Here is a 63579-nt window from a genome sequence, read left to right on the forward strand (position 1 = left end):
AGGGGCATTCTACCTCTGAGCAACACCCCCAGCCCTATTTTTTATTCTTTATTTGGAAATAGGGTCTCACTGAGTTGCAGAGGGCCTCACTAAGTAGCCGAGGCAGTCCATCAACTGCGATCCTCCAGTTTCAGCCTCCCAAATGCTGGGATTACAAGTGCGCACCACCACGCCCGGCTCTGGAAGCTTTGACTTATCCCCAGTACACCTCTGCACCACAATTCCATCTCTGACCAGTCCTCTCCTCAACTGAACTGTATCTACAAACTTTCTGTCCTACTTATTTCTTATAGGCTTTGCTGCTTTTGTTCATAAAGCATTTGTTTTTCTCCTTCTCAATCCAAATCAGGACCACTGTAGGCCATTACAAAAAAAAAAAAAACCATAAAAACAAAAAACAAGATTCAAGGCTAGGCGTGTAGTTCAGTAGTAGAATGTGTGGTGTATGCACTAGACTCTGGATTCAATTACCTGCACCAAAAGAATAAGAAAAAGAACGACATTTAAAAATAGAAACAAAAAAATAAAAAGTAAAATAAAATAAAAATAGAAACAAAATTAGATCTAAGATGTTGGAAGGGGCCCTACACATGATGAGCCCTGAGTCAAGCTTCCTTTGCTTCCTGATAAATCTGCCTCTGCCCAGACAGAGGAGACATGGTCCAGCTGCAAAGGCCAGCCCAGTGCCCCAAATCCAGCATCCCAGAATATAACAAGCTTAGTTTGTGCTGAGTTGAAGTGGTTCCAAGTCCAATATAAGGCAGGGCAGTGAGCAACCCACAGGGGTGGGAGGAGAGGGAGAGTCACTCAGACCAGAGATCAGGCGATCTCTCTACTCTCGGCAGTCCTGCTGGAGCAGCTGTGGGTTTCAGGCCGAGGAATCAATTCTCCAGAGGGTCAAGAAGCAGAAGGTGTGAGGTTAGGGCTGCATCTGGAGAGGCTGCCATTCAGCACAGGGCTTCAATGCCGGAGGCAGAGGCTCTAAGTAGCTGGGGTTAAATACAAAAATGCAGTTGTGACCTGGGGAAAGTCCCGGATTAGAGCACACTGGGGCTTGTGTGGAAGTGATGAAGCCATTTAGAGTCTGGTTGGCAGAATGACTTAATTACAGCTCCCCACACATCTTCATCCCCGAAGATGGATCTGGGGCTTCTGATGCATGGTCCTCTGGAGTCATGACTGACTTCACCACCAAGGCAGAACTTCTACTTAGTAGCTGGATAACTAATTAGGAAAAACTATGAGGATTGTTTCCCTAATCTGCAGACAGAACTGAAAGGAGAGGATCCCTATGAAACAGAGCAGATAGTGTGTGGCGCACACTTGTAATCTCTGTACTTGGCATGCTGAGACACAAGGATCGCAGGTTCAAAATCAGCCTCGGAAACTTAGTTAGGCTGTCAGCAACTTAGCAAGACTTTGCTTCCAAATAAAAATTAAAACAGAGATGGGGGTTCTGCTCAGAGGTAGAATGCCCCAATAACTTAAAACAGACAAACAAACAACAAACCTAGAGCAGACAGAGACAGCATTTGAAAGGAGGTTGGTGAGGTCCCAAGGCTGGGATAAACAGTATGACCAAAATCATGCTAGCCAAAGCCAAAGAGAGTAAAGGGAAGCAGATCAGGAATTTAGAGAGAGTCCATGGTCAGGAAGCAATGAGGCAAAAGGAGTTACAGGAGACCAGACAGAATTAAAGAATGAAGAAAAAAACTGAGGGAAAATATAATTAGAAATGAGTAGTTAGTTGAATGTGGAGCCCATGACAGAAGAGTAGACAGTGGTGGTGAATTTTCTAGAAGCGGTATGGGAACAATAACACAAGCCATTAGGAAGGTGATCCTGTTTACAAAGGGAGAAAAATATCGCCCAAATGTGCATTGTATCTCCACATCTGTAGCGTTCAGGAAAATCTCCACATCTGTAGCATTCAGTGAAGACGTGACTGTCCTTTAATTATGCACATCAGAGAATGGTTTTCTTAATGAGGTACCATATATGAAAGATGGGTGTCTCCCCCCACCACAAATTTACATACAGTATTGAGAGCCTTGCTCTAAGGACACATTTATGACCGTTCTTTCTTAACGTGGTGGTTTTATTAAACAGCAAGCGCTGGGGAAGCTGGTGTGTGTTGGGGGGGGGGTGCTAAGTCACTGCAGTTCCACTGACTCCGTGGCAGAAAAGAAGCAGATCTGCCCAGCAACTGAACATCACCCAGGACCACGGACTTCTTCCTTGTCGGGAGCCTTTATTTCACTGCATCAGAAAGTTTTCACTAAGCACTTTATTTCAGTAAATGAACACAACAACTGCGAGAAAGTTAACAGTTCACGAAAAGAAATTGAAGAACATAGGAGAACCTACGAGAGACGTCTATGTGGGAAGGAGCTGAAAAAAATATCCAGAAAACCCCCCACACTGATAGGGACGGGTGATCACGGAAACTGCACGCCAAGTCCTCACGTTTGTGCCTCTGAAGGACAGCAGAGCCCTTCCTGGGAGTTACGAGTTTATCCTGGCCAGTGTAATTTTTTTTCCTTAGTATTGGGGATTGAAACCAGGGGCATTCTGCCTCCAAGCTACACCTCAGCTCTTTTTTTTTTTTTTTTAATTTTGAAACAGTCTCGCTAGGTTGCTGAGGGTTTTGCTAAATTGATTGCTGAGGCTGGCCGCAAATCAGCCTCCCAAGTGCTGGGATTACAGGCACACCACTGTGCCCCATTTGGAGTTAATTTTCTGACATGCTTATTTCCTACTATGTCAGCTTCTTAAGGAATTCTAGAAAGGCAAACCTAGGGATTTAGAACTGCCAGGAACATTTAGTGTCCTCGGCTGCCACCAACCCGACATGAAGGACTCTCCCGTAGCCTCAGTGTGAATATACTTCAGCCTCTCCTTCGCTTTTAATTAACTGGTGGAAACGGTGCCACCCTGCTCTGACCCCCATTACATTTCCATGGGAGACAATTCCATTTAGACTGGATAGAGCGGTTAGGGTGTCACCTACAAATGGAAGCCAGTACTTTTATGTCCTCGAAGAAGGAGCCATTTGCAAGTGGTTTTGCTTCTCAGACTCTGGTTTATAAGTTACCAGCCTCCAAGTTTTGACTTAAAAAAAAGAATAAGTAGGTTAACATTTTTTAGAAAAATACAAAGCACATGGACTGCTTAATTTTATATTAAGCTAAAGCATATTTGAAAAGCCATAGGGGTTTTTATTTCTGTAGCATATATAGATGCTGTAGGTTGTGAATTTTACAAAAAATATCATCAGAAAAAAATTTTCCTATTAAACATTTTCTGTCTTGATAAAGAAGATTTGAAATACTACTGAAATCTGTGCAGCCAATATGTAGGGAAAATTATGAAGATCTTCCTTTCAACCCAGCTTGGCGCAGCCATTTTGGATATCCAATTTCAAGGTCTAAACAGAAACAGATGGTTAATAATAAGTTGTTTTCTGTAATATACATAAACATGTATTTCAGTTACTCGTTTGTATCTACTAATTAGAATAACCTTTCTGGATTCCCTGTGCTATATTTATTCACACTCTTTAGATCTCCTTAGCCATGGCTAATTATGTACTTACAAAATGAACAGGCTTAACACAAAATAAAAGAAAGTAAGTTTGCTTTCCAGAACAAGATGCCTCATAGTTTGCTTGCACTAAGGAGTGTCTCCACTCTCCCCTCTCTGTGGGACACATGCTTGTCATAATGAAGTGAAAGGATCACCATGAAAAGAAGTCTTGTTTTCTGTCCCAGGAAGACAGTATATCTGTATTGGGCAAGATTCCTTCTAAGCAGACATGGAGGGAAACAGGCATTGTAGAAATATAACAGAAACAAATGAAGAAAAGAAAAGAAAAACTCAGAAGCCTAGACAAACAATAATCATTTGTCTGCCACTGATGAAAAATATTTTTTATAAATACTCCAAAATAGACATAGTAATTCAAATGTGAAATCAGTCTTAACCATTAGTCATTTATTGATTTGGTGAGTGAAAACTTAGTAAAAGAATCAGGAAACAATGTTCCTTTTCTGTGATTTCCAGAACAATTACATCCTTTAAAATACTTTCAGAACTTATGGGCATGCATACTCTGGTTAAGAAAAGTATTTAAGAAAAAAACACTGTTTTTGTTATTTCTAATAGATATTGAGATTAGCTTCTTTGAACTCTAGCTGGCTCCTGTGGTCAAGTTTAAAAGTCTTGGACAAAACAGGCTTGGCAGAATTCTGTTAGAAATTTTAAAGTATCAGTGAAAACCATTTCAACCGTCCTATTCTTTTGATAAGTACAGAGGATGTCCTCAATCAGTAAGTTAGTAAAGAACATAAAAGGAGTCCATAACTTGAAAAATAAAAAAAGGAGGAACCTACCACTTTGGAGCTTTGATTGGGATCTGTAGTTCCTCTTGCATCTTGACTTGTTGATTTCTATAGTAAATAAATTGTCATATCAGCAAGTATACCAGGTAGCTCACACATGCATGTATATACATACATACAAACACATATGCATATACATGTATAGTCCACTTCCTGCTCCATGAAGAATCCGAGATGGTTCATAAAATTGCTTAGAATGAAGAGGAAGTGGATAGTTCTGGTTAGGTAAAGTTTTATCAGAAACTATTAGTCCTTGTAAAAACTTGTGAATATTTCCTAGACTGTATTAGGTAAAATATCATCAAACACTTTATTAAGCCAGGCGTGGTGGTGCACACTTGTAATCCCAGCATTCGGGAGGCTGAGACCAGAGTATCGTGGTTTGCAGACAGCCTCAGCTACTTAGTGAGGCCCTCTGCAACTCAGTGAGATCTGGTTTCAAAATAAAGAATAAAAAAATAGGGTAGGAGGTATATCTTGGAGGTCAAATGCACCTGGGTTCCATCCCCAAACCCACACAAAACCCCCACTTTAATAGTGTTAAAACCTTCATGTAGATATTATTTATACTGGAATCCAAGTAAAATCTATCTTCCAAGACAGATTGCACTGGTTCCATGGGGAAGGAGGAGATTCACTCTTCGACTCCAGCACTACGCAGAGATCCTTCCATCTCTGGAAGGAGCCACAGACTAAAAACTACTTTGGTCATCCATAAAGAAAGTTTAATGAGAAGTATTGATTTTAAAGAATATATTTGAGAATCTTCATGTGTCCAGGGGCCCTTCCGAGTGAGAAGTTGTTATGATTTGGTTTTAGAATGCCCCCCAAGAGGCTCATGTGTTGAAACTATATTCAGAGGCAAAATAATTGAATCAGGGCTCTAATGTCATTGAAGGATAAATCCACTAAAGGACTAATAGTTTGAATGGATTTACTGGGTGGTAACTTAGGTGGGTGGAACTGGCTGGAGGAGAGATATCACTGGAGGTATGGCTTTGGGGACTACAGATGTCCCTGGTTGCTTTTTGCCACCACTGAGTTGAGCATCTGTTCTCCACCATTCCACGCCAACTGTGATGCCTGCCTTGGAGTTGGCCGGCTATGGACTGTAACTCTGAAACTGTGAGGCAAACAAACTTTTCCTCCTCTGTGATGTTCATCTAAGGTATTTTGGATACAGTGATGGAACAGGTAACTAAAACAGAAGTGTTGGCATTACATCTTTGATGATGTGCATAGACACACCAGCAATTTGGGTGATTCTCTAAGCTCTTACAATGATTATTTCCTTCTTTCCTTTCTTCCTTCTTCCGTTTCTTCCTTTCTTTCTTTCTTTCTTTCTTTCTTTCTTTCTTTCTTTCTTTCTTTCTTTCTTTCTTTCTCTCTCTCTTTCCCATCTCGGTTAACTGAGAGCTCTGGAGCCTTCAAGCTGATCAAGCCCTCACTGAAAACCATGGCTGTATTTTTCACCCTCAGAATGGGGACCAGGACTAGGGTGAGTGAAGCGAGGTATTTCTCAGGAGCATAATTTAAGGTATAAAGAGATGCTTAGTAATCGTGACAAATAATATGTTAATGTGTTAGAAAAATTAAAATTAATTGACAAGAATTTACAATGAACAAAATGCCAACAATTTAAACAAAGACAAGGCTGCCCCAGGATTTTTCATGGCTTATCTCTTTAACCTAATCCCCACCCTACTAACAAATATGTCTCCATGCCAGAGCATTCTATTTCTATCCAAACTCAGAGAGCTATGTGGTATTATTGGATCTTTTTAAGGGACCAACAGATGGTTAAATGGCATAGAAAAAATTAACAAAATGGACACAGACACTCTACCATGATCAACAGAAAGGGCAGAGACGTACCAGTGTGATGTAATGAGGACTCGAAAAACTGGATGGAAGGTTCTCCAAGGATTCTGTAGTTCTCTGCTAGTGAAAAGAGAGTATTTTCCTGCAATTAAGACTCAAGCAAGTGTTAACGTCTCCCAAGCCCACAGAATAAATTTTTCAGCCATCCTTAGAACACATGCTTAGTAAATGTGAATATACTAGGAGACATGGAAACAATATTCTCCTCTAAATGTCATCTTGCAACGGAGGAGTCTGAGAGTCAATGTGCTCCTGAGAAGAATGAGAGTTTCTTTACATTTGGTGAGATGTGTAGCACCAGGAAGGTCTGATAGCCTCCAAAGGTCAGTCACTCTAGTTGTCTGCATTGTGCAGCTCTACAGACTTTGGTCCTGGAAGGTCTTTGGGAATCTCCCAAACTACCTATTAAAATATAAAGAGGCTACAGAGAGTACTCAGCTACTCAGCTACTCTCTTTAAAGTGCTTTCAATTCTTAGGAGGCATAATACAGTTGATAACTAGTAGGTATGGTCCAGTGGCAAAGAATGGCAAAGGCCTTGGGAGAGACTGGATGCCAGAATGGGGGGGGGGGATTGGTCATCAATAATGTTACCAAAAAAATCACACCGAAGATACCTTCTTCAAAGCATAATTTTGCTGAGGAATGGCCATTAATGGGGAACTAATATGTCAAATAAGAATTAACTAACTCATTGTTATTTATATAATTTATACCAAATAATATAAAAACCCTAATCATGACATTTCATGGACTGATCTTTGGTACAATCTGTATTTATAAAACCCTGCATATCATAGTGCATATGCCATCGGTAGTAAATTGAATGTTCAAATATTATCAAGTTTCTCTTCTTGGTGCCCTTCATTTAACTAAACAGTCAAACCCTTACTGAGCTTGCAGTCTTAAAAAAATAACAAATATGTCTCAGTTCTGCTTGAACCTCTGGTTGGCTTCTGCAACGATCTATCCCTGATCATGTAATCAAGGCACCTTTACCCCTCGCCCTTCTCTGGGAATGTGCCTAATTTACATATTAATTTAGGGAAACTAATTAGCAAAGTAACTATAACAGCATGTGAAGCATAGTGGATAATTAACACATATTAAATGCTAAATATATATCAAGTGTTGTGCTGAGTGCAATGACATACAGTTTCTCATCTACACCTCAAGACAAACATGAGATTGATATTATCATCACAGAGTTTCACACCAGAAATTTCAGTGTAAGCTTAAAATTTATCACAATATTTTTTGTTCATAAGAAAAAAAAAGCCAAGACTTGTTTTACTCATCTTGGGGTTATCACTGGCATAATAAAAATACAAATAAATAAAGATTATAACAAACGATCATGTAATAAGTTAGCTATCCATCTCTGAACACCCCAGTAAAGTTTGGCAGAGGTATTTCTGTTAAAATGTCATGTGTGTGTTCATGAGGGTGGGAAAGGAATATGCAATAAAGACACAGGACCTAAGAAAGGGTAACACCTGAGCAAAAAGTTCAGAACATCTGGAGCCGTGAAACCAACCAGAGCATCATGGATGACCAAAAAAGATTTAAAAATACTGGTATCACTGGGAACTACACTATGATGTGAGACTATAATGGACCAATAAGAGTCTAAAAAATACTGGTATCATTATATTCTCATTGGCACGTTCTTCTCGCAACATTTGATACTTGGTGCTAAGATGTGAAGCTCTTGTTCCTTCCTTCAAGTCTCAGACCCTAAATAGTTGTTCTTCCTCTTTCTGTCAGTGTAATCTTATCAAGGATACTACTTTCTTCATTTGTTATTTTTTTTAAAGGAATGATTTTGGTTTATCAATCTGCATACACCTTTCTGTTTGAGCTAAATGCACTGGAAATCATATGGTTTATAGCACCAACCCCTCCACTGCGGGGACTTATGTGGGATATTTTAGCTTTCTTCTTAGATCATTATACATTTCAATGGTTGGTCTTTTAACAAACTTTCTACCTTTGTCTAAATAGATACAGAGAAATACACAAATACTCAGAGTGTAGAAGTAGATGAATTTTCATACATGAACCATCCCTGTGACCAACCCTCACTTAGATCGTAAAGTAAAACTTTCAAATCCCCTCTGAAGATCCTCTCTTCCCTATGGTAGCTGGTATGCTGACTTCTCATACCAGATTTTCTCATCAGTTTTTGAACTTGATATAATCAAGCTTGAAAGCTTGATATTATATCAGCTTGATATAATAGTTTTACAGTTTGCTTTGGATCTGGCTCCTTTGGTTTAATAATATGTTTGGGAGATTTATTCAAGTGTTAGATACGAACTGTCCAGTTGCTATCTTTTCCATTTTAGACTCCGTTGTATGGATAAACTGCAATTTTCTTAATCCTTCTTACTGTTTGCAGACCTTTGGATGGATTCACTTTTAAGCTTTTGCAAATGCTGCTGTTAGAAAATTATCGTAGATATTTTCTGAGGCTTACATTTTTGTTGGTTGTGTTCATATCAGAAGTTGCCGGGTTGCCAGCTATGTAGACTACCTACTTTAGTATTCAATACCAAGTTTCCCTATTGGTTGTATTAATTCTCATTAGTTGTGTATGAAACTTCCCGTTGCCTACATGTCCCCTAATTGTAACTATTGTCTCATGATTACATTTAATATTTTTACAGGAAAATAAATTATGGATTAGAAAAACAGAAATACGTAGAACAAATGCAGGGCTTAATAAACCAGAGAGGTAAGTAACATTGTCCTTACTGCCTTGCAAAGAAATGAAACCTGACCACTGTAAGATACCTTTGTGATTGTCTCTTCTCTCTCCCATCAGATTAGCCACTTTCTTGACTTAAAAAAATGATTTCTATGCCCTTCTTTATAACTTTATCCCCAAATATTTTGCTTCACTAACCATTACAGTTTAGTCTTACAAATTGTGTGTGTATGTGTGTGTATGTTGCTGGGGATTGAACCCAGAGGTGCTCTGCCTCTGAGCTATACTCCCAACCTTATTGTATTTTTTAAAAACTTTGAGGCTGGGCGTGGTGGTGCACACTTGTAATCCCCGTGCTTGGAGGCAGAGACAGGAGGATCGCGTAGGTTCAAAGCCAGCTGCACTGGCTTAAGAGACCCTGTTTCCAAATAAAAATATAAAAATAGTCTGGGAATGTAGCCAGGAGGTAGAAGGGTTTCCAGGAACCCCAGTGCCACACACACACAAAAATTTTTTTTGAATAGGGTTTTACTAAATTGTGGAGGGTCTCACTAATTTGTTGAGGCTGGCTGCAAACCTGCAATCTTCCTGTCTCAGCTCCCAAATACTAGGATTACAGGTGTGCAACACCATACCTGGCTTGTCTTATGCATTTTTATATCAATTTTTTACAGAAAAACTACACATCGATACATATATTTATGTCTAGGCCATAATTTGAGTTTATTTTGCCTATGGTTCTAAGAATGGATCAAAGTTCATCTAGTTGGTTTTGTATTATTTGGGAAAAGAGTATTCTTTCCCCACTGAACTTTACATCTTTGTAGAAAATCAACTGGCCATATGTATTTGGGTCTATTTCTTACCTCTACATTCTGTCTAATTAGTATATGTATCTCTGCTTATCTATCACCCTGTCTTTTTTTTTTTTTTTTTTTTTTGGTGGTACTGGGGTTCCTGGAAGCCCTTCTACCTCCGGGCTACACTCCCAGACCTACTTTTACATTTTTGTTTGGAAACAGGGTCTCCTAAGCCAGTGCAGCTGGCTTTGAACCTGTGCGATCCTCCTGTCTCCGCCTCCCAAGCGCAGGGATTACAAGCGTGCGCCACCACGCCCGGCTTTCAGTGCTATTTCAAAACATAATTTTTATTTCCACATTATTTGTTGGTAGTATGTAGAAATTTAACACTATTTGCTATTGCTGTTCATAGCCTGTTACTTTGTTAATTCATTTGTTAGTTTTTCAAAATTATTCTCTTGTTATTTTAAATATTTTTATACTTTAATTGGCACATTGTAATAATACATCATAGCGATTTTCAAAGTGATAACAAACATGTCCTAAGATTGTTTCTAATTATTACCTTTTTGGGTTTTTTGTTTGATGTATGAGTTTCTTAGAATTTGGTATCTCATTAGCAATCGGGATTTTTCCCAATAGCTTTCTGTTACTGATTTCTAACATCTTTCATTTTAAGAACATGTTTTGACTGGCTTTTCTAAGTTTATTACAACATGTTCTATGCTTTAGAATATGATTTTTGCTTAAAATTTTTCAATATTGAGCAAGTAATAGTTTATTTAGTCAGTTTATTCTATTCTGAAATAGTGTTTTGGTTATTGTTCCACATTTGCTTTTAGTTCTACCCCCTTCCCTGTCCTACATATAGACTGAGAACTTCGTTTATAGGGAACCTCGTTGAATTGCTTCTTGGCATGTCTCACCTCACCTAGCTTAGGGACAGTCCCTCTCTGAAAATGCACACAGCTACATTTTATCAATTCATTAACTATCACAGTGGAAGTTCCTTACATGTGGGGGATGAATATCTGGCAGGACTTGCTCAGTCCTTGTCTGCTGCTCATCACCCAAATATCCCTTATTCTCCACTCCCAGTGTCTCTCCGGGGGGCCTGTCAAGAGAGAAATTAAATGTGGACACAAACTGTGGATACAATTAAGTCATCTGACCAAGTACAGTCTAAATGTATACCATTTTCAATATGTTCCACGTATAAATAAAATAAAAAATAAATTATGAAAAAATAAAAATAAATAAATAATAATAAAATTTTAAAAATTAAGTTATCTGAAAGATTTTAAAATACCAATGCTCAGGTTTCACTGTAATGATTAAATCACAATAACTAGAAGAAACCCGTACCCATAGTCATTTTTAAAGATTTGCTGGGTGATTTTAATGTGTAGCAAAGCTTGGGAATCACGGGGATATGCATTGGATATGAGCAAATATGTAAATGTTTGATTTGCTGGTATTCTTATCTGTCTTCAGCAAAAGATCTAGAATTCCCCCTCCCCACTGGGCATGCTCTATGGCTATGAAGCTTATACATGCTTAGTAATGGTGCCCTTCAACACAAAATGGCGGACATACCTCTGAACTTGCTTCACCTTAATACACTTTTGATAATGAATTAACAATGTGACAACTCCGGCACCGATAATAACTAGGATGAGCACGATGATCATGATGGTGATACCTGCAGCATTAAAAGGCATGAGCTTTGAAAATTATACAAGGTGGAGGGTCAGGGAAACACACAACATCAGAGTTGTGCACTGAGGCTGAAAGGAAGAAGCATCATTCTACTCTTGCTGAGGTTGGAGCTCTCAGGAAGCTGAGGTTGGAGCTCTCTAGTCCTCAACTGCAAATTGAGGACTATCGACCAGCCCCAATCCATCAATTCTGATCCCTAAAAGAGAAAAGCTCTTAACAAATGGACCAGTCACCAGCATAGTGGGTGGATACCAAAGAGCGGGCATATTTACTCTTCTCCAGATGCAGGTTCCCATGGAGCACCAATTCAGATACAGACATGACCTAGATCCCCCGACATATATGTCATCCTGACTACCACCTGATCCTGGCCCCCAAGGTCACTACCCTTGGCTTCAGTACCACCTAGAAGCAGAAGCCAAATCAGGTATCTGTCTCCATTCCCACAGGGGCCTCCATTCAAACCACTCTAATGGCCTCAAGTTTTGACATCAAGTGTGGACCTTAAAATCAGCATGGCCAGGCCCAGCCATGGCCTGAACTCTGGAGCAAGTTACTAGGTATTGTCTGTTTATGCCACCAGACTTATGGTGGCTGGAGGTGATGAGGGAAACCCCTCCTGAAATCACACAAGAGTGAATCTTTCTGCAGCTAGGGTAAAGTTGAAAATCATAGCCATGGTTATTTGATTGCAATCCGAGCTGAGGACAATCTCCTAAGTATGGAACTGGAAGGTAGCTGAGGAAAAGCCCTTATGAAATAAACTGGATCCCACTGGTTCCAGGTTGCTAGTATAAGGAAAACACAGCTTACATAAAAAAAAGGTAATTGGAGCCCAGAACCATCTAGAGATGTACTGACTAGAAAAAGAGACAGTAAGAAATCATCACAGCTCCAAATCAATGGAAGTTACTGACAGAAGTTCAGAAAATTTCAAGCTGGGCGTGGTGGCGCACACTTGTAATTCCAGCATTCGGGAGACTGAGACCTGGAGGATCTCAGTCTTAGTGAGGCCCTCTGCAACTCAGTGAGACCTGGTTTCAAAATAAAAAATAAAAAATAGGGCAGGGGGGTGTAGCTAGGAGGTCAAATTCCCCTGGGTTCCATCCCCAGATCCGCAAAAAAAAAAAAAAAAAAGAAAGAAAACTTCAGAAAAAGAATTCACAATGTTGAATATCAATATGATCAAAATATCTAAGAATCAAATCAGAGAAAAATATGAAAAACATGTCAATAAAGAAATTGAATCTGAAAAGAATGAAACAGAGACCCTGAATGAAATGAAAAACACAATGAAACAAAGCAAAAATTTAATTGAAAATATCATTAACATACTAAACCACGTGGAAACCAGACTCTTAGTTTTAAAAGACATTACATTTAAACCTGAGCATTTGATCAAAAATATAGAAAAGATAGTAAGAGACCATAAACAAAACATTCAAGAAATCTGGGAAAGCATCATAACACCAAACCTAAGAGTAATTGGCATTGAGGAAGGTCTAGAGGTACAACACAAGGACATAACCTCTTCAGAAAAAAAAAAAATCAAAGAATTTTCCAAACATGAAAAATGAAATGGACGCCCACATACAGGAGGTATTCAGGACCCCATTAACAAGATGAAAAAATAACCTTTCCAAGCCACATATTCAAAATGAGTGACATAGAGATCCAGGACAGAATCTTAAATGTATTGAGAGCAAAGGGCCACGTGGCATTCCGTGGTTAAATAAGGATTATCCTGGCTTTTCAAATCAAATTCTGAAAGGTGGGAAGGCTTACAATGATGTACTCTAAGACCTGAAAGAAAATAATTTCCAACCAAGATCGCTATATACAGAAAACCTACTTTTCAAAATTAACAGAGAAATAAAAACCTGCCAAGATAAGCAAAAACTCAAAGAATCTGTGACTACTAAGCTGGCAATAAAACACTTAAAGAAGTAAAAGACAAAGAAGAAATAGAAAATAAACACTAGAACCAGAGAAGGGATGAATTCTACTAAGTGAACAATTAAACAAAGGAGAATTATACTGTTTCAAATAGAAATACCACTCAAAATTACAGAAAATAAAAATTACCTCTCTATAAAATCAATCAATATAAATAGTCTCAACTTCCTAATTAAAAACCTAAAAAGGCTAAAAGGCTAAAAAGCCTTAAAAAAAGGCTAAAAGCCTAAAAGGCTAAAAAAATGAATTAAAATCAAAATCAAATAATATTATGTTTGCAATTAACTCACTTTACCGGCAAAGATATTCACAAGCTAGAAAAAAATTAAAAATAAATATATTCCATGCAAATGAAGACTGAAAACAAACAGATGTAGTTAACTCTGACAAAGCAGATTTCAAGCCAAGCATATCAGAAGAAACAAACAGGGTTACTGATAAGGGGAACAATTCAACAATAAGATACAATAATGATGATAATGATGATTGTAATAATAATAATGATAATAATAATAATAAACGTTTATGCCCTGAACGTTGGCATACCCATTTACATAGAGAAAACACTATTTGACATCAAGACTCAGACCCTTGTACAATAATAATGGCAGACTTCAACACAACTCTCAAAATACTACATTGGTCATACAGACAAAACATCAGTGAGGACTCTTCAGACCTAAATATTATACAAATTACCATCTGCATTAACAATTAACACTCAATCCAAGATTTCATTTTATTTAAGGGAATCACAACCAACAAGCAGGTGTTAGTTATTAAGAGACTCTAAAAAAGGGCTTACTATGGTAATTTTTTTCAGAAGATCTAAGCCACATTTGGCTAGAAGAGAGTATACTAATTCTAAAGGGCAATTGTAGTTCAATTTGGGTCTCCAAATATACAAAATAGTAAAAAAAAAAAATACAAATCAATGCAAAACAAGACAAATGTATAGCAGATGTGGAAAAAAAAAAGAAAAAATGCTCCCTCACTGGGTAGGCTTTTGATATATATATATTATAATTTTGGATGCTCACTGGTAAGATTTAAGGCTTCCTCCCAGTCTGTAATTATCTGCGCTTCCTCACACTGGCATTCAGGTTCATGGTCATCCACCTGGAAGAGCAATCAAGCACATAACACTATCAGTTGATGGGCAGAAGCTATGTTTTGAATCCCACTTGGATTAATGCTGATATTAAAACTGAGTCATAATAAGTTATAATTTTCTGTGTTTTTTTCAAAAGCTTTTGGGTTAATGAGGGCATTGGAATAATTTAACTGTAAGTGGTACTATAATTGATTAAACTTTAAATTTTGAGTTTTAACTTCATTTTTATATAAATGACTGGGTTTCTAGATTTCCAATTTAATGATAATGCATTTTCTTGCAAAACTGACAACATCAATGTGTAATGATACCTGGTTCAGCCCTTGGTATTATTTTTTATTGATGACACATGAAAACCTGGATCTCAAATATGTGTATGATTAAAAAAAATCGGCATCTCACACATATAATTGAGAATAATAAAGGCTTATGCAATAAATGCCTAGAAAGACATTAGTTGAAGAAGCGATCACATCTTACCAAGCTCTCATTGCACTGAGAAGGGCAGTTGTTTGAGTTGTAGACCTGTGAGATGCTTACACATTCTCCATGGCTGCAGACCTACAAGTGAAGTGGCACCTGAATTAGGATGGCTTATAATTTATGCAACATCATATATTCCATGATGACATTTGAGACTATACATTCCATCTTATGTGATTTAATTATAATTTGTGCAATTTGTTTTCTACTCTTAATTTTAACATGTAGAAAATTCTGTGGATGATGGAAAAATCCTTTTAAGTAACTGATGAATATATGTATAAATATTCTTATATATGAATTCATTGATTTATTAAAATTTTTATTGTTTGAATATCAATTTACCAAAATACCACAATTATACGCATTTACTTTTCCCTTTTACCTCATTTTTTTTTTTTTTGGTGGTGGTACTGGGGTTCCTGGAAGCCCTTCTACCTCTGGGCTACACTCCCAGACCTATTTTAAATTTTATTTGGAAACAGGGTCTCTTAAGCCAGCGAGGCGGGCTTTAAACCTGCACGATCCTCCTGTCTCCGCCTCCCAAGCTCGGGGATTACAAGCGTGCGCCACCATGCCCGGCTTCACTTTAACTTTTAATTTAAGCTCATTTCCCAATTGGCTGGAATAATCTCTCGACTATTTCTTTTTTATATAAAATAAGTACAATCTATATAATATTATATATTTTCTTAGTCATGAGCAGCAGGTACATTAATACATGCTGTACAGTAAAAATGTATATCTTGGTGAAAAATGAAAGAAAACTCTTTACCCAATGTAACTGTAATGTCCCCATGAAGTGGCATGTGCTACACATCTGGAGCTCACTGAAGGGCCCGCAGGACTGTGATGGTGTGTGTCTGGCACTCTCTGCTGTGCAGGGACCACAAAGTGTTAATGACATTGAAATGTCTTCCTTCACAACTGTGCCCCTACCATGCTCTTTCTTCAGAACCTGCTGTTCTTGACAAAGGGTGTGTCATGCTTTTGACTTATATCACAGGCTGGTTTTCTACATCTGAAGTGAATTGAGGAGTCTGGCATTAACTTCGACTTGAAGCTACATACTCTCTATCCTGCTGAATGTCCTTAATGTTTGGAGTTTAGAGTTGGCACTTCTACTTAAATTTGAACAAATATGGATTTCTCACCATTTTGATATTTATTGAATCATTTTAGCAGGAAACAGTATAGCTCAAACATATAGACTTGCATTGTAAGTCACCATTAAATCATCAGGTTCTAGTTCTCTTTCTTTCCAATTTATTTCTCTTCCACAGTTTATAGATGTCACTGTAAAAACGGTGTATGGCTGGGTTTTTTTTGGGGGGTAAGTATTCTATGTCTTCTACATTTTTACAGTGGGCCATTGCTTATTGCATGCACTGTAACATTTTCATCTTGGTAGGATAGGCCCTTTTAATTTGATCTCCTTGCCTCTGGTCAACTTTATCTTTTGCCAATTTACCCGAAGCTTGAGCCATATTAAAATAGTCTATTGTCTGAATATGCCTTACACTTTTATCTTTGCTTATTGAGTAGGCATTTCTTCCTATAAAGGCTCTTCTGCACTCCCATATGTATTGCAGATCCACTCACAGCCATCGAGATACAGAATCAACGTCGGTGTCCACCATCAGACAAAGAAAGAAGACGTGCTATGGCTACACAGTGGAATATTGCTTAGACACCAGAAAGAAAGGGATCCTGTCATTTGTGGTCACATGGATAAGCTCAGGAGGTACTGTGGTAAGTAAAATAAACCAGGTACAGAAAGAAAGACAAATTCTGCATGTTCCCATTCACATCTCATAAAAGCAGAGAGTAGAATTGTGGTTACCAGAGCTCAGGAGGAGGGAGAGAGATATGGACAGGGAAGGGATGGCTAATGAGCGCAGAATTAGAGAGAGAGAAGGAGCACTTCTTAGTATTATCTGGTACAGCACAGTGGCGATAGCTCAAAGTAATTTTCTACATATTTTAAAATGGCTAGAAAAGAATTTTAAACCTCAACATAAAGAAATGATGAGGTGATGAATGTTCTAATTATGCATATTTCAATCAACCAGATGTTGCCTATATGGATCAAAATATCATCCCATATACCATAAATATGAACAATTATAAAGAATAAGTTTAAACTAAATGTAAACATCTGGGAAATAAATACATAGAAAGACTCTTCTATTTCCTCTGTGTTAAAAATGTCATGAGGTCAAAGCTGAAGTCAAGATGCGTTTTAGATTCCAAATGCATATTGATCATGGCACCGAGAAAGCGCTTTGGATGAAAAGCGATGATCTGTTTAATCTGATGGACAAAACTTTCATGTGCATTCATCTTTAGTTAGTCTGTGTCCAGCATTGTTACAGGCAACTCAGAACTTCGCCTGTAAACATGGTTGAATAAATAAAATAAATAAATAAAATAAAAAATGTAACTTATGTTATAATCACATCGATTAGAAACTGATGTTTAATTTCATTAAATGTCTGCTGTAGGATCCTAATTAAGCCTGCCTGTAACAACTTTCTATCATTTGGTCTAACTAAAATTAAGCAAGAAGAGTCATGAAGTGTTATTGCTGCTCTGTTCCTCAATAATAAAAAGAGTTGCCAATTTTTTTCTTGATTCATCATACATAAAGCCCTCTGGAACCAATTACAGGATCCGGTGATATTTTCAAGTAGCGAGCAGAGACATTTTAATAAAACAAAAGGTCTCTCCTTACCATCCCATCTCCACATTTTATCCCAGTATTGACCAGGCCAACATCTTCAGAATTGTGATATAGAAACACGGTTTTGCACTTGACGGTGGAATTGTGTTTCAGATCCTTCATGCGATAGGTCTTGTCATCTCCAAGGAGAGATGAGTGCTGTCCTCCTGCACAGTATATCTTTCCACACCTGACATTTCTGGATGAGAGAGAGGGTATTGGAACCAGAAACAAATCTTCAGAGAAGAGGCTATCAGTAAAGTAGCCTGGTCACTTTTCTCTAGACCCAGGCTTGCTGGCAGGTTAAAGAGGCCAAGACAAGCTGAGAAAACCATTAGACACTTAGAGTCCTGATTCTAGGAACAGAGGTGAGTGGACAGAGTGAGTAAAACAAATGTTCCTTACATCTCTCTGATTCTCTCAAATCCATGTTAGTTCAAGCTTACAGAAGAATATTTCTTACTAGAAATTTGAATTATCGTGACATTAAGGGGCACACCAAGATTGGAGATTTCCTTTCTATTTGACAATCAACCTGCGAGGTTGCTGCTGTTAGAAACCCTGTGATGTAGATTAGACGGCAGCTAAAAAAAGTAAGGGACGTGACGTTACCGTCCATTTTCACCTAGTGTTTTTATGAGCAAAATTGAACTTGGCCATGTGTTCGGGGGCGTTGTCTGCAGTCCGCAGCCTGTTTTGGCCCGTGTAAAACGCCTTGCTGAATGTCAGCTGGCCAATACAGAAGTATGACTTAGTTCATTTGTTTGCAGAACAAATCCAACTCTCGAATTCTCTCCCTCTCTTAATTTCAATGTCTGGCTTTCTCTTTGTGACTTTCCATCTTTCCTATCCTGGCCCCCTTTTCACTTGTCTTCCTTCTTCTCCTGTTTACCCATTTTCTTCTAAATTTGGTAGCATTTTTTTTGTTCCCTTCTTTGCCTAAGTATCTTAAATCTCTCTCCTTCTGTCTTTCCTCTTTACATCCCAGGACCATCAGGCAATAAATGCAGCGTTCAGATACCTGTCTGCTGTGCTGGAGACGTGTGCTCTTTCTCTCCCTGTTCTTATGTCTCAGCAAATGGCGGTCAGCAGCTGTCAGCCTTTTTAATTTTCCAAAACACTGTCCTATAGCACTTCTCCCTTCCCCCACAGGACACTTACTTCTCTTCACAAGGAATAAACATGTTGTCCTTTCTTTGGCAGTAACCAAATTTGTTTCCTTTCTTATTCATCTTGTAGCAAATATCGTGGCTCTCTTTTGCTCCTGAGATGCACAATAAAAACAATGAGAGCCTGCATACTGTGAATCAGAAAACACCTCATCTAGCTGGGCATGGTGGCGCAGGCTTGTAATCCCAGCATTTGGGAGACTGAGACAGGAGGATTGTGGGTATGTGCACAAACCCAGCTACTTAGTGAGGCCCTCTGCAACTTAGTGAGACCCTGTTTCAAAATAAAGAATAAGAAATAAGGTTGGGGTATAGCTCAGAGGTAGAATGTCCCTGGGTTCCATCCCCAATACCACAAAAAAAAGAGAAAAAAAACACCTCATTTTCTAATGCAAGTGAACTCTTAGGATCATGTAGAAGCAAAGTGGAATGAAATAATTAAGGACTTTTTAAAAGCTTTTGAGAAGCTAGTGTGTGGGGGCACATACCTGTAAGCCCAGTGATTGGGAGGTTGAGACCAGAGGATCACAGGCCAGCCTCAGCAACTTAGTGAGGCTTTCAGCAACTTATTGAGGCCCTTTTTCAAAATTTAAAAAAACTGAGCTGAGGGGCTACGGGGTGGCAGAGGTAGCTCAGAGATAGAGTGCCCTGGGTTCAATCTCTATACCACAAAGGAAGGAAGGAAGGAAGGAAGGAAGGAAGGAAGGAAGGAAGGAAGGAAGAGGGAAGGAGAAAGGAAGGGAAAAGGAAAATAAGAGAGAAAGGAAAAGAATAAAAAAAGAAAACTTTAAAAAAGATTGAGTCAGGAGAGTATTTTAGGTAAGAGTAGAGATAAAGTCTATCACCCTGAACTCCATCAAGATGTATAATTACTATGCAGATGCAGTGATAAAACATTACACTATTCTTTTATTAAGTAATTAAGCTAAAGCTATAATTCTTGTTCAAGTAAATATAAGCTGCTAAATAATCTCCCCCCAAAAGCAACAATGCATGCATTAACTCCCATACTGAGCTAATTAATTAATATGGGAGGTAAGATCAACCAAGAACAGGTTTAGACCCAAAGGGTGCCAGAAAGCACCTTGGGAGAATGGCCTCTGCGATATCACCTCCAATCTTGCCCCCAAAGTCTTAGAGAAAATGCAGGCTACTGTCATTAGCAGCCTCCACTGTGACCAGTTCTCACCATCACTGAACAATGCCAAGCACTGATCACCCCGAGTAGGGCATTGCCCCATGAAGCAGTAGCCTTCTGAATTCCTGCAAGGAAATCCATTGACATGGAACTGGTCCTTAGGACACTCTGGCGAGTGACCAGTACACACTTCGGGAATATCACACTCATCTTTTGCTGGTCTGCACGTGGACCCTGATTTTTTCATCTGTGGAAGAAAAACAGAGGGACGGACACTTTGACATCCAGAAGCAACTAAGGACAGATCGCGACCTCCTTCTACAGTCCACTGAGAATTACTGTCATTTGTAAATATATTGGCTTCCGTGTAATTTAAGAAACGACAATACTGTGATTTTGAAATTTGGTATTAGAACAGCCTTAGGTAGGGTTTGAATAGACCTAAAATAGAGAGGTTGGCAGGTGTTCTCATTTATCTGGTCTTAGTTCATCCCTTGGCCCAGTATAGCACCACTTCCCACACATAACGGGAAAGTGCTACCTGTAATAAGGAGTCTCCATCCCTGATAAATCAGATCTTGTGTCCCCCATATGGAAAAAAAAACCATGCCTCTCATTACTAGAGGGAAATACGTGGATATATCCTCTCTTTGAACCAATCTAATACGTATTTATGTGGGCTGCATTCTGGATACATTTGAAAATGCGAAAGACGTGCTTCTTTTCCTTGTGAGTTCATAATCCAGGGAGGTAAAGTGAAGTGATTGTCAGGAAGCCCTTGGGCAGATCCAATTGGACTTTGAGTCATCTGCCCTAAGTCTAGCCACTCCACCTGCTAGCCACTATCACTTTCTAGTCCCAGTATAATCTATTTAATGTGATTGAAATAGCAACTTTCCTCATTACTAAAGTTAAATAACTTGGTAATAATTTATAGAGGAGTAAGAATAGTGTTATGCGACCTCACTCCTAAGACACTAGTTCTGCCAACCGGTTTCTTCACTCCCCAAACCACAGAAGCTCCCCTAATGCTCAGAAACCAGGGAGTCCCCTGTGGCACTGTTGGGTATGAGAAAGACTTGCCCTAGTCCACTACTGGGTGGAGGATCGCCCGTGGCCAGACAGCGCTTTGGTCTCACATACACTTACACTGAAGACAGAGAAATCCTCACCTGGCAAAAGATCTTACCTGACACGATTCACAGCATTCCCCTTCTGCACAAGTAAACCCCGGCTTCAGTACACACTTGTGTGCGTCACAGCAAGGATTGGTGCACTCCTGGCAAAAATCAAAATTAGATGCCAGAAGTCAGTTCCCGCGATGGCTTCCGTTCGATGAGTTAATTTGCTTTGTTTCTGTGTGATCTTTCATTTGTGTATTAACAAATCGTGCTTCTTGGCTGTGGTATGTGAATCAAGAGGACTGTTTGGAGCTACTGTGTGGGACTTTCAATGTGTTTCTTTTTTTACTACCCGTACAACACTCCACAGTTCACAAACTCTCATTGACAGTATTAGAGTCCAAAGACTACAGTCTTCTATAATACTGATAACTTCTATATCTTGAAGGATTCTGATGCTTCTTTATGCTAGAGTTTGATGTGAGATAATACAATTTTTTTTTTCTGTTGTGGTACTGAGAATTGAATCTGGTGGAATTCTACGCCTGAGATACACCCCTAGCCCCGTTTACATTATTTATTTTGAAACAGGGTCTCACTAAGTTGCAGAGGACCTCGCTAAGTAGCTGAGACTCTCCTCAAACCTGCCATCCTCCTGTCTCAGCCTCCCAACTACTGGGATTACAAGCCTGTGCCACCATACCCAGCAAGATAATACAATTTCTAAAAAGCCATTCTTACCTTTTGTTCAGAATGCCCAGTATTACATATTGGCCTTTTTTTAAAAACTGCATCGTTATATAAAAACAGCAAGATGGTCATTTGGGACTTATCTGCTTGATCAAACCTAAAACTGCTAAAGAAATTGTCTACCTCTGAATGGGTGAGGTATGTAGAACCATCCCAAAGAATATACATGGACAAGAGAATCTGTTTCCAGAGTGAAAAGCCTCTTTATTTTATTTATTTATTTATTTATTTATTTATTTATTTATTTATTTATTGTGGTACTAGGGTTGGAACCCAGAGGATTTCCACCTCTGGCTAAACTCTCAGACCTATTTTATATTTTATTTGGAAACAGGGTCTCACTAAATTGCCGAGAGCCTCACTAAGTAGCTGAGGCTGGCTTCGAACCCGCGCGATCCTCCTGTCTCAGCCTCCCAAGCGCGGGGATTACAAGAGTGCGCCACCACGCCCGGCCTGCCTCTTCATATTTAATATGAGACATTTGAAGATTAGTTCTTGCAACCTCATTGTCCCCAATCTCTTGATTGCTGTTTCCTTAGTTCATTTTTGAACTGTGCGGTGTCTTGGGCATGGACATTACAAATATGGTCTGCAGACCAGCGGCACCAGCACAGCCTTGCAGTTTGGTAAGAACACGCAATCTCAGCCCCTCCCACAGACCTACTAAACCAGGCTTCTTATTTTAATGACAGCCCCAGGTGATTTATTTGCACTTCTTAATTTGAGTAAGTTGTCTAGGACACATACTCGATAAGCTCCTGAAGGGAAATAGCTTCTATTTTGGAGCCGGAGCAGATTAAGGATTACTTTAAAAATGGCCTGAAAGTTTTCTTTTTTTTTAATGAATGCTCCAAAGACCAAGACTGAAATAAATATGTGAAAGGCTTAAAGGCTTCTGCTCCATTAAAAGAGAGTTCTCCAATATCAGTCACTGGCCAACTGTGATAGAGAAGAGACTATCCCCCTAAGGCCCTGAGTACAACTCATTTGGCCACCTCGAAGAGCTTCAGTAGGATGGAGATGCCCCACTGTGCAGGAGTGATCAGACTTAAGGATACCTATGGGCCCTTTTTACAAAATGAGCCAATCAGCGTCTGTAGCAGGCAACTGTGATTCTGCTGATCTTCGACCCATGACTTACTAAGAGGCACTGAAATGACACTGCTCCAACAGACTCATTGGTTTACAGTGTTAACCAAAAAAGCAGAGTTTTTAAAGTTTTACAAGGAATTTGCTGGTTGATATGGTTGATGATCGCATCCCTGCCGAGAGAGTCCAACAGAGCGTAAATGTTGTAATTTGAAGCCAAGATGCGTTTGCAGTACCTTAAAGGGGCCGCAATCACACTCTTCTCCCTCGTCCACCTTCTTGTTTCCGCAGAATGGGAAGTCATTTAAGTTTTCAGGGAACGGAATGTTGGACAGGCATGTTGGCTTACGGTCCTCCAGGTATTGCTGGTACTGGATTTGGTTGCATTTACTGAATTTTAGTGCAGGGATGCTAGAGACAGGGAAAGATAAAAAGGAAGACTTATCCTATCAGTGCAACATGGCACAGCATCTGTGAACATTGTATGAAGATTTAGAAAGAACAAATATAAATGTTAACTGTGATAGCAGAGTAAGTAGTCTTGGGCTCTTTGTTACTGAAATGTATAGCTATCTCTTCTTCAGAAAATCATTCCTGAAGCCCACAGTTCGAACTGTGTTTGTCTACAGTGCTACTCCCATATCCCCTGTAAGATGTCTTTCTTAAAATAATCATTTAATAACTATAAGTCTATGTTTATTATCACTGAAAGATTATAAGATTCGCAAGGCCTGGACTGTATCATGATCATTAAAAAAAATAAGCACTAGTTAACACAGTGCCTAGTACAGATAGTTCTCTATAAAGATGTGTTGAAACAAAATACTTAATAACATCATGCACTTTTAAAATTTTGTGGGTCTAGGGATTGACCTCAGTGGCTTTTACCTCCAAGATACACCTCCAGCCCTTTTTATGTTTTGTTTTGGAATAGAGTCTTGCTAGGTTGTTGAGAGTCTCACTAAGTTGCTGAGGCTGTCCTAGAAACTGAGACCCTCCAGTTTCGGCCTCCTAAGTACTGAAATTACAGATGTGATGCATCACTCTGGGCTCCATGTACATCTTTAGAAATGTGATATACTTCTGTTAAAACTGAAATACACCTCCCTCCTATCTTCCTTTAGATTAACTCCCTTGGCATTAATATTGACACAATAATTGAACACAGAAGGATTTTTAGAGTAGTGGTTACGTTGGATGGAGACAGTGGGACACTGTGAATGTTGTTCATTATCCAGATAATGATGTGAAGTTAGATAAGAGTTACTGAGTTCTTACACTATGCCAGCCGCTGCATTTTAATACTTTAATACTTTAACTAGTTTATGTAATTTAATGAATAGATGGACATGCTGCTTTTCACCAACACTTTTCTTACTGTCCATCATGTGTTATGGTACCTGCTGTGAAGGGGTCCAGAGAGGTACAAGACTGAGAACTTGCCTACAAGGTAATTCACAGTAAAATGAGGGATGCTGGACATTCATTCGTTCTCTGATATTTATGGAGCAGGTGGTCAGTGAGGGCTTTGCTGAGAATGACATTTTAGTAAAGGTATAAAGGAGAAAATTATAGTTTATAACAAAAGTTACAGACCAAGGCATATAGACTATTTCTCTGCTAAATTCTTTTGGTAGAGATTGTACCTATAGATTATAATGTACTTTTGAAAAGTGCAATAAAGTTTTAGAATTTCTTTTAGTATATCCCCAGAAAGACATAATACCAGTTGATAAAATTCAGAACAAAAGAGAGTTTCTTCAAACCATTTGGTTTTGAAACAAATCTTCAAGGAAATTCTACTAAAAAACAATATATTTCTGTGACAATGGAATTAACCCCCAAACTACTCCCAAAGTATTTTTATGTTGTACTGGAAACTGAATTGAGGGCTTCTACATCCAACTTATACCTCCAACCCTTCTAAATTTTTTGTTTGTTTTGAAACAGGGTTTCCCTAAGTTGCTGAGACTGGCCTCGAACCTTGGATCCTCCTGTCTCAGCCTCCCAAGTACTGAGATCATAGGCATGAGCCACTGCACCTGGCTTTTTCAAAGTACTTAGTTTATTCTCTCCATTATTTGAGACTCACCTTCCACTACCATCCATCACACATTTCCCCAAAGGACAGGTGCATGGGAATTGGTCATGATGCATCCCAAGGTTATGCCCCAGTTGATGTGCTATTTTGCTTGCAATCATATTTACGTCAGGCAAAAGGTCCTGATGCCAAAAAAATCGATTAGAAATGTCTAAAAGAACACAATAGTATACAGCATGTTGAAGTAGTGGCTTAATGACCCAGTTCCTAGCTCCTAGTTAACTCGTAGCTATTTGAGAAGTCCTGGACTTAAGTGCCCCCCTCCCCTCTGCTTCCATTTCTTTGATTATATAAGGAAGTTGAGAAAATGACCTTTTGAGTATCTACCTGTAACATTTTAAAATTCTTTATGGAGGGGCACAGTTAGGTTCACTGATGAATTACACGAACTCATTCTTACAAACGGCTTAACAATTATTAACTGATTTGATTATAGTCTGAAGGCTTGTGTTCCTCCAAAATCCACATTTTTAAGCCATCAGACACAAAGATTGAAGGTGATTAGGTCGTGGGAGCAAAACTCTCACAAATGGGATTGGTGTCCTTATAAAAGAGCCTCAAGGGAGACCTCTTGTCCCTTCTACCATGTGTCAACACTGGTGTGGGGGTGCCAGTGTGGAGGTGCCACCTCTAAGCCAGAAGCAGACTCCTATCAGACTTCTTATGTGCCCGCACCTTGGTCCTCAGCCTCTCAGTCTGCATGAATATGAGAAGTGCATTTCTATTTTTATTACTCATTCCGTTCATGGTATTTTGCTACAGTCACCTGAATGAACAAATGCATACAATTTATAATAAATGTTATTGAGTGTCTGGTCTATAATCAATGTTCAAAGGGAACATAGATAAAAATATGTGAGATTTTTTGTTTTTGGTTTATAGTCTTGCATCGCACAACAGTGCTATATAATCTTGGGGAGGGAGTTTCTGTTATGAGAGAATGTGGAAGGTTAGATATATAAAATTCATGGCAGAATTTGGCTGTTAACTTGGCTCATGGTTCTACTTTACATTTTAATCCCTATATTAATGAAGATACAATTTTCAAAGAGGGATGGGCTATCAAGTTACTACTAACTTGATTCCACAACTAAAGCTAATGAAACCCCTTTAATTTGTCATTTCATTTTATTTATATGAATTTTTAAATATTCCTGGACTCGTGAAAAGATAAATAGAAACTGCCTACATCAGAGAAGATCAACTCTGTTATATAAAACATTATGTTATTGAAATACCAAAGGCAAATATAAATAACTATATAAATAGTTATATAAACATAAATATATAAATGCATATTTATATATTTATATATATAAATATAGTTATAAACATAAATAGATGATCATATAATTATTTAATAAGTACTAGCTTCTAAACTTGATGTCTTAAGACTTGTCTGGGACCAGCAATAATTAGACAAAGGTACAAAGGAAATAAATACAAACCTTCACACTTCAATAATCTCACAGAGAGAATTACTTGGCCAGCAGAGACTAGAATCTTTGAGACTTGGAGAAGGATCAGAGAAGACAACATTTCATAGGTCTTATGCTCTCTGGATGGAACTGCAAGGCTATCTAGATGAGTTACCTTAAATCTTCCTTCTCTCTCTTTCTTTCTTCCTTTCTTCCTTTCTTTCTTTCTTTCTTTCTTCCTTCCTTCCTTCCTTCCTTCCTTCCTTCCTTCTTTCTTTCTTTCTTTCTTTCTTTCTTTCTTTCTTTCTTTCTTTCTTTCTTTCTTTCTTTCTTTCTTTCTTTCTTTCTTTCTTTCTTTCTTTCTTCCTATTTGGAAACAGGGTCTCTTAAGCCAGCGCAGCTGGCTTCGAACCTGCATGATCCTCCTGTCTCCGCCTCCCAAGTGCAGGGATTACAAGCGTGCACCACCATGCCTGGCCATTTATGTGCTTTCTGACCAGCACAAGAACAATTGTCCTTACTTGCTAAATCAGCTATCATGCGGTGTAAGCATTACTTGTCCTTAAGAATAATTATATTTAATATTCCAAAGAGTTGTATTATTTCTTGTATGTTAATCTGTATGGGATGCTCCTTTGAACTCTGAACCTTGCTGTTTTTCTTTCATTATTCATAAATGAATTAGAAAACCTTTCTTTTCTCATTTAATACAGAAAATGTAAATCTCTTGCTGCATATTTTGGTGGGAATACATGACAAACACACACACATGGTCTCTTTCAGTGGGACATGGAAAATTACAGAAACTCAGTTTAAACATTTTGACTAAGCAAAAAATATAAATAAAAGTCATCCCACCTTGACGATGCTGGAGGAATAATAGGGCAGGCACATACCCCCCCAATAAGAAACACCTTGCACCTGTCGATAGATCCACTTCCCACTATGAACAAGACATAAACAACCTTTAATCTGAGTTAGTAATTTAACACAAAGATCAAATTGCAAAGGACCACCACGATATTAATGCCTTTGCACATGAAAGCACCCTCTTATTTCTGAAGTCCTGGGATTGAGGATGGCCACAGTTGACACTGAGCTCATTTTAAATCTGTGCTACAGTAGAGGCACTGGAAAAGTCAATGTGATCTGCTCTCCCTCTCCTCATTTTCTTTCCCCAACCTCCTTCCACTAGTCTACTGGTCATTCTCCTCAGTTATCTAAAAACCCTTTTGTTTCCTATTCTAGCTTCCACAAATGAAATAGAACATTCAACCCTTCACTTTCTGAGACTGGCTGATGTCACTTAGCGTAATTCTCCAGTTCCATCTATTTCCCTGAAAATGACATAACTTTGTTCTTCTTTATGGCTGAGTAAATCTTCACTGTGTGTCTGTGCCACTTTCTTATTATCCCTTCATCTCTTGCTGGACACCTGGTTTCTTCATTTGGCCATTATGAATTTTGCTGCTATAAGCATGGATAAACATTTTGGAAAGATACTGATACGGTGGTTCCATTCCAAGTATTTGGAGGAATCACCGTGCTGATCTCCAAAGTAGAGAAAAATCCAGTACAATCTTAAGGTGAAGTTGTAAAACAGGATGTTTTCCCGAACAACACAAAATAAGATGAGAATATCGTTTTTCTTGATCCCTTTCTATCCTGACCTCAGCTCTGGATAAAATCACTTAAAAGGCATGAAACAGATTAATGACTTAAATTTAAAACTGTTCAATAAGGAAGAGTGCAAAGTGCATGGAACATCATCATTTATCACTGCAGATATATCTATATCTATATCTATATCTATATCTATAGATATATATAGATATATAGATATATATATATGATGTGTGTGTGTATATATATATGTATATATATTTCAAACATTTGAAAGAGTGTTCATGCAAAAGGAGGACTATTTCTAGATTACCTAAAATGTGTGTATTTTATTGGAGAATAGCTTTTATAGTGGAACCACTTCAAAGAGAATTATCATGGGCTGGAAGACAACACTTAGACTATAATAGAATTTAAGTTAAAAAAGATATTCGACTAAACTCCTGGGCATATATACTATGGGATATCCAGATGTGATAAACAAAACTAATATCACTTTGGAGGTCTGAGCAATCTACCAAAGGACTAGACCTGATCTTTGCTTACAAATTTTGAAAGCTTTATGTTTCTGAGTTCATTGTCAAAGCTTATATCTAGATAATATCAGAAAGAAAATTAGGGAATTGTGTGGGTAGACCTATGGATAAACGCTAAAGTTAAACAAACTAGGTGAGATGGGTGCTCTTTAACATATAGCTTTAAAGGCAGCAGGAGAGATGCCAAAGGTACCACTGCTCCAAACTAGTGTTCCCACAATTTATCATTCCTTAGGACATGAAGACTGTGCTAGCCAGAAGGTTGTACTATACTGAATTTCACAGCTGTTTATCATTATCCTCTGGGCTAAGTACTGTGCTAGATATTTTGAAAAGCAAAAAAGATAAAAAAAGATAAAAATAGTTGCATTTTAAGGGAATTAATGTTGTCAAGAGTAATCTGAATTTAGGATTATTGAAGTTATGGCAGGCTTATTAGCTTATTTGTCTGTTGTCTTATGCAATAGAGAAAGAAAAGGTGATATAAAAGGAAGGTGCTATAATAGGATGGTCGCTGGCTTGTTCACTTGGGTGGGTGAAATTGTCCAGAGAGTGGGGTTCTTTCCAAAATGGCAGGTTTCTGTGTATTATTGGGATAGAACAGCCTGAAAGGGTGAGAAGAATGGGCACCGACTGCTAGAAAGTTCTCCAAGTGACCTGATGGCATTATCAACTCTGCCAGGAATATCTCCATTTTTTTTCTTTCTATTCTTAATCAGTATTCAAAAGAAAGATTAATCAAAAGTCCCCTTGGAAATTTTCTGTATGGCTAGAAATAACATTTCCTTTGTATATTACCCAAATGTGATTGATTGATTGATTGATTGTGTGTGTGTGTGTGTGTGTGTGTGTGTGTGTGTGTGTGTGTGTGTTACTGGGATTGAACCCAGAAGCATTCTACCTCTAAGCTACACTCCCAGCCCTTTTTATTTTTTATTTTTTGTAAAGTGTCTTGCTAGGTTGCGAGGGTCTCACTGAGATGCTGAGGCTGCCTTCAAACCTGTGATTCTCCTGCCTCAGCCTCTCAAGTGCTGGAATTACAGGCACGTGGCACTGTGCCTGGCCTGAGTCAAGTGATTGACAAGATTTTATTGTTGCTATTGATTTTCATTTATTTTCTCCTTATATAATCTACTTAACATATGTAGAAAAATCAAGCAGTCACATACCTCAATAATAGAGCATGATCAAAATTCTTCTTTTTTTTGAGGATTGTTTCTTGCCAAGTTGAAAAACGCAATAAGGTAGTTTCTATATTTGAATCTATTTCTATTTTGTTTCCGTTTGTCCATATTTCGACACCAACCAATGTCACATGAATGTTCAAGGTTTTATAAATCTATCCAAAGAAATAATTTTAACAAAATCAAGTTTCTAAGAGGGTCTTTCTTCATTACTATATTCCTTTACATTTCAGGGAAAAAGAAAACACAGTCATTTTAACTTGTCTTGGAAACTTGTTAAGATAGTGCAGTTCTCATTTTACAAATGTATATATTGCAATGGAATTCAGAGCTCATGTTCAGAATCCTGGGTAAAATTCCATGCTTGACAAAGGAACTTGACCCAAAAGGTCAGATTTTCTTTGAACTATGACAAGCCTTAAAGGTTCTACTTTCCGGATGTGTCTAGAAGAAAGAATTGATTAATGCCCTAAGGTCATAAATTGCCTGAACATGTGAATGTAGGAGAGAGAGGCAGAACATATTGAAATAGACAAGTTTTGTTTATCCCTCTATTTTAGGTTAAGGGCTGGCACAACAGCAGATTAGAATGCTGGTATCAGTATTCAAAAGTATAGCTGAATCATGTTTGATCTTTGTTTTATTTTATAACTACTTTTTTTTTTTTTTGGTCTGAGAAACCTTATAGAGCATTGCTCAGATAAAGCAGAAATAGTTGCAACCTATGAGCCTTGTCACCTCTTGTCCAAACTGCTTTGTAAACACCCGGCTGATAGGTATTTTCATGCCAGAACAACAGAAGACAGAGTTTATGCAATCATGATGAGGATTTCGAGAAAAAGAAAGAGACCATCCATTCTATCAGGTTGATAATTTATAAAGAAAAACAGTGCAAAGTGTTAAAGGAGATAGTGAATAATAAACCATGAATGCTGAATTAAAAACAGCAATGGAAGAGTCGCTCATTCAATGCTACTAGAGAATGTAACTCGATATTAAGAAGTTTTGTAGTCATATAATTCATCTTACAATAGCCTTGTGTAATTTTCTACTTAACCTGTGGAATACAGATATACTGAATTCCACCCAAAAGGTCATTTCATAACCATGAGAACAGGCTTCTTTTAAACTCTCAAGAAGTTGACACTTCGCCGTGTCCTTGAAATTGACGCAGGTGCCTAGAATCCCTGTCCTTACCCTTCCTGCCCTTGATTTTTTTTTATGAGATAAATGTTAAGAGCTGGGTCCTTCAGAGCAAGAGTCATGTAGCCTGAGCTTTGTGGATCATCTCTGGATGCCAAGTGCGAATGGAAACAATATTAGTCATGTCCTGGTACACTCTGCTTTAATGAGAATATAACTTATAAGACAAAAGGCACGTTTTATCTTCTAAATGGATTTGATATACATTCTTGTACATTCTACAGAGAGTTGATTTCCTCACAGTAGAGAAAGAACTTTGAAATTTATGAGATAAAAAGAAGTGAAAATGTAAAGTAAAACAGAGAGCAGATCTATTAAAATGAGTCAAGTGTGGATTCTATGGACAATAAAGGGCAAACCCTTTATCCTGACTGAAATCAGAATATTACAGTGATCCATGCACAACCACGTTGACAGCAACACAATTCACAATAGCCAGATCATGGACACCCTAGGTGTCCATCGACAGGTGAGGGGATCACACAGTTATGGGATATACACACAGTGGAATTCTACTCAGCAATAAAGAATGAAATGATGTTGTTTGTAGAAAAACAGAGGGAACTGGAGAAAAGCATACTAAATGATATTAGCCAGTCACAGAAAGTGAAGGGTCATGTGTTCTGTCATAGGCAGAAGCTAGGGAGGAACAGAGACACAGAGGTGCTTTAGGTAATGGAGGAGACCCACAGTGGATCAGTGGAGGAGGTCTAGGGGAAGGCGGTGGTGGGAGAAGGGAGGATTGATGAAGCCCATACTTCCACTGACATTCTGTACATATGTGAGATTGCCGAGGCCAATCTCAATCATGCATACCATGTATGGGGAATGGGGAGGGAGTGGAGAGGGAGCCGGGGGGATTTAATCAAATGCTGTGTGTATGTATGTCCAATCACTCTGAACTACATAAGATGTGAGACTACAATGCACCAATAAAAGCATAATTTTTTTTTCAGGTTGAAACACAGGGGCATTCGTCCTCCAAGTTACAACTCTTGCCCTAATTTTTATTTTTTATTTTGAAACAGGGTCTCACTAAGTTGCGGAGGGCCTCACTAAGTACCTGAGGCTGTCTGTGAACCGTGATCCTTCAGTCTCAGCCTCCTGAATGATGGGATTCCAAGCATGCGCCACCACGCCCGGCTAAAAGGGTATTTTAAAAAAGAAGTGCTCCGCCGGGTGTGGTGGCGCACACTTGTAATCCCCGCGCTTGGGAGGCGGAGACAGGAGGATCACGCAGGTTTGAAGCCAGCCGGGCTGGCATAAGAGACCCTGTTTTAAAAATATAAAATAGGCCTGGGAGTATAGTCCAGAGGTAGAAGGGCTTCCAGGAACCCCAGTACCACCAAAAATAAAAAACTTAAAAAAAAAATAAAAAAGAAGTGCTATGATGAGAAAGAACGAGGGCTTTCAGAAAATCTAATTGCTATTGTTTACAGTATATTGTGTTATATGCCTTGCCTCCCAATGTAAAATGCAAATCTCTACTAAAAGTTTAGCAATAGTTGTGTATTTATGCTTAATTTGGAGATGAAAAACCATTAGGGTCACTGCCAAAGCAGTAACAAAGACAATCATTCCATCCCACACTGCTGCTGTTATAAAAAGCCATGGGGGGCATCTTTAATTTCCAGACACAAATAAGGTTTGGGAGGGGTTCTGTGTCTGAGATGTGCAATGTTGGAAGGACTCTTGCTTCCAACCAGACAAAAAGAGAAAGAAAAATAACAAAATCAAACTTTTTGAAACCATCAGAGAGGTGGAGTAACAGGGACCACAGATAGGCTGGAAGCCAAAGAGAGACAGTCTCCTTCAAAAAGAGCATCTTGGTATTGCAACTAGGGTGTTTCCCCTCTGGCAGAGCATGAGGGGGAAAAAAGATGCTGAACAGCACATGAGCAGGTAAGAATAATTCACTAACTATTCTTATGGAATTGCTGAAGGCCTCCAGTGGGATAGAATATAGACTTTACAGGAAATGTAGATACTGAGGGTTTCATGCCCATGCACAGACTCTCCAGAGGCACCTCTGGATGTTCAAAAAAATAAGGATGGGAAGAGAGAGAGAAGGAAGATGTCCTCATTCAACAGTGGGAGCCTGCAGGAGAGAGCTGCTGCTATTTTGCAAAAACTCATAAAATCTACCAGTCTCTTCCCACCCAGGGAACAAAGCCTTAAGCTCTGGAGAGAACTGCAGGAAACATCCTTTAGCCAGTAGAACTAAAACAAAGGTTCGTGGGGCTGAAGAAAGGGAAAAGAAAAAAAAAATCTGCTCTTGGAGGAGAAACAAGAAAGTGTGGTAGCCCAGACCAGTTGAGCACTCCCTCCAAAGAGGAGGATGAACGTTGAGAACCATCCACCCAGTAGCCCTTGGCTTTCGAAGGCTGAAGACAAGGCTCTTGTTTTTACTACTAAGTTAGCAAGCACCAAGCACCAAGCACCAAGCACCAGTAGATTGCTACTGGAGAGTAGTTGGGAACTGGAAGAGAGATTTCTCTGATGGACTGCATGTACTTTATAGTGAGCTACCTTGTGAAGATGCAGAGTTGAAGGCAGAAAAACGTCATGGATAAAGACTTTTCAATGACCCAGGCCCTGCCCAGAGCACACAATGAACAGGAGGAATTTGAAATGAAGCTGCACTGCAGTAACAGCAGCAACCATAGCAACACCAATGAAGCTGCACTGCAATAACAACAGCAACCATAGCAACACCAACACCCACACCAGCTCGACTTCCAATAAGATTGAGCCTATCCCCCACGCTAATGGCCCCGCAAAAGAAGACGTGCGCCATGTTCAGGCATCAAGACGATCTCCTTACTTTTATCATTCAAAACGTCATGCCATATAAAATAAAACAGTGTGACCCACAAATGAGCATAGAAAAATAGAGTCTCTTGTCCACGAGAAAAAACATTGACAAAACTGGACTCACAGATGACCCGTAAGCTGAAACCTACAGGAAATGGAAATTAATAATTAATAATATATTAAAGGCTCTAGCTGGAAAGATAGGTGTGGTTTGTAGAATTTTAAGATAGCCCCAAGGATTCCTCTCTTTTAATCCAAACACCTCTTCAACATGGGCAGGACCGGGAAGGACTGTGTAAAATTTTACTACTATAATTAGATTATTCTGTATGACAAAGGCAAAGGGATTTTTCAGATATAATTTGGGTCCCCAGTCAGTAGACCTGACTTAATCCCTTTTTTTAAAAAAAAGACCAATAATTTGAGGGGAAGAGGAGGGAGAAAAAGACAAATAATTTAGGACATAAGAGATTTTCTGACTGGTGTAGATATGTTGTGCTGTACAAGAGCTCCCGAGACCACTGAGTGGCAAGAAATGACAAGAGTCTCTAGAAACCAAGGTCCTGTCTGCTGACACCCAAAGAAAATTTGGGAACTTCAGTCCAATATCTGCATAAATTGAAATCTGCCAATAATGCAAAATAAGCCGAAACTTCAGTCCTGATTTCAGCTTCATGAGACCCTGAGCAGAGAACCTAGTTATGCTGTACCCAGCCTGGCCTAAAAAATGCGAGAAAAGAAATGAATGTTGTTTTGTGGTACTAGGTTTGTGGTCATTTTTATTCATAAATTAAAACTAGTAGAGCAAAAACATGCTTGAAAATATTTGAATTTCTGCATAGAGGTAGAAACTATAAGAAAGGGTGAATGGAACTAATAAAAACTATACAGTATCAGAAACAAAGAATGTCTTTTTTAGAATACCTTTATTTGGTGTATTATAATTATACACCATACTGAGGTTTAGAGCGACAGAAACATACTGTAGTACAGCCCTTGGCCTTTTAAAAGTATGTGAAGAGGCTCAATACACAAGTAAGGAGAGAATCCTATTGGTTCCATAGACATGAATCAAATTGAAAACAAAATGTTAAAAATAGTGAAACACACAGAACAGAGGGCCCAATGCACTGCACTGGGAAATTAGAGAGAGAGAGAGAGAGAGAGAGAGAGAGAGAGAGAGAGAGAGAGAGAGAGAGAGAGAGAGAGAGAGAGAGAGAGGGAGAGAGAGAGAGAGAAGGGAATGGGGAAGAAGAAATATATATGAAGTAAACATGATAAAAGTTAAAAAAGATATATTAAACATAGATCCAAGAAAATCAGAGAACACACACACACACACACACACACACACACACACACACATTGATTTGATTATATGGCAAAAGGAATAACTAAAATATTTCCTAGTGAAAAAATCTGAAAGAATTTGAGTAACAAAATGAAGTAGCTTTAGATTGTAACTCAAAGTATACAATAAATATTCAAGAGTTCATACTGATATAAAGAAATTATTATGTAAATAAATTAATGGGGGAAAAGGAATATATCCTCTTTGGGTGAATTCTAACTAAAATATATAGACACTGTACTTCAAGGATGGGGGCCTGATGTCCTAATCCTGAAGTGTGACATGTGTGTAGTGTCTTCCTTCCAAAGAAAGAAATAGAGGAGAGTAAACAATGAGCGACTCTCCCATTCAGAAACCCGTCAAGCATAACAACCAACTTGACACAACTGATATTTATAGATAACCTTACCAACAACGGTAAGGTTGTTGGTAAGGTTCTCTACCAACACTACCCCACTCAAGTTCACGTGAATATTTATCATGCCCAAACTTCAACACATTTTCTTAAAAAATTGAAATTGGACCATAAAGTCCCTAATTCTAATGGAACAAAATTAGAAATCAATGCCAGAGCCATATAAAAATCCTCAAATACTTGTAAACTAAATAGCACATTATCGATAAATACTGAATCCAAGAGAAAGCCATAATGAACATTAGAGGTATTTTTAACTTTATGAAAATTAAAGATAAAATATATAAAAACTTGTGGAAAACAGCTAGTGAAGCATACATATTGCATATGACCCAGCATCCCTGTTTCTTAGTTATCACATAAAACAAGTGAAAATTTGTGTTCACACATACAAATGCACACAAATGTGTAAAGCAGTTGTATTCATAGACACCAAAAATGACAAATTTTTCTCAACTGTCAAATGAACAGCCACTAACCATTTCTTCCAGCATCTTTTTACAGCGCCTAGTTATCCTAGTAATAGAGCTGGGATAGCTGGAGTATCTTAGGAGTCAGGAACAACAGATGTGTGCAGTTCACAATTTGTTTTTAAGGGCTATAATTCATTAAAAGTTAGACAAATTAATAATCTTAATGAATTTTACTGAAATAGTTTCCCCAATCTCTGTGCCAAACCATATGCAGTAAATTGTAGCTTAAAAGACATTTTTTTTTTGTTATATAGTCATTAAAGTGGTGATTTAAAGCAGCAAGACTAAGCTTATGTGTGATCGGTTTTCTGCATTACCTCATAAATTTTGTGACTGTAGATCAATGTCTGAAATGTGTTTGAATATTAAATGTAATTTATTTGGAAAAGCCAAAGCTCAGAGCTGTGGTTTGTTCTTCCATTTTCCCCCCAGGAAATTTTTGCTCATTAGTTTACTTGGTAAAGTCTCATGGTTGGGACTGCCTCAGCATCAAGGCTACTACCACAGTCCAGCAGAGATTTACCCTGTGTAAAACGTTCTTTGCACCAACGTTGTGTGTATGTGTGTCTCTCTCAGAACTTCATTGTGATGCATGATTAAAATGCACCAAAACATTTTTAAAAGTTCTTTGCATATGTATTTTCAGTTTGATTCAAACTCTATCAGGTCTTACCATGTTGACAAAATTGACCATTCCCCAAATCCGGTCCCTTAGTTTCTTGGAAGGATTACTATTCCTGCGATGCTGGGAAGAAAAATATACCAACATCCATTACTATTAAAAGGTGAGTAAGAGCCCCACAAAACACTTCATTCCTTGTGAGATGTTACAAAGAATAGAATTCATTGGAACAGTGAATAAAGAGGTCTCTTTCCTGTCAGCTAAAAACTGGATGTTACAGAGAGATACATTTTTATATAAAGAAACTGGGTGCTAGAGTCTACAGAGACAAGCTTTAACCTGGCAGAGTGACTCATGCCTGTAATTCCAGTACTTGGGAGGCTGAGATAGTCTCAAAGGTTTGAAGACAGCCTCAGCAACTCAGACCCTAAACAACAAGACTTTGCTTCAAGATAAAAATTAAAGAGGCTGGGGGTGTAACTCAGAAGTAGAATGCTCCTAGGCTCAATCCCTACTACAGAACAAAAACATCAAAACAAAAGGCCCACAAACAAACAAAAACATGTTTTGTCTTGGCATGCTTTAGCACTATGTTAGGGCTCTCTAACTTTGTGTTCTTTTCATATTATGTTATATCTTATTTCACTGAGTTATGAAACTGATTAGTATCCTTAGAGCCCATTTTATTTTGAGACAACATCTATCAAAGCTCTACAGAAACCATTATATTGCTAACAACAGCAACATCAGCAGCCTCCTGAGTGTGTGGTGGCCAGAAGTTATGGCATAGACCATCACAAACAAAAAATCCCTGGAGACAGAGATGTGTCTGGGAGGAAGAGGGAATGATGGCTTCCCCCGATCTCCAGGCAAAAGCTAACATCTCTAGGTCATGCAGATTTTCCGATTCAACTTGATCTGATGCTGGTTTTCTTGTTACCACTGAACTCCCTTTGTGCTATTAGGACCTTGCTACCAATTTTCAATTAAATATACTTACTAAAAATAAGGTATTCATTAGAGATTGGTGCATATGGTCAAATTTCTTTCATAATAAAAGCCAAACATTAAAAATATGCATTTTCTGAATCTTGAAAGTGTCCTCTAGTTACCATCCCATTGCTCTCCCACCATGTTAAATATCTAAAAATACACAAGGTACAGCATCAGAACATTAAGTTTTCGTCTGCCATTCATTCAACACACTACTCTCTGTTTTTAACTACCATTGTTCCATTGAAACAATTTTCAAGCCTATAAATGTCCTCTTAATTACCACATGCATTGAACACTTCCCTACTCTTTCTGGTCATTTTGTCCACATTTAATCTTGACCATTTTTCTTTCAAGACATTTAGTAACGCTTTGGTTTCTATAACCCCCTACACTATTAGTGATTTATACTGAGTTCCTCTCGGCCCATCATCCCCTTAAATTAAGAATGGTAAATATGTTTGACACCAGGATTTGCATTGCTTGGTTGGTAGAGACTACCTAAAGTACAATTTAGGGAAAGATTGTGGAGCTATCTCGGGGGTTACAAAGATAAGGCACCTTATTAATCAGTGATTTACAGCCAGAACGGAGGGGGAAAAGATGTGTCAATAAGAGCTCTGCACTCTTATGGTCAAACCTTTAATGAGACGGTGGTACACCCAGGATCCAGGTCTTTGTGTGAGGCTTTCTGAACTTTCAATTTTCTACCTTTTATGGTGCTACCTATATTTTAGGTATAATTTTCCCTCCCAATGAATCTATTATCCTTGCCTGATATTTGACACCAGCTTTAGGTACTAAAATTTGTTTTTCTTTTTTTCATTAACCCAAGCATATTATTCTAGAAACATATATTGTCTCCTATTGCTTAAAAAGTGTGGTTTCTTTCTGATTATCTTAAAGGCAATTGATTCTTTTACTCATTTATAGTAAAGAGTTTTTTTTCTTCTTGTCTTCACTATTCTGCAATTTTATACATTGTTGTCTGATTTACCTATTATCATTTTATTTCTGGAAATTTCTCAAGATTTGAATGTCAAATATCATCTGTCATTCATCCATCTCTCCCTCTCTCTTCTCTCTCTCTCTCTCTCTCTCTCTCTCTCTCTCTCTCTCTCTCTGGGTCTGGGGATGGAACCCAGGGGCACTCAACCTCCAAGCTATACACCCTGCCCTATTTTATTCTTTATTTTGAAACAGGGTCTCACTAAGTTGAACAGGGCCTCACTAAGTAGCTGAGGCTGGCCACGAACTGCGATATTCCTGTCTCAGCCTCCCGAATGCTGGGATTCCAAGCGTGCGCCACCACGCCCAGCTTCATCTACTCTCTTTATGATCTTTTTTGTCCTTCATTTAACATCTCCAACTTTTCATATTTCCAACTCTACTTCTCTGTGCCCCTTACTGGTGGTTTCTCCAATTTCTCCATTCTCCAGTTCACTGATTCTCTCTTTGTGTGTGTTTAATCTGTTTAATTTGTTGAAGCTTATATACTTTTTCCTTTAAACAATATTAAAGTAGGTTTTCAAGTATGCCTTCCGTTTTTCTGTTTAAATATTTTATTGGTGCAGTGTACCTATACATCATAATGAAGCAAAAAACTTGTGTAGACACAAGTGCACACATCACCCAGCCAGCCCCACCCTGTTCCCACCCCACTCCTTTCCCTTCCCTCCCTCTCATGCTTGGCTAAGTGCTTGACTATGATATAAATAAGTCCATTTTCCCACATTTTTTCAGTTCACTCATAATCCTATTCATTTTTATATCTTTGATCACTTTAAGCCTCTACTTTTATTATATAGAATAGCTTGAAATCTCATGGGACAAGTTACATTTCTTGAGACCTTATTCTCATTTTTTTTATTGTATTGGTTGACTCTTCCTCGTGTGACTCATGTACGTTGGGTTACTAAACTGACTTTGTAGGCCATCCTTTTTTTTTTTTTTACTTGAGGGCAAGTTGTTTACTAGATTTGGGGTCAGTTTTTAGGTTGAAAGCTTTGCTTGGCATGTTAACACCTGAAAAAAATATACGTCTGTACATAACACCAGCTTAGACATTTTTTTTCCAATGGATGGCATTCACCCTGTCATTGCCTATAGACAACAGGACATTTCCTTTACCTTTTATAGTTTCAGCAGAGCTTTTATAATTTCCTTCACAGAAATAGGACCATCTCATATAGCTCTGGGAATTATGCAAAGGATTCATTTTCAAGTATCAGACCTTTGATTTTAAGGAGATTAATTCCTCAACTCTACCTATATTCTACAATAAACAGGTCACCAAGCCTTTGAATTTCTTGTTCTGAAATAACTTTTTTTCTTACTTTTTAGCATTTGGAAATTTCCAGTGTTTTCTTCCATGTTCAGTTATAGATTGTTGACAGGTTTTCAATTTCTACATCTTGCTCAGCATCTCCATATGTTCACAGCGGTGAGGGATGTTTTTATTTTGTATTAGTATGCTACATTGTCAAAGGATCCAATAATGTCTTAAATACATCTACTTTGAGATTCCAGAAACAAAAGTTTGGGCCCAGAATGAGACTCTAATTAGAATTCAGGTTAATTTTGTTCAGGTTAGATTCACAACTATAGTTTTTTATTTTTTATTTTTATTTAATTTTGGGTTTTTGGGGTTTTTTGTTTGTTTGTTTTTTGGTACTGGGGATTAAACCCAGGGGTATTCTACCTTTGAGGTATACCTCTAGCCTTTATTTTTATTTTAAAACAAGGTCTTCCTAGGTTGCTGAGAGTGTCAGTAAGTTGCCAAACCTGGCCTCACTCCTGAAATTCTCCTGTCTCCGCCTCTCAAATATTGGAATTACAGGTGTGCACCACCCGCACCACAGTTTTATAAGGCTGAATGGAGAGTGAAAATGTTCATCTAAAAACTTACCACATGATCATCAGCAACAATGAATAATTCTACATACTTTTCTTCATAGACTTTCTGTAAATTTAGGAAAATTCAATGAAATATGTTAACATTTTTCATCTTAACATTAAGTTTAAAACACCTAACATTATCTAGGTGATATAGTTAATTTTATTAATACTGAGACGTGAATGAAATTAATATAACTAACTTTTCTATGACTTTATATAAAAATTGACTATATTTTAAACAGCGTCATCTTACACATCATATCTTGACTCCTGAAGCAGCATTCCATATTTTACTGACCTCCAGCCTCCAACCTCCTGTCTCAGCCTTCCAAGTACTTGGATTACTGGCATGCCTCTAGTACTATCTCAGCCTTTCAAGCACTTATTTTCTTTTTCTGGTCTTTCAGATCAAATAAGAGTTAAAAATTATCCAGCATTTACTATTTAAAATTGATTTTCCCCTTTTTTAATGTACAGAATACATGGTTTATATAAGTAAACTCACATAAGAAGCTCTCATCTATAGCCTACAGCCCAAACTAGACTGACAGGGGGACTATGTTCCTTTAATCCTCTCATGCCCCCCAACCTCCTAATCTGTAGTAATCTCAATTTCAAGGGAACATATGAACATTGGTAAACTTAGGTCTTTTATTTTATTTTTTAAAGAGGACCAACACCAGGAAATTCTTCTAGGCTTTCAGTGTAAATGTATGAGGGTCCAAGCATAGGCTCTGGGGACAAACAAGGGGGACATTTTTCAAATACTTGAGCGTGTCTGTCTTTTGTGGACTGCGTAATTATTTGTTCAGGGAGCTACTCCATAGAGAACACCTGTTGGGCCTCTAGTAGAGTTCATACACTGTTTGAACATGAGCACAAGATAAATAAATATGGAGCTCATAAGCTAACACCCAACGGAGTTTAAGGGGATAAGAACCAGCCATTTAGAAAAGCCTAAAACATCCCACCAGAAGCTGAACTTGCTATTATCCTTAATCATGAGAACATTTGACCTAATCTGGCTTATCAGTTCCCCAAAAGTGGCAGGGAAGGCAGGAAAAGATACTATTTAGGACAGGTTTCAAGCCATGGTAAATTTGATTTTTCAATCATTACAGAGGGCTGTAGACATCCCCTTTCTTTATAAGCAATATAAAAAATTGTGATTTAACATAGAGAATAAATGTTGTCTCCACAGATCTCAAACAAAAGTTTAAGTTTGGGGTTGAGATAAAGTATTTTTCAGAGTAGCATATACATCTCAGGAGCTGGATTCACAATCTCTTTCTTCAGATTATAAAGAGCCAGAAACGGTGACCCTAGTTCTTGAGAGACTGAGACAGTACTGGAGGAAAGAGGAACCCCTATAATCCTAGTACGTGAGAGGCTGAGACAGGAGGATTGCGCAGGTTCAAAGTCAGTCTTGGCAACTTAGTGGGGCCTTCAGCAACTTAGTGAGATACTCTTTCAAAATACTAAATGAAATAGGGATGAATGTTTAGCTCAATCCCCAGGATCCCCCCCAAAATTATTACAAATAAAAGAGTTCCACAAAATATAACAATAAGAGATGTTTTGCCTAGGGAAACGAGGATTTAAAAATAAAAAACTCACTTTCATTTTGTAGCCTTCCTTATATGTAGCATCTTTTGGAACCATTTTCCAGGTAGAATTGAGCTCCACACAGGAATAGTTGGCAATGTGGGGCACCCTTAGGTTATATTTGAACACTAAATGCTCCCCTTCATCCGAGTATTTCATTGGTTGAATGAGATACCTTTGGTCATTTACTCTGAAGAATCCCCTGTGGAACATAATATGTATTCAAGATCTATAATCATTTTATTCCATGGATTTTTTTTTTTACATTGTTTCAAGAATGGGAAACTTTCAAATCAGGGCTTCATGAGCATGCAACCAGGTGTGTTAGGTGGTAGAAAAAGACAACATGTGGCCTTTGATTGAATTAGCGACTTTTTCTAAGAGTCAACTTATCTGAATTTTCAGAAGTTTGAGTCTAACTTCTGCCACAAATAGAGATAGAGTAGTAATGCCTGCCTCTGACTGTCTCAGAGCATTCGCAAACATCTTTTTTTGTTTGTTTGTTTGTGTGTGAATCTCTTTGTCTTGAATGCATTAAATGTAGTGTAAGCATATGAAGAGACAAATACTACTTACTTTTGGTAATTTTGTCCCTACAGTGGTTTGCCTTCTTGAAAGGGCAGGGAGCTACTTAAGCAAAGTCCTTATAAGTGAGGACAGACGTTCCTTGCCTTCCTAACTTTCTCATAGTAAGATGCTACATCACTCAAGCAGTCAAGAGATCTGGATTTGGGCATCAGTTCTACCACTAGGAAACTGAATGTTTAGAAGCACATCTCTAATCTCAGTATCCTGGTCTCTAACATGACAACATAGGCCACGTATGGTTTCTAGAAATCCCCTAGCTCTGAATCCTCTTCATCATCTACTGTGACCTATGTGTTTCAAAGATATTTTTACCAAACATGAACACAAATCATAGCCTAGAGCAAACACTGCTGAAAATACACAGTCGCCTCCCCTCTCCTATTTTTTTTCTATTTGCCAGGATTAGTAAAAGAAAATAAATCAAGTGGATATCTTCAAAAATCTGTAGAAATCAGTATGAAGTTTACCCCAAAAAATTAAGAATGGAACCACCATATGGCCCAGGTATACCAGTTATCTCTCCAAAATCATTAAAGCCAGAACACCATAGTGATGCAGGCATACCCATGTTCATAGCAGCACAATTCACAGTAACTAAATTATAGAAAAACTAGGTGCCTGGCAATGGATGAATGAATAAGAAATGTGGTATAAACACACAATGGAGTTTTACTCAGCCATAAAGAAGAAAAATGATGACATTTTCAGGAAAATGGTGCAACTAAGAATATTAAGATAAGTGAGATGATCAGTCAGTCTCAGGAAGTCAAGGGTTATATGTTTTCTCTTATATGAGGAAGACTGATAGAAAACAGAAAGCAAGAGAGACTAAACATAAGAGAGACCAGCAGAGTAGTGGAAGGGGATTGGGGAAGGAGATGGAGATGGGGAGAGGATAAAGAAGGACTGAGGAAGAAAACAGTTCAAATAAGCCCATGTCCACATATGATGATATCACTACCAATCCAGGCTGGGATCCCAAGGGAAACACACCAAGCAGTGTGTGCTGTCTGTCTGTCTCACTGAACCTCACTATGAAGTATTACAATGTACCACTGAATACATGCATAAAGAAAATATGAGCCGGGCTTGGTGGTGCACACTTGTAATCCCAGCATTTGGGAGGCTGAGACAGGAGGATCGCCGTTTGTGGCCAGCCTCAGCTACTTAGTAAGGCTCTTTGCAACTCAGTAAGAAGAAAAAATAGGGCTGGCAGTGTAGTTTGGAGGTAGAATGACCCTGGGTTCCAAACCTAGTATTGCAAAAAAAAAAAAAAAAAAAAAAAAAAAGATATATCTACACAATGGAGTTTTCCTTAGCCATGTAGAACAAATGATGTCATTTTAGTGAAAAAATGGATGGAGCTAGAGAGCATAATACTAAGTGAGACTGGCCAGTCTCAGAATGTCAAGGGTCATATCTTTCAAGGGTCTTTTGTGGAAGCGAAGGAAAAAATAGGAAAGAAAGGAGACTTTGTGAAAATAAAAAGAGACCATTTAGTGGAAAGGGCTTTGGAGAGGGAGGAGGGAAGGGGAGGAAGGAATCAGTTCAAAAGTCATGCTCCCATGTGACATCATCCCTACCAATCCCACCATCATGTACAGGGAGGGAGGAAGGGAGAGGGCGGGGCGCAGAGGGAAAAACACCAAGGAAACTTGCTTGCTTATATGAATGTATCACCCTGAACCTCACTGCAGTGAGCAGTTACAATGCACCAATAAAAACAAATCTATAAAAACAGGCAGGAGAGATTTAAAAAAACACAGACTTACTTTAGACCACTGCACGTGCTGATACTGGCATCAGAATCGATTTCGTGTATAATGGAGCCTTGGTAAAAACAATGATCCTAAAGCACCAGAAAAGTCGATGACCATTTATATATAAACATATTGATATTGTGTAAGTGCTGGTATCTAACCCTTTTCTTTTCAGACTGTATCCATATTTCATTCTGATAAGTGACACTGTTTTCTATGACCATTCATTACATTCTTGCGCTTAGTATCATTGGATCCTGCTTTACATGCCTTGTGTCTTAGTTACAGGTACTTTGGGTAAAACCATGTCTGTGCCCTTCCCTTACAAATTTAATCATCTATTAGGTCTATTAGGTAACATTGCCAGTTTCATATATGTGACCTTTATTCTTACAAATATACTTTTCTTTCAAATACCCTTTTCCTTAATCCCCCTAAAAGATCTGCCAAACAAACCCTCTTGTTCTAATATTACAATTTCCCCAGAGGCCTGTGGAATCAATCCAAGTCCTTTGTGATTCTCCAAATCAGATCTTGCTCTGCACCCAGTTCCACTCACGCCCCTCTCTCCTGCCTTCCTGCTTCAGTCCATCTATATCACTCCTACTTGGCATGATGCTCGTGGTCATCTTATCAGGTAGTCATTCTTCCCACCGTTTTTGTCTACTCTCCTCCTGCCTACAGAAGATGTTTCCATGGCTCTCCAAAGAGGACATCACACGTTCACAGAATAACAATCACCCCCACCACACACACACTGCATAAAACAGTAGTGCCCAGATTTTTTTTCTTGTTCTATTTTTTAAGATCTCGTGATGATTTCCACTTGACAGGGGCTGACAATTGTTCTAAATAAGGTAAATAACTTTAAAAGGTTTTTTTTGGCAGAAGGGAGCCATGTTATTCTCTGTTAGAGGGTTGCAGAGGGTGTGTTATGGAAAAGGGAACGAAGCTAAAATATAACCTATTTCTCCTAGGATAATAGTAATGATTAAAACAAAGTTTCGTTTGGAAAATGAAGAAGAAATGACAATATTGGTGCATCAGTAGAACTGAATGAGGCTTGCAAATCGTACAAGTCAGTTCAATGAAATTGTTTTATGTATTATGTTTTCAATGAAGATTTTTTTTTGGTTGTTTTATATGTTTACATTTCATTCTTTTAACTTAGTTGCAAATACCCTGTACTTTTCTGGGGCCCTGCTTTACTCTTCTTCCAGACTTAGCACTCTATTTGGTATAGAGAAGTCATCTTAGTCAAGAGGCCTGGCGGCCATTGGTTTGCTTTGTAGGGTCAGAGGTTCCTCTGATCTGCACCAGCCTCATTCTGTGAGAGCAGTCAGTTCAGGATTCAGTTCTCATGTAGCGCCCTTTGAAACACCTTGTAAAACTAGAACGGGGCCTCAACATTACACCAAGAAATGACACTTTCAGCAAAGAGGTGCAAGAACGCTCCCTACCATACCATGGTCGGAAGATGCTTGGTGATCTCTTCTCCTTTCAAGGTATAGAATGTTTCGGTGTAATTCAAGGCTAAGAATTCCCTAAAAAAGGAGGGCAGAGAGGTAGTGAGATTCATTCATTTTAAAATTCTACCAGGTAGAACCAATCAAGTAATGGAGTACATTCCAGAATGCTTTAGAATCTCAGCAAGCTCATCTCCTGCTGAAAGTAAAAAGGCAACATTGAGTCAGCGCATATGAGAAGCCTTTCCACCTAGACTCCATTCCTTTATAATGGCTGCAGAAAAGCCAGGTGGGGAGAGACCTATTATACAAAATGGTGACTATAGCAATAATCATGTATTGTTGACTTGAAAATTTCCAAGAGTAAATTTTGAGTGTTTTTTTCCACAAAAAATAAGCATGGGGTTAACACCTATATTAATAAGCTTACTTTGAAATTTTATAAAAATGTCATAATTTACGCATATTTCAAAAAACACCATAAATTTATTCAATTTTTATTTATCATTTATAAACTAAGCACACCATTTTCTGTTTGGTCCTGGTGTTCCTCACTTAGGAGTGATGTCAGTGACTATTTGGGTAGTGAAGAAGTAAGTGTGTTAGTGGATTTAATAAATTAGGAGAAAATAACTGTTGATGTCCAGAGCCCACAATAACTCATCATAGAGAAACATCAAACTATTCTACATATGCCATCCTTGACTTGGCGAGCACTTCTCTCATCCCTGTCAGTGATTCTCTCTTTGTCCAAACTTGATTCAAGCTTCTGAACCATCGCCTATGCCCTTCTGTGTACTTTCTTGTACAATGTAGTTTCAGTTAAAAAAAAAAATCCCCCTAAGTCAGTTTAGCCAGAACTACCAGCCATGGTATGTGATCAGAATACACCCACTCGATAACTGATCATATCAGCCTCTCTTTAGCAAGAGTCCTCTTACATTGGTTTATCCAGTATCTCCTGATTCCTGAGATTTCCTCTCAAAAATGTTTGGTATAACTCACAAGGAAATAATATCTTTAGAATATATAGAGTGAGAGGGCAATTTATACCTTATGAACCTTGGAGGATCTAATATTAAAATATGAAACACTTTACAAAAATTAAACATATCCGATAACATTCATTTTAGGATACTTCTTGCAAAGACCATTAACAAGATATTAGTAAGTTGAATACTACACTGTACTTTAAAATACTATGTAATAAGCAAGTAGGATTTTACCCCAGGAATTCAAGGATGGTTTAACATTTTAAATTAATCAGTATACGTAACATACAGACGTTTCAATGAATACAGACAAAACACTTAAATACAATTCTCAAGGAACTTTCTTAATCTAATAAAGTACATCAGCGACAAATCTACAGGTAATGTCATTTGAGCCATTTAATATTTAACACTCTCTTCTTAAGATCAGGAACAATGCAAGGTTGCACATTCTCACTAATTCTTCTCAAATTACGTCCTAGAAATGAAAAAGTGATTGCAAATTTTATACAGAAATGCAAAGAATCTTGCAGTGTGACCCCAGACTACTTATGTTTTTAACTCACCTGATTCATATGGATATTGCAGGGATTAAGACATAACTGAGAAGAGACATATGGAAATTAGTTTCCTTCATGCTAAGAACATCAAGATATGTGATTTGAATGTATTATTAGTAATGGTATATTAGGTTTGTATTTCTGCGCAGTTATCTGGTGAGGGGTTCAGAATGGACAAAATTTTTTCTGTATTTTTTGTTGCTTTTGTTTTAAGCTAAAAGACTACAGTCTCAATTATCTGATAGTATCACCCTTTCTTTTTCTTTTTTTTTTTTTTTTACCAAAAATAAGGAATAACTCAGGACCTGGAAAATGGAGTATATTGTCCTTCAGCTGTTGAAATGTTACAAACTTGCGTTTGAAGAAGGAATCACATAATATATAGTTAACAGTCACCTAAGGAATTAACTTTATGGGAAGTTTTTATGTTGTTGTTTTTTTTTTTTACAAAAGCTGGGATATCATAGATGCCTAAATCTACAGTGTGTTGCATCACAATAGAACTTACCTTGATTTTAGAAGGTGAAGGATTAAAGTTTTCCTATTTAGTTTTATTTCGTACAACAATTCTTCTTCATATACTTCCTGAAAAACAAGACCCATCCTGTTACTTCAACAGGAGCTCATTTGGGTGGTGAAGCAGGAGCAGAAGGGTGGTACTCAGCCCCCGCTGCTCCTCAACAATCCTTAAAGGGGATAAATACTGATAAAGCTGAATTTATAAGAGAGCTGAGATTATAAGGAGGACTTTACCAAAGCTGATTTTAAATTAAAAAGTTCAAGTGGCTTCTTTTTAGAAAATAAAATAGAAAGGGTATATTTTCTCCTCATTTGGGGATGCACAAATTACCATATATCCACACGCGATCCTTTCCAAACACACACATCTTCTATAGATGTATTTCTGAGCCATTTTGTATGTATTGCTTCAGTCTTTATGGTCAATTAATTTATGAGCATTTCCTTTTCTTGTAAATATTCTTTTTTAAGGTGCTTTATGACCGTAAAGCACAGCATGAATGAAACTTTGTTATTTAATCTATCTGTACCCATCACCAGAAATTTGGTCTAGAGATGTTCACTGTAGTTACTTCACTGCATTGCCAAAAACATAGAAAAAATGTAAAGCTTTTGATAAAAATTGACAAATATCCTGAAAAAGAAAATTAATTCATTAAGAAGTTAATGTTAGTAGAGATTTAGAACTTTACCAGCAATTAGTAGCATTTTATATTTGGCTACTACCAGCATTAATATCTATTAAGGTACCTTCTTACTAGTAATAGATACTATCATAAATAAAAGTTATGCAAACAAAGCAATGATAATATATTGTAATGAACTGTTATCTCTGATCATCATTGGCATTGATATTTTTCATTTCTTTCATTATTTGCAGTGTTTAGATGAATCTCTGATTCAAGTCCTTTCACCATTTTTGTGGTATTTTACTTCTTTGTGATCCATAATAATTCTTTATAATTTAAGGTTCAGAGTTGTTGGTTTGTATTTTACAAATCTCTTTGAGTTTCTTATTCATATATTTGACAGTTGTGATTTCAAGCACAGTAATAATAATAATGAAAACACAATGGTACAAAAGATGGAAGTCCCTGGCCTCCCGAGGCTGAAGATTCTGGATATAATTGGACATGGTGAGCACCGTAACAGAAAAAACACAAGTGCTATGCCAGTGATCTAGAAAAAAGGAGTCACAAGCGGTAACTGCACCTGCAAAGACCCCTGACAGGAAGAACTTGGCGTGTTGGAGGAAGAGGGAGAATTTCAGTGCTGCTGGAGAACCAAGTGTAAGTTGAGTACAAATGAGAAGAAAGGTATCAGAAGACACCGAACCGTGCACAGCCCAATACGTGAAGAACTTACTTTCCAACAGCAACGAGAAGCAAAGAGTTCAAGCAGAAATATGCAGAGGTGAGCACGGCGGAGTTTTAGAAATGGTGGGTGTGCAGAAATCAGTACTAAAGTCAGGGAAGCCGCTTAAAGGCTGGTGGGTGAGATGCAGGTGGCTTGGGCAGGGGAATGAATAACGTGAAAAAATGTATTTGCTAAGCGTGAGATGTGTGTAGTTAAGCCTTTTTATTGAAAGCTTAACAAAAATAGAACTTAATTATAAAGACACAGAAACTAGGTGATCAATCAAATAGTAGCTGAATTTCAAGAAAATGAGCTATGTGTAAGGCGTGTGCATGTGTGTGTGAAAGAGAGAGAAAGAGAGACTGGGACTTACTTCACCATTTAGATATTTGGATGCAAATGTTACATTAACTAATAAGAAATTAGTGCTAATATTGTGATATATTATTTTAATATTGCCACTAATAATTTCTTTTCAATTAAATTTATTTTCATTTTCATTTATTTTATTTTTGACTAAGAAATTAATATTAATATTTCTGTGTATTATTTTAACCTTGCCATTGATATTATTTTTCAATAAACTTAACTTATCTCAAGTAAGAAATCAATGTTAATATTGTGGCATGATATTCTTTGATTCTTGTCACTAATATTGGTTTTCCATAAGATTATTTTTACTTTTATTTTGTTTTTATGTTATAATTGCCTTAGATTTATTACTTATTATATTTAAATTTATTTATTTATTATATTAGATTTATTATTTTGTTTCTTCTTATTATTTATTTTATTCTTGATAACTTCTGAGTTCCCACACACTCTGCACCCAGGCTTCCCTATTGTTTATATGGGGCATTGCTCTGGTGTATGTGTAAGAAGTAATAAACCAAGACTGATATATTATTACTTATTGAAATTCACATTTATGCAGACCTCCTTTAGTTTTTACCTAGAGTCCTCTTACTCTTCGGGATCCTGTCTCAGATATCACACAATGTTTACCTGTTATGTCTCCTGAGTCTCCTTAAGCCTGTGACTATGTCCCAGATTTTTCCTGTTTCTGCTGACTTTGACATTTTTTGAGGAGTACTTATTAGGTGTTCTGTAGGATGTATCATTATTGAAATAAATATTACTTATGGCTAAGATACATGATGAGGGAGAGCCTGGCCAACTGACTGCTGTAATGACGGAGGAAGAAGAAAGTCAGACATTGGGAAAACTTTCTACTTCCAGATATGTTGGGGCAAAATGTCAGGAATTCCATAAGCCAGACATAAAGCTGAAGATGCAAAAATGCAAGCTCCCAGTGATGAAAATCTGTGAACCCTGCCCTAAGATGATAACAGTGGGAAGCGAAAATAATTGCCAAGCTTGATTCCTTTTATGTCTATTGTCTGTTTTCCATAATAAATATCCATTACTTTGGAAAATAATACTCTAAATATTTTTACATGTTCATACTTGAATAAGCACCTTTCTGATAAGCCAAGGAACACTGATTGTCTCTCTGAAAGATGTCCAATTCTGCTGCAAAGAAAACCATGGGCTAGCTCTCCGGGAAAGCAAATGAAGGGCTAGAGACTGCCATTCCAGGGCACCAGCTCAGAACAGAGGAGGTTGCTTTAGATCAGCCAGAAAAACCATTGGCAGAAGTCCTCACTTAAATAAAAATTATGTAGAATGGCACCCTTTAAAACCTGAGCTTTTCCCCTCTTTTGTTTTCTAACCCATTGAGGGAATTTCTACCCCTGAGAAGGAAAATGTGCTGTGAGCTAAGTTGGAGTCTCCAAAATACTGAGATTCCTCTTGCCGTGTTTTGTTTTCGTTTTTGATCCTAGAGAGTCAAACGAGGGTCATTCTACTGCTGAGCCAGACTCCCAGTTCTATTTTATTTTATAGTCTGAAACAGGGCCTTGCTAAGTTGCTGATGCTGGCCTTGAACTTGAAATTCTCCTTCCTCAGCCTCCCAAGTACTGGGATCATAGGCCTGCACCATCACACCCAGCTGAGGCTCCTCTCTTTTTATTTGCCTCTTGTTGGAGCCAGCGGCAGCTTCCCGGAGGTCATTGGAAGCGGTACATCTTATTTACTCCATCAAAACTCGTACCGGTATGTCATCATAGTGCGTGTGCCCGGCCTCTCGCTTCTGCATCAGAGGAAGCCTTTTGGGACGAACCCTTTCTTGACCTTCTGCTCCAGGAATTCCTTTTTCTAAAAGAAAACAGAAGGGGGAAATCTATCTGGTATTAACATTCATCCACTGTGTTTAAAATATAGAATCATAGCCAGGTGTGGTGGCACAGGATTATAATCCCAGCGCTTGGGATGCTGAGACAGGAGGATCGTGCAGGTTTGAAGCCAGCCTCAGCTACTTACTGAGGCTCTCAGCGACTTAGTGAGACCCTGTTTACAAATGAATAGGTCAATAGGTGGGGGGGGGGTGTAGCCCGGAGATGGAGGTAGAAGGCCCCTGGATTCCACCAAAAAAAAAAAAAAAAAAGAAAGTAAAAGGAAAAAGAAAAGAAAAGAAAAATAGAATCATTCCTATGCAGTTCACTTGCTTCTGGTCAGCGCCCATGGACAACTACTTTCCTTGCTTTATAGGCAGAGAAATTTAGGTGGATGTTTACAGATTAGGAAAACAAACAAAACTGGAAAGAGCGGGGAAAGTCTTGGCTTTTTCCATATTTCCACCTGGTTTTTCAGATGCCACTCTTACCATTCTACCCTAGCATGCCTGTCCCTGGTTTCTGACTCCTGTGAAAGACTATATTAGAATGGGCTGTTTCAGAGCTGGACGTGATGGTACACGCTTGTAATCCCAACATTCAGAGAGCTAAGACCAGAGGGTCGTGGTTCTGGGACAGCTTCAGCTACTTAGTGAGGCCCTCGGCAACTCAGTGAGACCTTGTTTCAAAATAAATAAATAAATAAATAAATAAATAAATAAATAAGGCAGAGGGTGTAGCTTGGAGGTCAAATGCCCCTGGGTTCCATCCATTCCATCCCCAGACCTGTTAAAAAAAGAAGAAGAAGAAGAAGAAGAAGAAGAAGAAGAAGAAGAAGAAGAAGAAGGAGAAGGAGAAGGAGAAGGAGAAGGAGAAGGAGAAGGAGAAGGAGAAGGAGAAGGAGAAGGAGAAGGAGAAGGAGAAGAAGAATTAGAAAAAGAAGAAGAATGGACTGTTTGAAAAGCAATTACCAAATTTTATCTTTCAGGGACATTTGCATTTGAAGTCTTAATTCCCACACGTAAATATAAAGCTTTTGCTTGTTAGAGAATTTTAGGTAGCCCCCATGTCAGTGCTAAACATAATCTTCTCAGGTCCTATCACATTGGTAATTCTCTGTGAGGTGATCCTGGACCTTAAATTGTAAGAAAGAGCAATACAGAGGAGAGATGCTGGCTGCGGTGGCACACACCTGGGATCCGGGACTTGGGAGGCTGAGGCAGGAGGACTGCAGGTTCAGTATCAGCCTCAGCAACTTAGTGAGACTCTCGGCAACCTAGTGAAACTCGGTTTCAAAACAAAGATAAAATAAAATAAAAAATAAAATAGCACTGTGGGTATAGGTTGGAGGTAAAAGGTTCCCGAGTTCAATCCCAGTACTACAGAAATATAAATAAACAGAGAGAGAGAGAGAGCGAGAGAGAGAGAGAGAGCGAGAGAGAGAGAGAGAGAGAGAGAGAGAGAGAGAGAGAGAGAAGGAGAGGAAGGAGGAAGAGGAGGAGGAGAAGGAGGAAGAGGAGGAGGAGGAGGAGGAGGAGGAGGAGGAGGAGGAGGAGGAGGAGGAGGAGGAGGAGGAGAGAGAGAGCCAGGCGTGGTGGTGCACACTTGTAATATCTTGTAATATCAGTATTTGGGAGGCTGAGAAACGAGGATCAGGAGGATCACACAGATTCAAAGGCAGCCTCAGCTTTTTAGTGAGGCTCTCAGCAACTTTGGAAACTTAGGTTTCCAAATAAAATATAAAATAGGTCTGGGAGTGTAGCCCGGAGGTAGAAAAGCCCCTGGGTCCCATCCCCAGTACCACACACACACACAGAAGGGAGAAGGGGGAGGCTTTGGATGTTTTTGAGTTTTGGAATATGCTCTGATTTGAATCAAGATTTTTTTTGGTGGTACTGGGGTTCCTGGAAGCCCTTCTACCTCCAGGCTACACTCCCAGACCTATTTTATACATTTTATTTGGAAACAGAGTCTCATAAGCCAGCACGGCTGGCTTCGAACCTGCGCGATCCTCCTGTCTCCACCTCCCAAGCACAAGATTTTAACCAGTTTTTTTTATTTTTTTGTGGTACTGGGGTGGAACCCAGGGGCTTTTCTACCTCCGGGCTATACTCCCAGACCTATTTTATACTTTATTTGGAAACAGGGTCTCACTAAGTTGCTGAGAGCCTCACTAAGCAGCTGAGGCTGGCTTCGAACCTGTGCGATCCTCGTGTCTTAGCCTTCCAAGTACTGGGATTACAAGTGTGCACCATCACTTTTTTTTATTAGTTTATTATTTTATAGCATGCACCATCACGTTATTTTATTAGTTTTTTATTAGCTCTATTAGTTTTTTTTCTTTAAAAGCTGTCAATGAGTATCGCATCTAAGTCCTGTGACATGTAAACACTAGTCTGATTTTCCTTACCTGAAAAGTGGAGATGTTAAACTTGAATTTTAAACATTCTCACTTACAGAGACGCTAAAGGCTAGCACAGTACCTGCTACATTATAGGGATTCAGTAAACGTTCACTATGGGCCAGAGTGTTTAAGAGTGACACAAAATATCATAAAATCCTCAAATCTCACCATTAGCCAACACCCATCCCTGGCCCTACAAGATGTTCTCAGCAAAAGTACCACGGCATAGCTAATTTTTTTTTTATCACTTACAATTTACACATTGTGCCTAAAGACACATTACCACAAAGCATAACCAGAAAACCCTGATGAAAAGAGTAAAACATACCTTTAATCTGAAAAATGAGTAAAATCATCACAAATCGACACCTGGGAAACATTCTGGGTGTTCCTGGGAGAAGAGGGGGGAAAGCGGCACCTGCTCTTGGTCACAGCTTCCACTGTAAGGATGAAGAACCCGGCAACAGATGCGCAGTTTTGATCCAGCACAAGGAAGGAGGTACCTCTTGATCTTCACACAACTTGCTGGTTGCCTGAGGCTAAAACTCGGAGGTTGGACACCATGTACCAGTTAAAAGATGAGGGTGGTGGGGGTTGGGCTTGGCATGGATTCCTACTTTTGCCTAATATAAACTTGTCTCCAGACATGTTAAAACATTAAAATAAAAAAGCAAGACTCTTAAACCTCACTTGCATTTCCCTGATTGCTAAAGATGTTTAACTTTTTCTCATGTATGTGTTGATCGTTTGAATTTTTTTCTTTTGCCAACCAACTGGTTAGTTTGCTTTCCCATGTATTGATTACTTTTTGTTTTGTTTTATCTTTTTTTGTTTTGTTTTGCTGTACTGGGGATGAAGCACAGGGGCATTCTACCTCCAAGCTACACCCCCATCCCTATTTTTTATTCTTTATTTTGAAACAGGGTCTCACTGGGTTGCAGAGGGCCTCACTAAGTAGCTGAGGCTGTCTGTGAACCGCGATCCTCCTGTCTCAGCCTCCCGAATGCTGGGATTACATGCATGTGCCACCACACTGGGCTTTTGTTTTGTTTTTGAGGGTAAGTTTTTTTCAATCCTTTATAGAGCCTGGCTACTAATTCTCTGTCAGGAGAATAGCTAAGCAAAGATTTTCTCCCATTCTGTAGATTCTTACCACACACTCTTGTTGCCTGATCATTCCAACTTCTTTTTTTTTTTTTTTGTATACGCGATTAAATTTAGAGCATCACACATCCTAGGCCAGTGCTCTGCCTCACACTCATTCCTCTTTAAAATGTAATTTGGGGTCTCAATAAGCTGCCAAGCCTCGTCTCAAAGTTGTGATCCCCTTGACTCAGCCTCTCAATTAGCTGGGACTCCAGGCATCACCAAGGTGTCCAGCCCACTTCCATCTCTTTTAGAGTTTAGCTCCTTCCCGTGCACTGTGCAGCTCTCCCATGCTTATTGGCTGCTGCTTCTTAGTCTCCATTGTGTGATCCTAATTTTCTCTACCGTGTCTAAATCCTCCAGATTTCCAGCTCAATGCTTGAAGCTTTTTCATTTCTTCTCTCTATATGGTCTAAATGTGGTGCTTCTTATTCAATTGTTTTTTATTTAGATATAAAATAATGGCTGCCAAGTTCTTTAACCTGATCCCTAAATTTCAAAGTCATGCAGGCACTTTTTTCAATATCTTTGCTTGAACATCTAACCACTCTCTCAAACACAAGTATGAAGTCAGAATCCTGCTCGTATCCTCTGAGCCGGGTACTTTCAGAATTCCCACCTTAGCTACTGCAGTCCCATCCTTCCAGTCTCAGACACATGTCTTGATTTCTCTCTTTTTTGACAGCTCACGTCCCATCCGCCAGCAAGTCCATTTGGCTCTACCCTGAAGTGACATCAACAATCCAGCCATCTTTCACATTTTCTTTGCAGTGCTGAACTTAGTTTACTGAAATGGCCCCTTGCTTTATCTCACTGAGTTTCTCTTGGTCCCTCACCAGGCATTATCTGCACATCTTCCAGAATGATCCCATTAACATGCTTTATCGCATGTGATTCTTCTGTCTGAGCCCTTTCAATAGCTTCGCATCCCAGAGTAGTAGCCAACGTCCTACGACAGCGCCCAGCCACCTGGTCTATCTTGATGTTCTTAGCTTCACATCGTGTTACTCTCCTTCCTGCCCACTCTGAACAGTCACCTCATGTCCTTGAGTATTTATGGAGCGCACCACGCACATTCTGCTTCAAGGGTCTTTGCTGGCTGTGCCTTCTGCCTGAGACGCTCTCCTCTGAGATAGTCACCTGCCTTTCTTCCTCTCGTCTTTCAGGTCTCTTCTCTAATGCCACCGTATAACTGAGGTCTTCTCCAGGCACCGCGCGGAGTAGACCTTCCCTCTGCTTCCACTGCTGAACCTTTGCTGGCTTGGCATTAGTCACCATCTGAAATGCTGCACGTTTAGTTGTTTGTCTGTTTCTAATAGACACTGAATTTGATATAAATTCATTGAATAAATTACTGATTTGCAACATTATTATCTGATTATACCCTCACACATTTCCCCAGAATTTTTGATTATATCATTGAAATAGTTTTAACCTAAATGATATCTGCCAATAGATTTTTTTTTTTTGTACTTGGTTTGAACCCAAGGACATTCCATCTCTGAGCCACACCCCCAACCATACATATTTTTTGAAACCAAGTCTTTCTACATTGCTGAGGATGGCCTTGAACCTGTGATCCTCCTGTCTCAGCCTCTAAAGTATTAGGATTATAGCCATGTACTACCACCCTGGCTTCCAGTAGAATTTTTGATACTCTTTCAGGTGAATAGAAGGGATAAGGGAAGTCCAGTAGATCTGCTTCCTGTATTTGAACCTTTGCCAAACAAACCTTTATTCACAGGTCACATGGTATTTATCAGCTTTATTTACAGTGACAGATTATAGGACATCACGTGACAGCTTGTATCCTGAGATGGGCAATGTATTAAGCCTGCCATGTTACAGTCAAAACTGTAAGAATAGAATAAACCAGTTTTATTTTTACATACTAAGCACAGAATCTCCATTACTCACAACATCATGTTGGATGACAGGGCTTTCAGCCATTTTTCTGACAGCCTTGAGCAAGCTATGGGTAAGCTGACTTTTTAGTGTATCAGAACTTCAAGGGAACTCGCCAGAAGCTTTTGTTACTGATTCAAGCCATAGAAAAAGTGGATATCAGAGATGGAAAGAAAAGTTCTACTTTGTTCTGTGTGTGTTTTTAACTATATACCAGGAAATCTCCTTTTTTCAAACGAGGAGAAAAGAACTTTATTCTTTCTCACAATCTCTGTATAATCAATCTTTCAAATTTCAAGAACATTACTGCCCCAATTCTAAACTCTTCCAAGTGATTGGCCTGGCATAGTAAAGAGGAGATTTTATAACTTGTCTATAACTTATTCTCACTCTTGGGCCACGGATTTTTATAGGTAAGTTATTGAGATCACTGACGTCTACAACTTTTTTTTTTAAAGGTAATGAACCCAGAAACAGATTTCCATATCAAAAGAAATGTCAGAGCAAAGCAGATTTTCAGAAGAGATCAAGCATGAATGATAGTGTCTTGTTCCCCGATTATTTCTCTGAAGCAAATTAGTGAAGCAACTTCTTTCAGAGGGTTCTCTAGTGTGATCCACTCCATCCTGGTTTCCACAAGGAGTTATAAGGTTGGAAGCCCTTGTCCTGGCTCCTCCTTACCACTGGCGGGGAATTTTTATGAAATTGCCCACCAGCGGCTCTTGTCCTAGAGGCTCCTGGCTTCATCCAGAGCTCACTCTCTTTTTTGTTGGTCTCTCTCACAACCCAGAGATCTCTTGAGCTCTGTCTGCCCTCTGGAGCTTCCTTCTATCTCTCTTTTTCTCATTCCTACTCTCTCTCCCAGCCGGGGAAGGGGAGAGCAAGCTCTCGTATCATCTAAAAGAGAGGAGAGGGTTCAGTGTGGAGGGCCAGAGAGGATGAAGATGATAAATTCTAACCTTAATACCACCTCCGTAAAGAGAAACTTGAAGAAAAGTGTAGCTGCATTTAAGAGAAGGAAACACATGAAGAAACATGTCTTAGTCAAGTTCTAGTGGTAATGGTGGAATCTTACTGTAGAAACAGTGTAATAGAAGTTAACTCCAAAAAGAAATTCTATTTATAACAACTACAGAAATGTGTAGCTAGGAATAAGTTTAACCAAAGTGAAAGGTCTCTGCAGTGAAAACTCTAAAACATGGATGAAAGAAAGGAAAGGAACATAAAAAATGGAAAGAACTTCTATGCTTTGTATTGCCAGAATCAATATTATTAAAATATTAATACTACACAAAGTGTAGTATAATACTATATATTACACAAAGTGACCTACAATTTCTATACTTGGGAGGCTAAGACAGAAAGATTGCAGGTTCAACAACAGCCTCAGCAACTTATAAGACCCTCAGCACTTTAGAAAGATCGTTTTACAAAATTAAAAAGATAAAAAATAAAAAAGACTGCAGGTGTAGCTTGGAGGTAGAATGCCCCTCAGTTCAATCCCTAGTACCAAAAAAGAAAAAAAAAGAAGGAAAATAAAGAAAGATACTAATGATATTCTTCGCAGAACTGGAAAAATATAATCCTAAAATTTATATAGAAACACACATACACACACCAAATAACCAAAACAATCTTAAATAAAAAGAAGAAAATTGGAACCAGGCATGGCGGTACATGCTTGTAATCCCAGTATTTTGGAGGCTGAGACAGAAAGATTTCAGGTTTGCAGCCAGCCTCAGTTACTTAGTGAGGCCCTCTGCATTTTAATAAGACCCTCTTTCAAAATAAAGAGTCAAAAAATAGGACTAGGGATTTAGCTTGGAGGTAGAATGCCCCTGGGTTCAATCCCCAGTACCTCAAAAGAAAGGAAGAAAATTGAAAGCATTGCATTACCTGACTTCAAAATACGCTACAAAGCTACAGTAATCTTAATAGCACGGTACTGACAAAACCAGAGCAGTGGAGTGGAGCAGGGAGCCTAGGTAAGCTCATGCATTGACAGCCAGCTGATCTTTAGGATGGTAGGCACAGGCCCTGGGTAAAGGACAGTCTCCTCCATCATTGGTGATGGGAAAATGTTCTCTCCATATGCAGAAGAGAAAAACTAAACCCTGTCTCTTATCCTATATAACAATGAACTCAAGGTGAGCTGAAGAATTAATGTGTAAGACTTAAAGCTACGAGACTACTAAGATAGAAGCAGCACTCCAGGACCTTAGAATGGGTGAGGTTTTCATTAAATAATATACTAAAAGCCCAGGAAGCAGAAGCAGAAATAAACCAATGGTTTTATGTCAAATTAAAAGGTCTGTACAGCTAAGAAAAAAAAAAAAACTTATCAGAATGAAGGAACAACCTGTGAAATGGGAGAAAATATTTTCAAACTACACATCTAACGTGAGGTTAAAAAGTGAAACCTTCCATCTGATTTTGAAGGATATATTATAAAGTACTCCATAGCCACATTAATTAAGGTCAACCTGTAATTCTCTTTGTGGACTCAGGAGCCAATCTCAGCCTATTAATTATATCTTAGGTGTACTGAAAAGAACAGCACATCCGGAATCAGGAGCTTGGTGTTCTTCTGTAAGTATCTGGCCACATCAGGCAGGTTACTTATTTCTTTGGACCTGGTGCCGCCTTTGTAAATTCGGATTGCTATAATGTTTGGTATCTGACATCTTTTTAACATCAATATGCTGCGTTCCCATGCCTTTTCGACTTTTATGCTTACCTTAGACTTTATCGGAAGCAGAAGCTTTCACTTAAAATGAAAAATTAAAGGCTTTTTATCACTATCATATTTTACATTTCACAAATGGAAAACCTCTAATTTATCAATTAGTATGCATTATAAATCTCATGAAATAAATTCAAGAAGAGGCATAAAAGTGGACTAATTCTGTCACCTAAAGAGACAAGGTTATTTATTCTTGGGACCCATAGGAAATAGAGTGAATGATGTCACCTCTTTATTCTGGTAATCACAGGATTTGGCTAGTGACATTGAACAAATTAATATTTTTAGAGCTTTTGGTTGCCTAGTAAAGATGTCTACATAGGACATCATATAAGAATTAATTTAAAAAGTACATAGCGTGTATATGTATGTATATATATATATATATAAAGTACATGGCATCAATTTTAAGTGCATATATAAGTACATAGCATCAATTTTGTCAGTTATTTCTCATCTTCTTCAATTTCATGGTTTCATTACAGCTTTAATAAATACACTCAATATATGGGAAGGAGGGAGGGGGAGGGAATGGGCGGGAATTGGGTAAGGGCTAATTGGGTGATGTGTGCATGTGTCTCCATCATCTTTTATCCCATTAAGATGTATGAATACAGTGCACCAGTAAAAATTTTTTAAAAAAGAAACACACTAAATTTAGAGAGATCAAAATGGCTTCAAGGGTAAAGACTGAAGCCAAATGGCGACAGTGTATGCAGTGTAGTAGAATTAGACTGCTCTCTTTTGGATGAGCAGGCCAAAGGTGACAACACTCCTGTTTCTGTTCCTTCACTAAGTCTCACATTTCTACAGAACTGGGTCACATTTTCTCCTCACTCCTTGACCCTGCTGCAAGCCTCCCCAGTATTTAATCTCAGCTGATGAACTTGTTTCAACTCAGAAAAGAGCTTCTATAAAGCTCGTACCACACCTACCCACCTCCTATACCTGTGAACAGACCTCTTTTACAGTTACTGTGGCTACGTGTGCCACGCCCTTGATCTGTACTTGTACACGAGACCCCAGCTCCTCTTCCCTAGTAAAGGACATCACAGCAGTAAGGATGAGCACCCCTCCTTTGCCTGCCCTTGTCCTCGGCCCTCGTGCATGTGAACAAGTTCTAATTTCTTTCATTTTAAACACAGGGTAGTAGGCCTCTTGAGTGTCTGTCCCCTTTTGACTTGACTACTTTTTCCAAAATGCTCTCAAGGAATCCACACTGGTCACCATCGCTTGTTCTCATCATTCGCTCTTATAGCTACAGTGTCAGGTTTTGGTACTCCGTACCATGCTAAAGTTCTTCATCAGGGTCTCCAATAATTGCCAGATTTTAAATTCAATGGTCTTTTCTTAGCAGCCCTGATTCCACTTAACCTCTGAGTCATGACTGAAGTATTGTTGATCATCTGTTTTTCTTGGTTTTGAGCCCAGATTTTTCTCCCTTGTTAGCAGATCCTTTCTATATTCCCTTCAGCCATTTCTCCTTATGCCTCAGACCTCTGAACATCAGGGAGGGGAAGGATCCTTCTTTTACAATCTCTCTCTCTCTCTCTCTCTCTCTCTCTCTCTCTCTCTCACACACACACACACACACACACACACACACACACACACACACACTACTTATGTCCCATTCCACTTTTTTTTTTATTAAATCACTTTTTAGCGTTAGCCATCATAACATCACAGCATAACACATTACTAATCTATTTGTGGTGATGCTGCTGTAAAGAAGTCTACTGTACTGCCAGGCACATAAAAGTATAGCCCATCTAATTAGGCACAGTAAACTAGTTAAGGAAATAGACATTTCACTGGCTTATATCTTCAGTACACAATGAAGCCAAGGAAGTATTTCTGGGTTGTATAAATTTGGCAAGACACATGTTTTTTATCATTAATTTGTATAATTAATTAATTCAATTCCTGCTACATATAAGAAATGTTTTCTGTAAACAATACGCACTACAGCACATATCAGCAACCTCAGATCTCAGGTTTGTGTTAAGTACACGCTTTAAAGTTGGCACAAGGAAATAGCCTAATGATGACCTCTCAGACTTCCCCATCGCTAAGTGATGCTTGACTATTTTTCTTCATCCACACATCTGTATTATAATTCAATGTAGAGTTTTTTCTGTCTTTCATTGAATCCAGAAGAGTCCCATCACACATGGTAGACCCTTAGAAAGTACTTTTAGTACAAATTAGATATTAATTTAAGAATATTGTACTTCCAGTTTATATATTATTTTTGACAATCTGAGTATCATAAATGAGTTGCTGAGACTCCAGACTCCTCTGCCCCTTTACAGAGGATTTCCTGGTAACATGGATGACCGACCATAAGGAGACGTAAGGTATCATGTCCAGCTACTGCTATAACCATCAACTAAAAAGGCGGAATAAACTATTAGCCAGCTGGTAATTATTCTCCTCGATTCTCAGTGCCCTTTTATGGCATGCCTTTGTGAGTTCTCCTACACAGCTCTCTCTCTTTTCATCTTCCTACAGTTTTAGCTGAAATAATGTTTTCAAAGTTGACCGAGCAGAACTCACAGTGGTCATTAGTCTTTTTGTGGGTTGATCTCATTCTTCATTCCAATGCCCTTCTCATTCCGATCAAAAACATGATAAACCCCTCCCTAGAATGAGAGGCCCCCACAGTTCACTTTGCCCAAACCCACACACTGGGTATCACATTCTTAGTGATATCTCTTACCCTTCCCTGACTCCAGAACTTTGCCCATCTCTGCCCTATGTTCTACATGGAGGTGTGCGATGAGTCAGTTGGATTGAATTTTATCTCTTCTCTTTGTTTGTTAGTTTGGACTGGCTGCAGTAAGGTCTCAGGAATTTAGTAAGTGTATTTACTGATTTAAATCCTAAAGTGATATATCTGGAGTTGCATATCCTTTGCCTATGAGTGCTCCAAAACATTTGCAATGCCAAGAATTATTAGTAAAATTTTTATTTTATCTTTGAAGGTATAGAAAGCTCTTTGAAGACAGAAGCTCTGGCAAACATCTACATGTTTCTTGAAGGATCTAACAACACCAAACCAAACATGCTGTTGGGACTCAATGAATAGTAATTGAAGGATTTTATTAGTTTATCATAACTTCAACATCACACCTAGTTTATAGAATAGGTGACAAATATTACAGTGTCAATGTATCTTTTAAAAAACCTACTTCAACCCTCCTTTACTTTTCCAGTAAAAATTTGGACTGTTCTGAGTCTCTATAGAGTTATCCCAAGAGTAACCTGTGACCAAGAGTTATCAAAAGACCATCAAATGCTGAGAGCCAAGGTCATCTTAATATCTGTAATAACTTGGATACCCATCATTGCCTTTCTTCTAAAAATAGAATTGTGCACAACAGCATCTCCACAACCTGCCTATCCCGGCTCTGCAGAATGTTCTCACCCATAGCTGTCCCTTCCAGCACAGCTTGGTCTCTGTGTGCCTGTCCACACAGCACTCCGTCGATCATGGTCAGAAGCCAAGAATGGCCCTCAAAGCCGTGCCATGAGCTCTCCACAGCTAACATCGTCACCTAGCAAGAGAAAGGCCAGAAGGGTATGGGGGTATCTGGCAATTCCTTAGATCAGAAGG

The 63579-nt window shown here is 38.5% G+C and overlaps 1 protein-coding gene across 1 annotated transcript; it reads right to left on the reverse strand.

Moving 5' to 3' along the window:
* Window positions 1–1743: 1743 nt before the first annotated feature.
* ADAM7 (ADAM metallopeptidase domain 7) lies at window positions 1744–54522 on the reverse strand (the record flags this gene model as incomplete). Its single annotated transcript, XM_080710208.1, has 22 exons — window positions 1744–1950; window positions 6276–6341; window positions 10805–10904; window positions 11387–11492; window positions 14506–14584; window positions 15060–15140; window positions 17797–17983; window positions 18946–19048; window positions 20143–20338; window positions 21281–21370; window positions 23288–23462; window positions 25144–25274; window positions 27429–27513; window positions 29899–30068; window positions 36843–36914; window positions 40693–40746; window positions 42300–42489; window positions 44648–44724; window positions 46101–46179; window positions 48162–48238; window positions 51642–51745; window positions 54495–54522. 22 exons carry the CDS (start codon window positions 54520–54522, stop codon window positions 1744–1746), a joined length of 2457 nt encoding a protein of 818 aa, XP_080566334.1.
* Window positions 54523–63579: the final 9057 nt, after the last annotated feature.

The sequence above is a fragment of the Muscardinus avellanarius genome (genome assembly GCF_963383645.1).
Source record: "Muscardinus avellanarius genome assembly, chromosome: 14".
Taxonomy (NCBI): Eukaryota; Metazoa; Chordata; class Mammalia; order Rodentia; family Gliridae; genus Muscardinus; species Muscardinus avellanarius.